The sequence below is a fragment of the Macrobrachium nipponense genome, chromosome 13 (assembly GCF_015104395.2).
Source record: "Macrobrachium nipponense isolate FS-2020 chromosome 13, ASM1510439v2, whole genome shotgun sequence".
NCBI lineage: Eukaryota > Metazoa > Arthropoda > Malacostraca > Decapoda > Palaemonidae > Macrobrachium > Macrobrachium nipponense.
Window position 1 is genome coordinate 39452663 of NC_087206.1, and position 72089 is coordinate 39524751.

Below are 72089 nucleotides of genomic sequence, written 5' to 3' on the forward strand. Positions count from 1 at the left end.
AAGACTCTTCAATGGAGGAGGGATTACAACAAGAATAAAACAAGAAGAGTCAGGAATTACGAGTGAGTAGGTTCTGCATTGATTTTATATTTAGTTTTATATTTATTACAAGTTTTTATATATCTGCATTTATTGATGCATTGTATGTTATTTCATTTCATGCAAAAAGAAAAGTTTTCACCTGCATTCCTTTTAGTTATGTATTCGTACCAGAATAAAAAAAACTTTAATATATATATATATATATATATATATATATATATATATATATATATATATATATATATATATCTATCTATCTATCTATCTATCTATCTATCTATCTATCTATCTATCTATCTATCTATCTATCTATCTATCTATCTATCTATCTATCTATCTATCTATCTATCTCCGAAATGCTTACGTCACATTGTCGTAATATTTGCTCCGTTTCAGATTAGCCGTTACAGAAAGTTTTATATATGAAAATGTGCGCAATTACATTTAGAATACAAAAAAAAATAATTCATGATCGTAGCTTTTACCATTTTTGAAATATTTGCATATAAATCACGATAAATAGAAAAAAAATAGACGTTCAGTCAACTTTGACTCCACCGAAATGGTCGAAAACGCAATTGTAAGCTAAAACTCTTACACTATAGTAATATTCAATCATTTAACTCCATTTGAAACAAATTGGAAGTCTCTAGCATAGTATTTCGATTTATAGTGAATTTTTGAAAAAAAAACTTTCCTTCCCTCCGCGCGCGGAATCTTTGCCGCAAATCTCTGAAATGCTTACGTCACATTGTTGTAATATTTGCTCTGTTTCATATTAGCTGTTAAAGAGGGTTACATGTATGAAAATGTGCACCATTTCATGTAAAATACAAAAAAATAATTCATGATCGTAGCTTTTATAATTTTTGAAATATTTGCATATACTAAATCACGATAAATAGAAAAAAATCGATGTTCAGTCAACTTTGACTCGACCGAAATGGTAAAAAAACGCAATTGTAAGCTAAATCTCTTACAGTCTAGTAATATTCAATCATTTATCTCCATTTTGAAACAAATTGGAAGTCTCTACCACAATATTCTGATTTATGGAAATGTGTGCAATTTCACGTAGAATACAACACAAAATAATTTATGGTCGTAGCTTTTATCATTATTCGAAATATTTGCATATAAATCACCATAAATAGAAAAAATGGACGTTCGGTCAACTTTGACTCGACCGAAATGGTCGAAAAACGCAATTGTAAGCTAAAACTTACTGTCTTGTAATATTCAATCATTTATCTCCATTTTGAAAATTGGAAGTCTCTAGCACAGTATTTCGATTTATGGTGAATTTTTGAAAAAACTTTTTCCTTCCTGCCGCACGCGGTATACACCGCAAATCTCCGAAATGCTTATGTCACATTTTCATAATATTTGCACCGTTTCCTATTAGCCGTTATGTACAGTTTTATATATGAAAATGTACGCAATTACATGTAGAATACAAAAAAAATAATTCATGATCGTAGCTTTTTATAATTTTCGAAATATTTGCATATAAATCACGATAAATAGAAAAAGTCGACGTTCGGTCAACTTTGACTCGACTGAAATGATCGAAAACGCAATTGTAAGCTAAAACTCTTACAGTCTAGTGATATTCAATCATTTATCTCCATTTTGAAACAAATTAGAAGCCTCTAGCACAGTATTTCGATTTATGGTGAATTTTTGAAAAAAAAAAAAAAAAAAAAAAAAAAAAACCATATTAATAAACATTACCTTGTAATATAATTTATCTAGCCCTAAATCCCCAAAAACCGCAACCAAAATTTACCACATTGGCAACCCTGTTACCTCCTATTCTGTCTGCCAGTTGGCAACACTGTCGTTGACAGATACGAAAACCTTCCTCAAAGCAGTTGTTAATGAGCGCCCGTGTTGTTTACATCACGGCCGCTCTTTATAAATTTCCTTAAACATTTTGTGCCTTTAAAGCTTTCATTATTTGTTTAAATGAAACTTTATATGAATTACCACTCACGGCATTACATCACGAAATAGTGAATTAACTTTGATTTCTGTTGTGGTTCTTATCTTAAATTACGAACTTTTGCGCGACCCGGAACTACTGACCTGTCCAATTCTACAATGGATTACCAAGAAATTACGATGCTTCCTTCTGCCCAGCAACATCAGGAACTGCAAAAAGGTTTTGTGGGACAAGGATGAGTAGCAGGGAGTATGAACCCCATGACATTTGTAGTTCTTGTCGTGGACAGGTTTGTGACTTGACTTCTCGTTTGTGACGTATGTAAGCCTGGTCTGACGAGGATATGACTGCTTATATGAAACGCCAAACAATCTTGCAGCGTAAAAGATCGGTTAAGGAGAAAAAGAAATCGATTGCTAAAACTGTATCTAACGAATTCTTTGACTTGGGCGTTCATGATTCTGGCTCTTCGGTTCGGTATCGTACGACTCCGATTCCGAATTAATTGATGCTTTGCCCCCTGTACAACCGGTAATTAGTGAAGTTAGTTCTGATGTAGATTCGAAGATTTTGGCAATGGAAACTACCTGGAAACAGAATTTTAAGAAATTACAGCTTAGTCTAGATAGAGATATTTCTGCTAAGTTTGAACAATCTGTCAGAGAATTTTGTTTTTCAAGAAGCCTTTTGACCTAGAATGTCTAACACACTTTTAGATTCATTTTCAGCTCCTCGTCAGGTACCTGTCGACAGCACCATGGGTAACGGTGCGACAGATACCCCGGCTTGTGAACCCCGTCGTGGCGAAGGCCTAGGGGGGATCCGGTCCGGGCAGGTGCCTAACGAATCTTTACCCAACGTTGTCCCCTGTTAGTCCCGTAACAGTGCCAAAGGGCACTTATTTAGGAGAAGGGGGGAGGGATATTAGTGTCAGACCTAAGATAGCTAGTCGTCAGGATTTTACTTCAGAGGAAGTTTCTAAGTTAGGATCTGACGATGATGATGATGATTGACGCGGATTCGTGTGATATTGATGTTTCCTCGAATGGATGTCATGATGTAGAATTCAAGAAACTTTTTGATTTAATTTTGAGTTTTCTTCCTCAGGCGAGGCCTGAAAGAGCAGAAGCAGCCTCCGCCTCGTTGTATTACAGAAGGGATTTTTTTCTTCTTGACGGTTCCATTCCTCAGGTCACGGGAATTTTTACGTTTTCCCTTTGCCCAGAGGTTCGCGAGAGTGAGGACGGACGTTGCCGCTAAACTTTCGAAGGTGATCGGGGAAGGGAAGAGGAAGCTCTTCTTCTTCTTCTACGACACCGGAGAGGAGTTTACCAGGTGGCGGATGATTCTTCATTCTCTCGACCCCCCAAGCCAAATCCTGATTTTTTTCCGACTTTCAAGTCAACCCTTGCCTTCTAAGGCTTCGGTCTCTGTCTCAATTGAAGATTTTATTGCTATGGAGGCTGTTATGAGCTCCTTACAAGAAGCTCAATCCTTCAATATGTGGGTCCTCGGAGGGCTTTTAATGTATATCAAGGACTCCGGTTTGTTCCTCCTGATGCTCCTCTTTTTGAGAAATTCTGCTCATCCATTTCAAATCGCTTCTGTACATCAGAACGAGTTTGCTGCTTCAATGCAGGCCTTTCTTGTTTCTCTAAGGCGTAACCTGTATTTGTCGCAGTTACCCTCCTCTGTATCGGAGATTCAGAGAACCCGTCTGTTGTCCTCTTCTCCTTTTTGGCGATTTCCCTTTTCGATATTTCTGTGCTTTCTGAGGTTTTGAAGGAACATCAAGGTGATGCCTCTTCCCAAGCTCACTGGGCCTTATCAAGAGCTTTTTCCTCTGGTCTTCTCCCATTCCATTGAAGGAGGGAGTAAGCGTAAAGTTTTAGGACCCAGAAATCTGATACCTTCTGCTCCAGCCCAACACCTCCTTCTGGCTCTCTTTTTTCAGAGAACATCTCAGGTTGCTGGTGCCTCTTCTTCATCCTCTGGTGCTCACCCTTTGAAACGCGGGAGAGGTTCTTGGCGTGGCTCCAAGGGCAGAGAAAGAGCTTCAACCTCCAGGAGGACCTTCTTCTTCTTCTTCTTCTTCCTTGTCTCTGCGTAAGAATTTTCGGAAGTAGGAGTCATCACCTCGCCTGGAGACCGCAGTAGGAGCTTGTCTCTCCCGCCATGGTCAGCTTGGCAGGGGAGAGCGGTGGATGCTTGGGTGGTGGAGGTCCTGAAGGAAGGTTACGAGATCCCTTTTGTTTCCAGACCTCCACTTTCCAATCGTCCTCTCGAGTTCAGCAGTTATTCCCCTCACTCAATCAGGGGTCAAGCCTTGGAGAAGGAGCTTTCAGCCCTCTTGGAGAAGGATGCCATAGAGCGAGCTCCTCCTTCTCCCGGGTTTTACTCTCGGATGTTTGTAGTTCTAAAGGCCTCGGGTGCCTGGCCGCCCCCATCATAGATCGTTTCGGTTTTGAACAAGTTCATTCTAAAGTCCAAGTTCAGGATGGAGACGGTCCAGACTGTTCTTTCATCCGTCAGGAGGGGGGACTGGATGATTTCCATCGATCTGCAGGATGCTTATCTGCAAATCCCCATCCATCCAAGAAGCAGACCTTACCTTCGGTTTTCACGGACTCGGGAGTTTTCCAGTTCAAGACCCTTTGTTTCGGCCTCACCACTGCTCACAGGTCTTTCTCGGGTGATGGCTCCTGTTTCAGCTATTCGTGCATCAGTTAAATGTAAGGATGCTTCGGTATCTGGACGATTGGCTAGTCCAGGCCGAATCTCTAGAGAAATGTCTCCGGTCGAGGGAGATAGTTCTGTCTCTTTGGTGTCGAGTTGGGCATTCGTGTCAACTTCGACAAGTCCAATCTAATCCCTTGCCAGATCATGACTTATCTGGGGATTGTTTTGAATTCCCAGATTTTGAGGGCTTCTCCCGCTCAGAAACGGATAGACAAGCTTCTGAGTCTGATCGAAGAATTTTTGTCCTCCGTAACGCAGGCCCAGTTTCTCTTTGGAGGTCTCTCCTGGGCCATTTGTCATCCCTCATCCAACTGGTTCCCGGAGGTCGTCTCAGAATGAGGTCCCTTCAGTCGACACTTCGCCAGTCATGGGATTTCGTGTCCGAGGACACGATAGTCGCCTCTTCTCCACAATGTCGGAAGGATCTCCGTTGTGGATGCAAGTTCACCGCCTCAAGTCAGGGACATCTCTTCTTTCGGTTCCTCCGGACCTAATGTTTTGGTCAGACGCCTCTGATCAAGGTTGGGGCGCACACCTGGGCTCCGAAGCCGCTTCGGGCCTTTGGTTAGAGGAGGAGAGGAGCATGTCAATAAATTGGAGGGAACTGAGGGCAGTGTACCTAGGCCTTCTTTCATTTCAGGAGCAACTGTTGGAGTCTGTTGTCGCGATCTTTGTCGACAACACCACAGCAGTCTCGTACTTGAGAAACCAAGGCGGCACACAGTCGGATCTTCTCACTCAAGAAGCCCGATCAATCCTGTGTTGGCCAGAAGACAGGGGGATTACGTTGGTCCCTCAGTTTATCCTGGGCCATCACAACGTCTTAGCAGACGCCTTGTCGAGACCGAACGAAGTTCAAGGGTCGGAGTGGACACTTTGCCAGGAAGTCTTCGACAGCCTCAGGAAGAAATGGCCTGTCACAGTCGATCTGTTTGCCACCCCACTGAATTTTCGGTGCCAGATATTCTTCGCCCCTTACCAGACTCCTCAGAGTGCCGGGACAGACTCTCTTTTGCAGGACTGGGAGGGACTTCAAGCCTATGCTTTTCCTCCGTTCTCTCTGGTGAGGTCAGTCCTCAACAAAGTGAGGGCAACCAAGCGTCTGGATCTCACCTTGATCGCCCCCTTCTGGCCACAGAAGGAGTGGTTTCCTGACCTTCTGGAAGCACTGGTGGAACCCCCCATTCGCCTGCCAGAGAGACCAGATCTTCTCAAACAACCCCATTTTCATCGGTTCCATCAGAGGCTCCACATGCTTCATCTTCATGCCTGGAGACTGTCAGGAGGTTCTCCAAGCACGAAGGGTTCTCCTCCAGAGTGGCGCGACAGTTGGCTCTTGCCTGGCGGCAATCAACCAGAGTAAATTATCAGGCTAAATGGGTTTACAGACGTTGGTGTAAGTCTCAAGGACATTCAATTTCTAGACCTTCCTTACCGAAAGTAGCGGAGTTTTTAGTTCATTTACATCATGACAGGGCCCTGTCACCTTCGTGCATTAAGGGTTATAGGTCTATGCTTTCCTATGTTTTTAAGGCAAGGCTTCCTGAGATCTCTTCATCTTATGTCATTAGAGATTTACTTCGATCTTTTTTCCCTATCTCGACCCAGGCCGCAGTGTTCGCCTCCGACATGGGACGTTAACAAAGTCCTTCAAGCCTTAAGGTTCCCTCCGTTTGAGCCTCTGAATTCTGCCAAATTTAGGGACCTCTCTTCTAAGACACTCTTCCTTGTCTCACTGGCTACAGCCGAGAGGGTGGGTGAACTGCAAGCACTCTCTTTTCTGGTTGCCAGATCTGGACAAGACATGATTTTGTCATACCTTCCTGAATTTGTCGCAAAGACTGAATCGTCTGATAATCCATTCCCAGGTCTTTCGTACTGAAGTCGCTGGTCGACTTTGTTGGTAATTTAAATGAGGAATTAGTTCTTTGCCCTGTTAGGGCGCTCTCATGTTATTTACGCCGCACGAAGGACATTCAGGGTCGTCCCCGTCATCTGTTTGTTTCACCCCGAAATGTCAAGAGACCTATTTCAAAGAATGGTGTATCCTTTTTTCTCAGAGATCTGATCGTTAAAACTGGTGGTTCGGCTGCTGGGGAAGACCAGACGCCGAGAGCACACAGTATTAGAGCAGTTGCTACATCAGTAGCTTTTATGAAGAACGTCTCAGTCGCCAAGGTGCTTGAGGCGGCGACTTGGCGTTCTAATTCTGTTTTTGCCTCTTTTTACTTGAGGGATATTTCTCAGTTCTAGGCGACCTTCGTTCTTTGGGCCCGTTGGTGATGGCAGACAGGTCGTCAGACAGGAGAATTAGGTAGTCTTCCTGTTTTACGTTTGGTTGCTACCTGTATATTATTCATTAATTTTTGTTTTGTTGTATATATTTTTTGTTTTTGTATTATAACCCATGGCAGTTTTTGACGTAGTTATAATGGGAATTAGGCAGTTTGGTATTTAGGTGTTTTTGATGACAAGGACTGACTGCTTGGCAACTCATGCTGCTTCCATTTTCAGTGTGAAATGGTGCCAGCCACTGGGTTGTCGGCACTGGCGACTACGCTTCTCCCAGAAGTCGATGCTGACCTAGGACTAGCCACTGGTTCGCTTGTCCTGACGACTCTGCTTCTTCCACTGTCCTGGACAGGGAATTAGTCGATGGATCGTCTGCTGTCATCTGGTGACTCGCTCACCATCTACTTTTTGTCTCACCTGTCTTCTCAGAGTCAGACACTCGTGGAGATCAGGCGACATTTAGTAGCCCTGAGTTTCTTGTTGACGAAGTCGGTTGCGTTGATACACCCCGATGATCGTGTAACATGAGACCAGGTTGGACTGTCAGGCATTCGTCCTTCGGGACTGAATCGCCTTTTTGCTCCGCGCTCCTTTCTCTTGGCACCAGAAAGCTCGAGTTAGGAGTTGCTCATGAGCCGATTCGTTGCTGGCGACTTCGGGTTGCGTTGATACACCCCAAGGTTTGCTTAGCTTTGAATCGCCCAGACAGTCCAGACACTCATCCTTTAGGGAAAGAATAGTGCTTGATAGTCTTCAGGGTGCAGCCTTGCTGTCCGCAATTCGTCTGACTGGTCACCTGGTCGGTCACCTGACTTTAGTACAGACGGACTGACTATGCACTTACTCCTTGTCCTGTGCTACCGCAGTGGTGGCATTATGGTAGGAGACTTTGAGTTGTTAGTATCTTTGACCTTGGGTTGAGTTTTGACTGCCTATGATATATATTTCTTTGTTTGTTTTCTCCTATTCTGTCCGAAGGGGAAATTGTATTCAGATTCCCTCCTCCTTTTCAATGTGGTTAATCGGGCTAGATAAATTATATTAAGGTAATGTTTATTAATATGGAATTTTTATTCTAAAATTAATATTAATAATACTTACCTGTATAATTTATCTAGTCCCACCCATCCTACCCCACACGATCTGCCTATCACAACTGATTTGAGGGAAGGTTTTCGTATCTGTCAACGACAGTGTTGCCAACTGGCAGACAGAATAGGAGGTAACAGGGTTGCCAATGTGGTAAATTTTGGTGCGGTTTTTGGGGATTTAGGGCTAGATAAATTATACAGGTAAGTATTATTAATATTAATTTTAGAATAAAAATTCCATTTTCCTTCCCTCTGCGCGCGGAATCTCCGCCGCAAATCTCCGAAATGCCTACGTCACATTGTCGTAATTTTTGCTCTGTTTCATATTAGCTGTTAAAGAGGGTTTTGTGTATGAAAATGTGCACCATTTCATGTGAAATAAAAAAAATATTTTATGATCGTAGCTTTTATAATTTTTGAAATATTTGCATATAAATCACGATAAATAGAAAAAAATCGACGCTCGGTCAAATTTGACTCGACCGAAATGGTCGAAAAACGCAATTGTTAGCTAAAACTCTTACAGTCTAGTAATATTCAAACATTTAACTCCATTTTGAAACAAATTGGAAGTCTCTAGCACCATATTCTGATTTATGGTGAATTTTTGAAAAAAGTTTTTCCTTCCCTCCGCAGGCGGTATCTCCGCCGCAAATCTCCGAAATGCTTACGTCACATTGTCGTAATATTTGCACTGTTTCATATCAACCATTATATAGAGGCTTATATATGAAAATGTGCGCAATTTCACGTAGAATACAAAAAAAATAATTCATGGTCGTAGCTTTTATCATTTTTGAAATATTTGCATATAAATCACAATAAATAGAAAAAAAATCGACGTTCGGTCAACTTTGACTCGACCGAAATGGTCGAAAAACGCAATTGTAAGCTAAAACTCTTACAGTCTTGTAATATTCAATCATGTATCTCCATTTTGAAACAAATTGGGAGTCTCTAGCACAGTATTTCGATTTATGGTGAATTTCTGAAAAAATATTTTCCTTCCCGCCGCACGCGGAATACGCCGCAAATCTCTGAAATGCTTACGTCACATTGTCGTAATATTTGCATCGTTTCATATTAGCCGTTATGTAGAGTTTTATATATGAAAATGTGCACAATTGCATGTAGAATACAACAAAAAATAATTCATGATTGTAGCTTTTATCATTTTTGAAATATTTGTATATAAATCACGATAAATAGAAAAAAATCAACGTTTGGTCAACTTTGACTCGACCAAAATGATCGAAAAACACAATTGTAAGCCAAAACTCTTACAGTCTAGTAATATTCAATCATTTATCTTCATTTTGAAACAAATGTCTCTAGCACAGTATTTCGATTTATGGTGAATTTTTGAAAAAAAAAATTTCCCCTCCGCGCGCGGAATCTCCGCCGCAAATCTCCGAAATGCTTACGTCACATTGTCGTAATATTTGCACCGTTTCATATTAGCCGTTATGTAGAGTTTTATATACGAAAATGTGCGCAATTTCATTTAGAATACAACAAAAATAATTCATGATTGTAGCTTTTATCATTTTCGAAATATTTGCATATAAATTACGATAAATAGAAAAAAAATCGACGTTCGGTCAACTTTGACTCGACCGAAATGGTCGAAAAACGCAATTGTTAGCTAAAACTCTTACAATCTAGTAATATTCAATCATTTATCTTCATTTTGAAACAAATTGGAAGTCTCTAGTACAATATTTCGATTTATGGTGAATTTTTTAAAAAGTTTTTTTACGTCCGCGCGTTACGAATTCATGCATCATTTTGTGATAATATTTTCTCTTTGTTGCTTTGATCGTTTTACAATGTGTTATATATCAAAATTATCGCAATTTAGTGTACAATACAACGAAAAAAAGTTAACTCGTTAGCTTTAACCGTTATGCTCACAGCGCGATTTGCATACAATTATATATGAAAGTTTTTTTTATGCTGTCATATATTCCATTATTTATATATGATAATTATATTTTTTTTATTTCTGATGGTTGCATGCTAAACTTCAGGCAATGACAAAAAAAGGAGCCAAAAGTGAACTCGTAATCTTGAAAACTAAGTGTGCTGTGATTTTTTGAAAAAAAACTTTTTTTCCGCTTCAGCGCTCACTCCCTGACCCCGCCGGCATACGGGAGACGATTTCTGAAATACTGCTTAGGCGTTTAAGGGTTAACTATTTATTTCAAAATTATCCAGCGCACTCTTCTTTCCTCCCGAAATATCGTGAGTTTCCTTGGACTCAGAGGCGACTGCCGTCATTGTTTAAGATTGTTGTAAAGAAAGTCTCCCAGCGTCTATAGGTACGAATGTTGTGTGGATTTATCACATGAAATGGAAAGATTATTGACACAAGTGACTTTGCAAACATTGAGATGGCGTCAATCTTCTACACGTAAGGTGTTTTAAGTAAAAATTTTGAAAGTGTCATGGAGGTAAGTTTGCACTGCGCATGGCTAGATGTTCATTAACCTCTGTTTAATCTTAAATAATGACATTATTTTGTACTTTGGGAGAAAACTCTTATTGGAGAGGGAAGTAGAGGTCTCGAGGTGTTGCTTCCATGACCCATGACTTGTGACTGGTGTCCATTTCCGGTGTCAGAACATGTTAAATAACTTTTTCTGTAAGGTGGATCAACGAGCGGGCAAGACTGGCCAAGATAGTCCACTCGGTTGTTTCTCCTTACATGGCACATGCACAGTAGGACTGGCGCATATGTAGTAGGATCCAACTTCATAATAGCAGTGGTAATAGGTGGATTTTGGCTATGTAACAGCTCCATTATCATTTTATTTATCGCTTTATTTCAGCTTGTATTTCGTGTTTCAAATGTCATAAATAAGAGGAAATAACACAGTAACACGGCAAAACCTTCCCTGAATTGTTTTACCCCACCCATAAACCCGCTTTCCCGTCAGTCCCCCTTACAGTAGGATAGAGTTGTAAGGTATAATTCTTCCAAGTGTTTTACTCCACCCAAAATCCTGCATTCCCGTCGGTCCCCCTTACCGTAGGATAGAATTCAAAGGTAAATTACAGGTTGAATTACAGTCGCCCAAAAAAGATATTACAGTAAATTCTTGTTCAGGAGGCAAAATTCTATACAAAAACGTCAACTGCCACAGTCTAGTTCACCGCGGTATACAGGCTTAGATCTACCAAGTATTTTCTAGTCCTCTCTGATAGGCATTGTGAGGAATGAGTATTGTGAGGAGAGCGAGCAAACTAACTTTATTCAGCAAATGAGGCTGTCCATTAGGCAGCGTGCGGACGGAAGTGTAGTGTCCGTCATGCATGCACGAACAAACATAAACAAAAAGGGACGGCTCCTGCTGTGAATGTGTTTCTTCACAGACGAAAATACATGAATACTATTACATAGAGGCAACGGATTCCCAACATATATAAATCAATAGAAAGGGAGTAAAATGCTCTACATTTTAGTTCCTGGAAGAAAAGAGAGGACATATGGATTTACAGATTTTTACAATGGAAGGGCAAACATTCTCCCAAATGTCGTCCTTACAAAAACTCCCCCCCCCCCCAAGACAATGATTACATAGAATCTTTGGATGACTAACGGAATCTTGCAGGGAGCTGAAGGAGTCCTCGGGTACGTGATTCCCTCTTTTTAGGGGTGTCTTGTGTGTCCTTGTTGTCTTGAGGGCTGGAAAGTAGGATGCTCCTCTCTCTTCCTCTCTCTCTCTCTCCCCCGGTATTGGGCCCGGGGAGGTTAGACTACTTTCCTTGGGTGGCCTTGACGACGTTCAGGGGCACTGTCAGGAACCAGTGGCTTTGGGGGTTTTGCAAGGGCCTTCAGCGGGGGTCGTCTTTGTCGGGGATGATGGCGGGCTTAAGGCTATCTATTTGAGACCCAGTCCTCGCAGCCGCCAGCTGACACAAGAAATTCCTTCTCCTCCCGATGGACAACTCGGTGCGGGCCCCAGTAGGGCCTGGTCAAGAGAGGGCGGGTGGCGTCGTTCCTGATGAAGATGAACCTGGGAGTCGAGGGCTGGCAGGCAGAACTGCTTCCTCCTGTCGATATACATTTCTCGGTAGGGAACGAACTTCTGGGCAGCTGCTTGCAACCTAGCTTGGGGAATATCAGGATCGTCGCTGTCTGCAAGGAAGAATTCGCCTGGCACTGTCAGGGCCTCCCCGTACACCTTCTCTTCTGAGGAAGGGTCGCAGTTGGCTCTTGGAGTGGTGCGGAGACCGTGGAGGACCCAGGGAAGCTGTCCATGAGGTGTTGAAAGGTGGCCCCAGCGTTCCGCAGGCCGAAAGTGGAGAAGGCGAACATGAAGGATCCAAAGGGTGTGATGATCGCTGTCTTCGGAATATCATCGGAATGGACGGGGACTTGAAAATACGTCTTTAATAAGTTGATCTTGGAGAAGACCTTGGTGCCATGGAGGGGCCCGGTGAGGTCCTGCATGTATGGCAGGGGGAAGCTGTCGGGCATGGTGATGAGGTTCAGGCGCTGGTAGTCACTGCACGGCCTCCATGTACCGTCTGCCTTCTTCACCATGTGGAGGGGGAACGCCCACGGACTCGCCGCCTTTTTACAGATCCCCATCTTCTCCTGACAGCGTGCCATTAACCCTCTTACGCCGGAGCGGTAAATAAAAAAATGACCCCCGTATGCCAGAGGGGTTTGAGAGTGAGCGCGGAAGCGGAAAAAATATTTTTTTTTTATCACAGCGACGCGCGCTTAGTTTTCAAGATTAAGAGTTCATTTTTGGCTCCTTTTTTGTCATTGCTTGAAGTTTAGTTATGCAAACCATCAGAAATGAAAAAAATTGTCATTATCATATATAAATAATGCGATTTATGATAGCGCAAAAACGAAATTTCATATATAATTGTATTCAAATCGGGCTGTGCGCAAAACGGTTAGAGGTAACAAGTTACTTTTTTTCGTTGTAATGTGCACTAAATTGCGATCATTTTGGTATATAACACATTGTAAAATGATAAAAGCAACACAGAGAAAATATTATCACAAAATGATGCATGAATTCGTAGCGCGTGGACATAAAAAAATAATTTCATACAATCAACTTACCTGTCAGATATATACATAGCTAAGACTCCGTCGTCCCCGACAGAAATTCAAATTTCGCGCCACTCGCTACAGGTAGGTCAGGTGATCTACCGGCCTGCCCTGGGCGGCAGGACTAGGAACCATCCCCGTTTTCTATCATATTTTCTCTGTCGCCGGTGGTATCAACATTGTTGCTATTACCTCCTGACTTAGATTCTTATTTCATCCTTTGATCATCGTTTATCGGCTTTTTGGTGACGTATCTGGATCGTGTTTTTGGCATTCGCTACTGTGGACTGTTTTTGGAATTGCTTTTTGGATTTTTCTCAGTATGTCTGATTCAAATGTGAGTGTGAAATAAGTGTGTGAATGTAGGCTGCAGGGTGAGGATACCGAAAGCTTCGGTTGATCCTCACACTGTATGTCGTAAATGTAGGGGGTTTCAGGGTTCTGCTACTAATACTTGTCATGAATGCGAGGGATTAAATGCAGAAGAGTGGAAGACTTTAACTTCTTATTTGAAGAAGTTAGAGAGGGATAGGGTTAGACGTCTGAAAGGTGTGAGTTCAAGGCCTATTGAGCCTTTTATTGATACTTATTCTAATCCTAATGATTTAGATTCTCCCTATGTGTCTAATTCACAAAGTGTACTTTCGGAATCGGCCTCGGAAATCGCCGATCTGAAAGCTACTATTCGAGACATGAAGTCCAAAATGGCGGACTTACAAGGTAAGGCTAGTGAAAGTGAGCATTACAGTGAAGTGAGTTCTCCCAGTGTTGTGGAGGGGGCGTTTGATCGTCCCTGCGACGCTCCCAGGCCTAGACCTCTTCCAAGCTCCCATGCCCAGAGGAGAAGGAAAGTCGAAAGCCTTAAGGAGGTCGTGGGGAATCCCCACGGTCAGACGTCCCTTCAGCAAAGCTCTGTTTTCGTGGCAGGCTGCTTAAGGGCGCTTTAGAAAAAGCGTCCTTCGTGAGTGTTTCTCATCCTCTCCCTTTCCCTCACCTAAACGAGGGTGGAAGGAGTCGGATTTATCGAGGCCTCTGAAACGGCATTTGAAAGAACCCGAAATTGATTCGAGCCCAGAGCGTTTCTCAGATGACGCTCCCTCTTCTATTAAGAAGGCGAAGGTGGCGTCAGCGTCACCCGACGAGGACGCAGAAGAACCCTTTTCTACTTCTCCCCCGATTGATGACGAAAGGCGTCATGCAGTTGACGTGGGAGAAGCTTCAAGGAAGATTATCATGGCAGCACAAGAACAACTGGCCTCTTTGGTGGGAGTTTTTAGCGCCTCGTAGGAAAGGACGTTGCGCTTCCAATCAAGAAGTCTCGTCCTCTCTCCCCTGCTAAGCGAGAAGCGTCATGCAAACGTGAAGCTTCTAAACATATCGCAGAAGCTTCGGGTTCGAGAGCGAGATCGGGAGCTTACGGAAGACACGTAACGCCAGAGAGACGTGAGACGTCTTTTAGGCATGAAGCGTCTTTGAAAGCTGATTGTAGACGCGAAGCTCCAACCAATATTTTGGCGCCAGTTAGGACGCCTTTTGAGAGCGGAGCGTCTTCCAGGCGCGAGGCGTCATCCGGACGTCAGCAGCCACGTAAGCGGGAGGCGTCAGCCAGGACGCTTGGCGGACGAGAAGCGTCATCCAAGCGGGAAGCGTCTTCTATTTATGGAGAGAAGCCTGAGCTTTTGGCGCCTTCCAGGGCTATTAAAGCAGGGAAGAGGAAGGAATATCATTCCCTTAGCCCCTCTCCTATTAGGAGTTTGTCTCCTCCAGAGGAAGAACGTACGGAGTTGGGAGCGGAGACTCATTTAGATCCCGAAGTTAGAAGTAGACTCGGACGAAGAATATCAAGGAAGAGAAGGACTGTAGAACTATAAAGTTTTGACTGCCTTGCTTCTAGAGGAGTATGGAGACGACTTGACTCCTGCCCTTCTCCGCGCTCTCTGTTTTCGAGTGCTAAGACGAAGAAGTCTTCGTCTTTTCTCAGAATGAAGCCCGCCATTTCAATGAAGAGGGCTCTTCAGTCCTTAGACTCTTGGATGAAGTCTAAGAAGGACTTAGTCAGAACGGTCTTCTGCATGCCTCCAGCGAGACTAGCTGGTAAAAGAGGCATTTGGTATCAGACGGGAGAGAATATGGGGTATTGCTTCTTCCGTCTACGTCAGAAGCGGACTTTTCGACCTTAGTTGACGCTTCACGTCGACAAGGTCTGAACTCGGCACGTATTACTTGGGGCATTTCTGAACTGGACCATCTCCTCAAGGGACTCTTTCATGTATTGGAAGTTTTCAACTTCTTAGATGGTCCCTTGGGGTGATGTCCAAGAAAGCCCATGATTCTGTGAATCGAACCAGAAGTCCTTTTGTGCATATTGTCTTGTATAGACAAAGCGGTGCAGGATGGCTCGTTTGAGATCTCCTCTTTGTTTGGAGCAGGTCTCTAAAGAGGAGCGGTATATAGTGCCTTTTTAACCAAGGCAGTCTCCCATGCTCAGAGGGCAGCGCTGCTGTATTCGCCTTTGTCTGACTTTTTGTTCCCTTCTCAGTTGGTGAAGGACATTTCTCGTTCATTAACTGAGAAGGCGACTCAGGACCTTCTGACGCAGTCAGCAAGGAAGAAGAAGCCTGCTTCTACACCTGACAAGAAAGGACCGAGTACATCGGTTCAGCCCTTTCGAGGCGGCCCTACCTCCAGACCTCCCGCAAGAAGGAAGGCTCCTGAGAAGAGGAGGTAGGTCTGCCTTTCGTCCCTTTAAAAAGGGAAAGTGATGCTTCTCTCCTCCAAGCACCAGTAGGTGCCAGGCTACTGGGATTTGTGGAGGCCTGGACACTTATAAACGCAGACGCGTCATCGTTGTCTGTAATAAGGAAGGGATATCGTATCCCTTTCCTGAACACTTCTCTCTAACGTCAATACCACGGGAACTAACAGCCAAGTACAAGGATCCTGTGCTGAGGGATACTCTTCGATCGATGGTGGAACAAATGTGGGACAAGAGAGCGATAGAACTAGTACTGGATCAAAACTCCCCGGGGTTTTACAATCGCCTTTTTCTGGTTGCGAAGGCCTTGGGCGGCAGGCTGGAGACCAGTACTAGACGTCAGCTCTCTGAACAAAATTTGTCGGAAGGAGAAGTTCTCGATGGAGACTTCTGCCTCAGTCCTTGCGTCATTGCGACAAGGAGATTGGATGGTGTCTCTAGATCTCCAGGACGCCTATTTTCACGTCCCGATCCACCCTTCATCGAAGAAGTACCTCCGTTTCATAACGGGGGGAAGGATCTTTCAGTTCAGAGCCTTGTGTTTCGGCCTGTCCACAGCTCCTCAGGTCTTCACAAGCCTGATGAAAAATGTGGCGAGGTTTCTTCACCTCAAAGGAGTAAATATCTCTCTGTATCTGGACGACTGGCTCATCAGGGCCAGATCAGAGAGACAGTGCTTGGAGGAGCTGACGTTAACTTTAGATCTGATCAAAGCGTTGGGATTGCTCGTGAACCTCGAGAAGTCGCAGCTGACCCCCAGACAGAACTTAGTCTATCTGGGGATTCAGATGGATTCTCGGGGTTTTCGAGTATTTCCTTCGCAAGAGAGAATCGCAAAAGGTTTGCAGATAGTCTCTCTCTTCTTAAGGAAGGAACAGACGTCGGCGAGGGAATGGTTGAGCCTTCTAGGGACCCTTTCCTCGCTCGAAAAACAGTTCTTCCGCTAGGAAGACTTCATTTACGTCCGCTTCAATTCTTCCTCAAGAAGTCTTGGAGTTGGAAAACTGGACAACTTTCGGACGCCTTTCCCATTCCAGTGGAGATAAGACCGCACCTGGAATGGTGGTTGCCCCCTCTGAAAGAGAACAAAGGGATCTCTTTTAAGAACCCAGAAACCCAGACCTAGTGTTGTACTCGACGCGTCGGAGAAAGGTTGGGGAGCAACATTAGGCTCGAAGGAGGTGTCAGGCACCTGGGAACCAGCGCAGGTGTCTTGGCACATAAACTGCAAAGAGCTCTTCGCCGTGCATCTGGCTTTGAAGAGTCTAGAACCTCTGGTGTCGAACAAAGTAGTGCAAGTAAACGTGGACAACACCACCGCACTTGCCTACATTCGAAAACAGGGAGGGACTCACTCCTCGTTCCTTTACGAGCTGACGAGAGACCTTTTGCTTTGGACGTCTCACAGGAACATCTCCCTTCTGACAAGGTTCGTTCAGGAGTAAAGAATGTGAGGGCGGACAGACTCAGCAGGAGGAACCAGGTCCTTCATACAGAGTGGACCCTACACGAGGAGGTGTGTCAAGATCTCTGGTTGCTGTGGGGGACACCTCATGTGGATCTCTTCGCCACATTCATCTCCAAAAGGCTGGCAGTCTTTTGCTCGGTCGTGGAAGACCCAAGAGCTCTTATGGTAGACGCCTTCCTGCTAGATTGGTCTCGCGTAGACGTCTATGCTTTTCCTCCATTCAGAATCCTGGGACTAGTACTAAAAAAGTTTGTGGCGTCAAAGGAGACGAGGATGACATGATAGCCCCCTTTTGGCCGGCCCAAGATTGGTTCACGGAGGTGGTAGAGTGGATCGTAGACTTTCCAGATCCCTACCAAGAAGGATGGATCTTCTCAGACAGCCACACTTCAAGAGGTATCACCAAAACCTCCCCGCTCTCGCTCTGACTGCCTTTCGACTATCGAAAGACTCGTCAGAGCGAGAGGGTTTTTCTCGCGAAGTTGCAAGCGCGATCGCGAGAGCACGCAGAACCTCCACTACGAAAGTATATCAGTCGAAGTGGGAGGTTTTTAGAAGGTGGTGTAGAAACTAAGAAGTTGTCCTCCTCCACTACCTCTATAGCGGAAATTGCTGATTTCCTTCTATTCCTGAGAGAGCAATCTCATCTAGCTGTATCCACAATAAAGGGATACAGAAGTATGCTCGTCGGCAGTCTTCAGGAATAGAGGATTAGATCTGGCAGATAATAAAGAATCTCCCACGATCTCATAATGGTCCTTTGAGACTTCAAAGTCGAAGGAACCGGTCCTCCGAACTGGAACCTAGACGTGGTTCTCAAGTTTCTTTCATCTGAAAGATTCGAACCTCCTCATCTGGCTTCGTTTCGATACATCACCAGAAAATGCCTATTCCTATTATCTTTAGCTACGGCAAAGAGAGTTAGTGAATTACATGCTCTGCAGTATAAAGTAGGTTTCAAGGGAGACTCAGCTATTTGCTCGTTTAAGACCCCGCTGTTTTTAGCTAAGAATGAGAATCCCTCGAATCCCTGGCCTAAGTCATTCGAAGTCAAAGGCATATCGAGTCTCGTAGGAAGAGAAGCAGAAAGATCTCTATGCCCTGTAAGAGCTCTAAAGTTCTACATTCAGAGAAAGCATCAGATGGGAGGCTCTAGGACAAGGTCTTTGGTGCGCGGTAAAAGACCCCACAGACTGATGTCCAAGAATGCTCTGGCATTCTTTGTGAGGAACGTCATTACAGACGCGCATAAGGTCTGTTCTGACGAACAGTTGCGACTGTTGAAAGTTAAAGCTCATGAAGTGAGAGCAGTAGCGACGTCTCTCTCGTTTCATAAGAATATGTCGCTTAAAAACATCAGTAGATGACGACATTTTGGGAGATGCAAACTCAGTATTTGCATCTCATTACTTGAAAGACGTTCGTGTGACATATGAGAAGTGTTTTTCTCTGGGTCCTTTCGTATCGGCGGATACGATTCTGGGTACGGGAGCCGACACCAATCCTTAAAAGTATATACTTTTCTTCTTTTTAGATATGGTCTGGAGTCTCTTCGAACAATGGAGGACTTGGTTTAGCACGGGCGGCCGTCTATGTTGTTCAGTAAGAGAATCTTGTCATATCTAATTAGATGAGTATAATTTTTTTTTTTTTTAGAAATTATGTATGTGTGCGTAGTGGTTTTGAGTTACGGTTGTTGTGAAGAGTTCGGGGGTAACTCGGAACAATCCTTAGTTCTAACATATGGTTAGGATCAGGTGGTCGGGATTGGTTGTGTGCTCCTTCATAAGGTGTATTGTCATATAAGTGGATCAGCACCCATTGACAAAGTCCTTTCAGGCTCTGCCGAGTAAGCGGATAAGACCCCATCGGCAGACCCACAAGAACTCTTGGCCATAGATCATATATCTCTCTAAAGTTCTTGAGGTGATGCAGGACTACTGGGCAAACACCCACAAAGTCTACCACCTATCAGGTAGGAACCAAGGTTTTATTTATACCTACAACATATGTTGTTTACCTGTCTATTCCATATAGTAGCTGTCTCTTACCCTCCACCGAAGGGTGCCAATCAGCTATGTATATATCTGACAGGTAAGTTGATTGTATGAAAATGATATTGTTATGTTACAATAAAGTTTCATACATACTTACCTGGCAGATATATACAATTAAAGGCCCACCCAGCCTCCCCGCAGGAGACAGGTGGAAGAGAGAAAATATGATAGAAAACGGGGATGGTTCCTAGTCCTGCCGCCCAGGGCAGGCCGGTAGATCACCTGACCTACCTGTAGCGAGTGGCGCGAAATTTGAATTTCTGTCGGGGACGACGGAGTCTTAGCTATGTATATATCTGCCAGGTAAGTATGTATGAAACTTTATTGTAACATAACAATATAATTTTTTTAAAAATTCACCATAAATCGAGATATTGTTATAGAGACTTGCAATTTGTTTCAAAATGAAGGTAAATGATGGAATATTACGGTACTGTAAGAGTTTTAGCTTACAAATGCAGTTTTCGACCATTTCGGACGAGTTAAAGTTGACCAAATGTCGAATTTTTGTTTAAATTTTTTTAATATGCAAATATAAGAAAAATGAGAAATGCTACAACCTTCCAATATTTTTTGTTATATTGTGCATGTTTTTGCGCACATTTTCATATATAAAACTAAAAAAAGCGTAATATGAAAAGGCACAAATATTAGGAGAATGTGACCTACGCGTTTCGGAGATTCGCTGCCGAGAATCGGCGCGGAGGGAATAAAAATATTTTTTTCAAATATTCACCATAAATCGAGATATTGTTCTAGAGACTTGCAATTTGTTGTAAAGTGAAGATAAATGATTGAATATTACTAGACTGTAAGATTTTTATGTTACAAATGCGTTTTTCGACCATTTCGGGTGAGTCAAAGTTGACCGATCGTAGTTTTTTTCCTATTTATCGTACTTTATATGCAAATATTTCAAAAATGGGAAATGCTACAACCTTCCAATATTTTTTGTTATATTGTGCATGTTTTTGCGCACATTTTCATATATAAAGCTCTAAAAAAGCATAATATGAAAAGGCACAAATATTAGGAGAATGTGACCTACGCGTTTCGGAGATTCGCTGCCGAGAATCGGCGCGCGGACGGAAAAAAAATTTTTTTTTCAAATATTCACCATAAATCGAGATATTGTTCTAGAGACTTGCAATTTGTTTTAAAATGAAGATAAATGATTGAATATTACTAGACTGTAAGATGTTTTATGTTACAAATGCGTTTTTTGACCATTTCGGTTGAGTCAAAGTTGACCGATCGTAGTTTTTTCGTACTTATCGTACTTTATATGCAAATATTTCAAAAATGAGAAATGCTACAACCTTCCAATATTTTTTGTTATATTGTGCATGTTTTTGCACACATTTCCATATATAAAACTCTAAAAAAGCGTAATATGAAAAGGCACAAATATTAGCAGAATGTGACCTACGCGTTTCGGAGATTTTCGGCCGAGAATCGGAGCGCGGAGGGAAAATAAATATTTTTTTTTAAATATTTACCATAAATCGAAATATTGTTCTAGAGACTTGCAATTTGTTTTAAAGTGAAGATAAATGATTGAATATTACTAGACTGTAAGATGTTTATGTTACAAATGCGTTTTTTGACCATTTCGGTTGAGTCAAAGTTGACCAATCGTAGTTTTTTTCCTGTTTATCTTACTTTTTATGCAAATATTTCAAAAATGAGAAATGCTACAACCTTCCAATATTTTTTGTTATATTGTGCATGTATTTGCGCACATTTTGGTTTCTATATAGAAACTCTAAAAAAAGCGTAATATGAAAAGGCACAAATATTAGGAGAATGTGACCTACGCGTTTCGGATATTTTCGGCCGAGAATCGGCGCGCGGAGGAAATTTTTTTTTTTTTTCAAAAATTCACCATAAATCGAGATATTGTTTTAGAGACTTGCAATTTGTTTTAAAGTGAAGAGAAATGATTGAATATTACTAGACTGTAAGAATTTTATGTACAAATGCGTTTTTGGACCATTTCGGTTGAGTCAAAGTTGACCGATCGTAGTTTTTTTCGTACTTATCGTAATTTATATGCAAATATTTCAAAAATGAGAAATGCTACAACCTTCCAATATTTTTCGTTATATTGTGCATGTTTTTGCGCACATTTCCATATATAAAACTCTAAAAAAAGCGTAATATGAAAAGAGGCAAGTATTAGGAGAATGTGACCTACGCGTTTCGGAGATTTTCGGCCGAGAATCGGCGCGCGGAGGGAATAAAAATATTTTTTTCAAATATTCACCATAAATCGAGATATTGTTCTAGAGACTTGCAATTTATTTTAAAGTGAAGATAAATGATTGAATATTACTAGACTGTAAGATGTTTATGTTACAAATGCGTTTTTCGACCATTTCGGTTGAGTCAAAGTTGACCGATCGTAGTTTTTTTCGTCCTTATCCTACTTTATATGCAAATATTTCAAAAATGAGAAATGCTACAACCTTCCAATATTTTTTGTTATATTGTGCATGTATTTGCGCACATTTCCATATATAAAACTCTAAAAAAAGCATAATATGAAAAGGCACAAATATTAGGAGAATGTGACCTACGCATTTCGGAGATTCGCTGCCGAGAATCGGCGCGTGGAGGGAATAAAAATATTTTTTTCAAATATTCACCATGAATCGAGATATTGTTCTAGAGACTTGCAATTTGTTTTAAAGTGAAGATAAATGATTGAATATTACTAGACTGTAAGTAATTTGCTTACCCAAAAAAACCAATATTTATAATTATATATATATTAATTAGATATATATATATTATTATATAGATATATATATATATATGTATATAGATATATATATATATATAGTAAAATATATATTATATTGATACGTAAAAATAATGTATTACATTCTTCGATTCTGGTACCAATACATAATAAAAGGAATGCAGGTGACACTTCTCTTTTTGCATACAATGAAATGTCTTATTATTATTTTATCATGCATAGATACGGATATATAAAAAATTGTAATAAATAAAAATAGATATAAAATAAATGCAGAATACTCACTCGTAATCCTGACTCTTCGTTCTATTCTTGTTTCTCCCTCCTCCATTGAAGAGTCTTGCATTTTTTTCCACTCGACATGACAAGGTACAGGTGGAGGAGGGAGACGCGCGCCCTTACTGCTGATGGACCCGCCCGGCGGCCCCGTGCGCCCTCCGCTGTCGGTTTAGGGGGCGCTCAATACATGACATTAGTGTGGTATTTTCGGTCACACTCCCCTATCCTGCAAAAAGCAACTTTGCAGAGACGACAGAAGAACCGGGTGTCTCTCGTTCTGCCATTCATATGGCACATCCGGCACCGTTTCTGCCTGCGCCCTTCTAGGGCCTCCAGTATGTGATCCCCTGGCTGCAGCCGACACACAGGGTCCACTACCCGACAAGAAGCGGTGATGGCGAGGCTGGCAGCAAGAGGGGCGTCGTCAGCAGGGGCGTCGTTGGCAGGGGCGGCGGCAGCAGGGCGTCGGCAGCAGGGGCGTTGTCAGCAGGGGCGCGCATCAGGGGGGCGTCGTCAGCAGGGGCGTCGGCGAACAGCGCGCAGTCGAGTGAATTGGCCCTCCTATCTGCTCTTTCCGCTAGGGGCAGATCTGCAGCTCGGGGCAGGGGGTCAGTTATGGAAGGCCACTCATCGGGATCGAAGTTGATGAGGGCATTCCCGGCTTCCTCTAGGAACTGTAAGTGGGTCAACCTCGGAAGATTGTCACCGCGGTAGGTACCCCACAGTACAGTATGTAGGCATTTTGGAGGGCCAACTGAAGGATGTATTTGAGGAGCTTCTGTGTCCACCTTCTGGTTCTCCTGCGAAGGGATAATACTGGATGAGCTGATCAAAGAGATCAACTCCTCCCAGTGCCTGTTGTAGTGCCCAATGACGGTAGGCCGCTCGATACGAAACTCCTCAAAACACAACTTGCCCTGTCGACGTGTCATTCCTTCCGCTGTACGATCTCTTCTTGGATGGGTTCATGACTCGTCGTAATCATGGGGACGAGTCGGACACCCTTCCAACAGATGACGAAGACAGCGCCCTCCCGCCGCCACTCTGTCTCTCCTCTTGCTAGGTGTTGTGGATGACTAGCGAACCTCTTTAGGACATTAGGGGCCCCACGCACCAACCGAAGGGTACCACTGACGTGCACACCAGCTTCATACAGTTCCTGGGCCAGGGATACCGAGTTATAGTAATTATCCATAAATAGGTGATATCCCTGGTTACGGAAACGTCCCACAAGACTGAATACAGTGTCACGCAGCGTGGAGAAGACCCCGGAATGCACTGAAAAGTCCACAACATATCCAGTGTTGGCCTCGGTAATAAGAAAGAATTTCACACCATATTTCTTCGGCTTCTTGGGGTTATACACTTTTATACTAAGACGTCCTTTGTAAGGCATCATCCCCTCATCCAAAGACAGGTTCTTCCAGGAATCACGAGATTTCTACACCGATCACGGATATAATCCAACACTGGGCGCACTAAAATGAGGCGATCACTGTTATTCCGGGGTATGGCCCTTCGGTTGAAGGCGTTGAAGTACCTGTCCAACGCCAGGAAATTATCACGGGACATAACGCCAGGCACATTAGGCATACATAAAAAATAATTCCTCCTCCAATATTGCCTGATGTCGGAAGCAGGTGTCATGCCAAAATAAATGTGGAGCCCCAAAAAATGCGCCATGTCAATGTGGTTGCAACCCCGCCAGTAATACAACAATGTCGTCCTCAGCTCATACCGGCAGTACCGAGCGTAGTCCACCCTCTCGTGTACCAGGTATTCCAGCAATTCCCGCGTAAGGAAAAGCTGGATGAACCCCAAAACAGTCAGGGGTACTGGTACGGTGAGCCCAGGGGTCGCCGTGAAGGGGTGCATGTTAGGAGGGGTGGGGTCCTCCGTCCACCCCTTGTCACTCTCCGACGACCGACCTTCACCTTGGCTGGCGCGACGAGCCGACCTTCTATGTGCCCGTGCGCGTGCCGCATGGGTGCGGGCACGATATTGCACTCTACCCTCCCCCGTTGGCCCATCACCCTCACTTAGGCCTTCACTTTCTGTATCGTCCTCTGCGATAAAACTTGACCCCGTATCCCCATCCTCCCCCTCTTCAGATTCCCCCTCGTAAGCACTGAACCCACCGAATTCGAGCTCACTTTCGGGATGTGAGCCTCGAACGGACATTGGGGGCATATATTCATCCTCACTTTCATCGGGACTGATGTCTTCATCACTCGATGACCATCCGCCATCAAAATGAGGACTTGCGACATGTTCCCGATCAAGCTTCGATAGATATTCATCTATATCCCTTGGTTGGAGGCCTCCCAAATGCCCCTAAGGACGCCCACATGCTTCCTAGGGGTAACCAAAGGCATACGCTGTGTTCCTGAAACACTTTCAGCCACACGTGGCCGCACAGAACGGCCTTGAGGAGCGGGGTCATGCTGGGTGCTTGGCCCTCGCCAGCATCCAGGTCCAAAACTCGCCTTACACGATCCCTGCCGACGGGTAAAACGCGCCTTTCGCGGTTCACACGTCGTTGAGACATATCTATGAATGTCCTGTAGCAACACAAATGCTCAAAGTCTCGCACAAGTCCAGAAAAACACGCTTTTGACGAAAGATCGCTCTCGGATGATGCGCTACTGATGCTGGCTGGAGCGAGAAGAAGGGATATCGCGCATGCGCACTTGGGTCACGCTTCAAAACAAAACAAGGCCTTGATCCGTGAACTCCCAGCATCCCCCAAGGCGCGTGATTCAAGGTAGAAGACGAACAGTCTTCCTGTAGACTGCTTCCTTTTCCTCGAACCAAGAGAGGTAGCAATATACGCCATCTTTATTTTATAGAAAGGGGAATAAACTTTAGTCTTTTTTCCCTTAAAATATAAATTCTTTACAGAATTTAAGATAAAGGGTGTCAAAGAAAGAGAGGATAATACTTTATGCCTCATTTTGGCCTTAGAGAGGTTGGATTCACAGAGGTCACGTTCTTCTCACAGCATGTAGGGGAAGTCTTTTCCAAGACAGTCTGAATATTCTATCAGCATCTATTATAAATGGACCTTAACAACCTCTCCACTCTGAGTCTGTCTGCGTGCAGACTGACCAGAAGTGGACATGAATGAGAGGATTTTTCAAGGTAAATGACAATAGTCATGGACAAGATATAGAATTGCTGCAGATTGTGCTAGAGGAAATGAGGAAACTGTCCTCTTCCGATACCTCTGTGAACCACATAGCGGTTTTTTCTTCCCTTTCAGAGGGAAGAATCACCTTTGTATATATCTGCTATCAAAGAATGCAGTAAAAGGCTATACTCTGTCTCTACAAAGGGAATTGGAGATAGCAGAGGATTAAGATCTTCGAGATCAGATCTTATACGATACCTCAATATGACAAGAGTAGGATATCATGTACTTCTAATGTGATCTTTTTTGTGGCCACAGATTCCATGTTCCGACGAGATGGAACTGCTCCTCATCAAACTTCTTTGAGAAATTTTTATGAGGGAATTCTTTGTTTCTCTTGGTCCTAAACGACCAGAAGACAAGTGAATTTTTTGAGCATTGGAATCTCGCATCAGATTCTATGGAGATTAGGCAATGGGTTCTTGCCAGCATAGTATGTCTGGCAAAAGAACTAAAACCCCCTATTCCTGATTCAATGTTTTCAGATAGAGGTTTCGTTGTCCAGGCAGGGTACTTACGTTTTCATCTACAGTAGAATGGTTCAAACGTTTGCCTACAGAGTCTTTGGAATGCGATGACGGCTCGAAATGCTTCCCAGAAGATGTTCAGAGGGATACAATAAAGAGCTAGAAATCAGGAGTCCTCCCAATTTCAGCTCTGAGTCTGCTTCGATTTCCAGGCTTCTTCCCTTCCTTTGGGCAATGACAGGGAAGATTCTGCAACAAGAAACCCCTTCAACATGTAAGAAGAGATCTCGAGAGCAATGGAAGTATTCAAGAAGGACCCTCCTCGGAGGAAGACTCTTATCTCTCGTACGGTTAGATATCCTATCGTCTACTGGATGTAGCTGATTACAATCACCTCCCCTTGCCGGAGAGGCCAAAGCTAAAAGGGGAAGAACTTCTTCCACCCTTCTCCAGTCTCCTGATAAACTATTGTGGATGTTCAGGACTTTTGGACAATGTAGCGCCAACCAGGTGCCATATGCCAAAACAGGCGTAAAAAACGCCAGAGGCAAACAGTCCCAAGAACACTGTCATTGTCTGATGAGGAGAAAGAGCAGGCCTACAACTTGGTACAGATGCGCTAGAGGCGAAAAAATTGGACAGATAAGAGTGTCCGATGTGGACATCGACAGACTTCCTCGAGACTACCAAGCTTGAAACTCCAGCAAGTGGGGAGGAGCCAGCCAAGGCGCTAGGTGCTAGGCAGGCGCGCCTGGCGCCAGGCACCAGGCAGGCGCGGGGCGCCAGCCAGGCGTGAGGCGCCAGACAAGCGCGAGGCGCCAGCCAGGTGCGAGGCGCCAGCCAGGTGCGAGGCGCCAGCCAGGTGCAAGCCAGGCTCTAGGCTTCATCCAGAAGAGATCCATTTCAAAGGAAGCCCTGGTCTTCTTCTTTGAAACAAATGTGATTGCTAAGCACTTCATGAATAACTTGATGATTCCTTCAAACAGCTGAGAATTAAAAGCGCTTGAAGTGCGAGCTTTTATGAATTCTTGTTAGTTCCATAACAATATGTCGTGAAGGACATATTAGCTGTAACTTACGGAAGATGCAACTCGGGAGTTGACTTCCCTTAGCACGAAGAAGGTCAAGTTGACCTACGAGAGATCCTTCTCTCTTGGTTATACGTGTCTACGGATACATTACTGGGATAGGGAGCCGACACTGATCCTTAACTAAGTGAGTTAATTTTTATTTTAACAAAGTGTTTTGTTCTTTGGGTTGTTTGAAAGGAGTTTGGGGATAACTCTTTTCAAATTAAGCACTAACCCTCGTGTTAGGATCAGGTGATCGGGATCGGTGTTGTGCTCCTTAATTATGCCACTAGGCATAGGTGTATTGTCATGTAAGTGGATAAGACCCCATTGACAAATGACCTTTAGATTCTGTCTAGTAAGTGGATAAGACCCCATTGACAGATCTACAAGAACTCTTAGCCATAGGTCACATCCTCGCTGAGGTTCTTGAGACGAAGCAGACTCCTAGCAATAGCTAGGAAGTCAACCCTTCGTCTAAACACATAGGAACCAAGGTTTTATTTATTTATTACCTACAACGTATGTTGTTTACCTGTCTAATCAGTGAATAGCTGTCTCTTACCCTCCACCAAAGGGTGCCAATCAGCTAAGTATATATCTGTCAGGGAAGTTGAATGTATGAAAATGATATTGTTATGATACAATACAGATTCATACATACTTACCTGGCAGATATATACGATAAATGGCCCACCCAGCCTCCCCGCAGGAGACAGGTGGAAGAGAAAAATCTGGTTCTAGAAGGTAATGATTCCTATTCCTGCCACCCAGCAGCAGGACGGTAGATCACCTGACCTACCTACCTGTAGCGTGTGCCGCGAAATTCGAATTTCTGTCGGGGAAGACGGAGTCTTAGCTAAGTATATATCTGCCAGGTAAGTATGTATGAAACTTTATTGTATCATAACAATATCATCTTTAATAAGTTGATCTTGGAGAAGACCTTGGTGCCATGGAGGGGCCCGGTGAGGTCCTGCATGTATGGCAGGGGGAAGCTGTCGGGCGTGGTGATGAGGTTCAGGCGCTGGTAGTCTCTGCACGGCCTCCATGTACCGTCTGCCTTCTTCACCATGTGGAGGGGGAATGCCCACGAACTCACCGCCTTTTTACAGATCCCCATCTTCTCCATTTCTTTGAACACAGTCCTGGCTTCCTGTGGGAGTTTCAGTGGGAGGTGGCGGAACTTGGCGTGTGTTGGGGGGCCCTTGGTCTCAATATGGAGGAAGACACTGTGCTTGGTGCCGGGCCCAGCTAACTGGCGAAGTTCGGGGCGGAAGATGACCGGAAACTCCTGGAGAAGGGAGGTGTATCTGTGGTGGGGAAGGGAGCAGATTGTGGGTGCCCTTGCTCCTCTGGCAAGTGGGCGAGAGAGGCGGGTCTCAGTATTGAGAAGGCGCTGGCGGGCCACATCCAACAAGAGGCCGTTGTTGGCAAGGAAGTCCGCCCCCGGGAGAGGGGTCCATATGTCGGCGATGACGAAGGGTCAGGTGTAGGTCCAGCTCAAGAACACAATGGTCTGGGCCCTGGTGATGTGGGTGCAGATGGGCGTCCTGTTTGCAGCTATGAGGGTGGTTGGGTTGTTGGAGGCACGGCTGCTATCCTCTGCAGACAAAGGAACACTGACTGCATGGCATCAGTATCAACCAGCATCCTGAGGCCAGAGATGCTGTCCTGGATGTAGAAGCCCCTGGTTTTAGGCGCTGCCTCTGTTGATTTTTGAAGGGCGGAAGGAGCAAGGGTGCTCGCACTTCCATGCCTAACTGCTGAACTGGTGGTGGAAGTGGCACCATCCGACGTCTGGGAGGGGCTTCGGCGATTGCTGGTATGCTGCACCAACTGTTTCCTCCTGCTGTAGGGTATTGGCTGATGGAGGAGAGGAGAGTTTAGCAGCTTGGGTGGTGGTAAACAGGGCGAAAGTCCGCTGCACCAGACTTTCCATCTACATGGTCTTGGCATTAGGGATATGGCTTCGGACTTTGGGCATGAGCTGGTGAAGGAAGAGTTGACGGAGGATGCTCACTTCCTCCCTTCCTCCTTGGTGGTCCACCTCTGGCAGGAGGACCAGGTGCTGCCAGTATGGGATCCAAGGTGGTCATGGGGTTGACCACGAGGTCGAAAATTTGGGTCGGGTCGTTGGGGAACCTGGAGGGACACGAACTGAATGACCTCCCTCTTCAGGCCTTTGTAGGGCAGATCCCCGGGATGGCTGCACCTCCATGGGGCAAGGCGTTTGAAGGCATTCGCTGTGAGGGTCCCAGCGATTAGGTCCGCTTTGGAGCTATCCCGGGTGATGCCGTGGATCCGGAACTGTATTTCTGCCTGTTGCAGCCATGATGCAATGTCCTCACTGCAGAAGGGCGGCAGCTTGACGCGGTGGGGCTCTGACGGTGCAGTCGTCTTTGGTGCGGACATGGGCGTCGAGGAGGACACAGAGGAGTTGAGGGAATGCGCTGAACTCTCATTATCTTGTCAGACTCACGCTTACGGTCGATGAGAAGTTGTGAATGGCGTTGAGGAGTACCAGAGAACCTAGACTAGGCGTAGTATGGGTCCATTAAAGGTTCTCTGAAGGTGAGCGGCAGTAATTAGTGGCTTAATGGCAAAGCCAAAACCGCTTGGGTCACCTACTCCTGGGTCACCAATTGTTAGGGCTGAGTAAGTTGAGGAGAGCTAGCGAACTAACTTTATTCGGCAAATAAGGCTGTACATGAGGCACTGTGCGGATGGAAGTGCAGTGTCCATCACGCATGCACAAACAAACAGAAACAAAAAGGGATAGGGCCCCCACTGTGAATGTGTTTCTTCTCAGACAAAAATACATGAATATAATACAGGCAGTCCCCGGGTTACGACGGTCTCGGCTTACGACGTTCCAAGGTTACGACGCTTTTCAATTATATTCATCAGAAATTATTTCCAGGGTTACGACGCATGTTCCAGGGTTACGATGCATGTTCCAGAGTTACGACGCCTACAAATGCTGATCTGGCAGATGAAATATGACACCAAAAATGCAAAATAATCAATATTTAAAGGTTTTTTTTTTATGAAAAATGCAATAAGAATGCAGTTTAAATAGTTTTGAATGCACATAAAGCATTAAAAGTAAGGTTTGTTCATGAAACTTACCTGTCAGATATATATATAGCTGTATTCTCTGAAGTCCGACAGAATTTCAAAATTTGCGGCACACGCAGTGGGCGGCCAGGTGGCAGTACCCATTCCCGCCGCTGGGAGGCGGATATCAGGAACCATTCCCATTTTCTATTCATATTTTTTCTGTCGCCGGTGCTGTAAACAACTGTTTGCAGTACCTCCGCCTAGGATTTTGAAACTTCATTAGCCGCTTAAGTATCCTAATTATTCTTTCAATGATTGACTTGGATTTGTGGCTAGGCATACGCTATTATTAATTAATTTAAATTTTTTCATTGCATATGATGTCTGAAGCTAGTTAGCCTAGTTTCAGACTTTGTTGTCTGCATGGGGTAAGCTGAGGCTACCGGAACTTTCGGTAGACACTCTCTTAGTATGTATGACGTTTACATGTTTTCTTTGTTAAAAGATCAATGTAATTAGTGATTCGTGTACGCATTTTAGAGCGTGTTAGAATCAGGAGGTTTTCCTCCACAGTAAACAGAAGTTAGAAATAATGAACCTTCTAACCTCCTGTAGAATTTATTTTGCCTATCCCTGTGGTATGGCTTACGGGCCTAGAAGAAGTGTCTGCGGGGAGGATTACATCAAGTAATCTTAGAATCTAAAGTGCTCGCTCTCCAATCAGTGTTGTGAAGTGTAGTGCCCCTTGTGTTGTGGAGGGGGCGTCAGATCGGCCCCATAATGCCTCTAGGCCTGGACCTCTGTCGGACTCCCAGGAATCAGGGAGAGGACATGTCGAAAGCCGCAAGAGGGTTACGGGGGCTCCCCACCGATCTGGCGTCCCTTCGGCAGGACCTGTTGACGCTTCCCAGGCTGCTAAAGATCGGGCACGTGCATGAATCTTGAAGGATTGCTTCTCGTCCTCCGAGGCGTCCTCCCCGCGCAAGGGTTGGAGCTCTCGGAAGGACTCGCGCCCTCTAAGAAGCTTTAGAGAAGAGGACGCTTCACGTCCTCTCTCTCGTCAGGAGTGAACGTCAGATCGGCCCCATAACGCCTCTAGGCCTGGACCTCTGTCGGACTCCCAGGACCAGGGAGAGGGCATGTCGAAAGCCGAAGGAGGGTTACGGGGAACCCACATCGATCTGGCATCCCTTCGGTAGGACCTGTTGTCGCTTCCCAGGCTGCCGAAGATCGTGCACGTGCACGAATCTTGAAGGATTGCTTCTCGCCCTCCGAGGCGTCCTCCCCGCGCAGGGGTTGGAGCTCTCGGAAGGACTCGCGCCCTCTTCAAGAAGCTTTAGAGAATTCCTCATAACCATGAACACACAGGCTTCCTTTTAGATACCCTTCTGCAAGTGTCGATGAGCTTGATAAAGACGCAAGATGTCGCACACGCTAGGCAAGCACCTTGCGAGGATGTCTTTCGGAACGCTCGGCGTTCCTTTTTTGGGTGAGTTTCTGGAGATGTTCATTTGCATTACAAAGACGCAAGATGTCGCACAGGCGGCCATCGTTTTTGTCAAGAGTGGCGAACGTCCTTAAGACTCGTCCTGATGGCGATCTCCATATTTCTGCTTAGGACGCTCGCTCTTCATGAGCGGCGTTCCCCTCGCTAGGGAGTCTCTCAAGTTACTTGTGTTAACGCTTTTGGGCGACAAGATCCTCTCTGAGATGCCGTTCAGAACACTTGGTGTTCTATGCACCGACATGCTCAGCAAGACTCGCGCGAGGACGTCCCTTGAAAACGCTCGACGTCCCACGCATGGAGACATGAGGAAGCTTTTCGATGTTCGACGTCCTACACGTAGAGTCGTTCACCAGGACGCTCGCCAGGATGCTTTTTGGAAGGCGCTTTATGTCTTACACATCTGGACTCTAGCGAGGACGCTTTTGAAGACGCTCGGCATCCTACACGTCATGACGCTCGGCAGATCACTTGCCAGGAGGTTCTGCAGAACGATAGGCGTCCTACACATCAAGAGGACGTTCTTCAGGACGCTCGGCAGGACGCTTTTGTGGACGTTCGCCAGGACGCTTCAGTGGAAGTTCGGCAGGATGCTTTGCGGGAAGCTCGGCATCTTATTGCTGCTCAGGACGCTTCTTAGGACGCTTGACGCTTTTTAGACGCTCGTCAAGAGGACGTTCTTCAGGACGCTCCACAGGACGTTCCTTTACAGAAATTTTTAAAAGATTCGGAGTTAGCGGAGAGGCATACCCGAATTTTTTCTTCGAACCCTCCTGCCCCTTCATCGATTTCTGCGAGAATCGGGAAGATTATATACTCGGATTCCTGGGTTACTTTCTGTCATGTAAAGGGGTTTCCCCCATTAGTAAGATACTAATTGTTTTGTCAAGTTAGTGGGTTTTCCCCATTGACAAGATACTGAACGTTTTGTCAAGTAAGTGGGGGACCCCTCATAAATGGGCTAGTTCTCATTGACAAAGATCTTAATAACTTTTTATCGCGTAAGCGGATAAGCTCTCATTAGCAAGGTTCGGAAGAGCTCTCATTCATATCAGAGGCTCATCCGGGAAGAGAAAAAGACTTGTAGATTACGTTCATGGAGTCTTATGTCCAATATCATTAGAAGCTTGAATGGTCCTTTTCGATCCTCGGTTCTCTCTTGAGGATCTCTATTAGAATAATTTTAATCCGTTCTCTTAGCAAAGAGTCTCTTGGCAAAGAGAAAGAAGACAATCGATTTCCATTCTCTCTCTCTTCCTCGTCGAGGAAAGAATGTAGTAGAGAATTTGATGCTCAAATTACTACAATATTTACGTTGTTTATCTCTGCGTCATATTACTTACGTATGGGTCAAGTCATATACGCATATCGTATTTACCTCTACGGATAGCAACCAAAAGGACTGTTGTTCTAAGTGTATTTATTCAATATTCCCTTCAACTTTCCAAAAGTTTCTGGGGTAAGAACAACGCTTAAGGTATTGTTACGACAACAACAACTCAGCTTCTGCAATTAGCGAATTCTGTTTCGTTTATATATGCCTGCTTGAGAGTTTCCTTTTGCTCGATAATATCATACCTATTCCTTCGTAATTGGAGTAGCTGGCAACTCAGGCAGAATGGTGTGAGACGATGAATGAAGGCTGCTGTTACTGTGATTAACGCAGTACCGTCTAGCTCTCTGACATGCGCGGTCGGTTACGTCTCTCTCCCCTGCGGGAATGGCTGACTAGCCGTATCTCTGCCCTACAATCATGGATTTTAGCCTCGGGTTGAGGGGATTTCTAGTAATCATGAATGAACATGCCTTCCGTTTACTTAGAAAGTTTCAACAGAGATATCTCTTAGACCTGTTCGGTGCGGTTTACCGCACTGTAATAGAGTTCTGTACGAGTCTACCGCGGCATATCACTATATAATGCTCTCCTGTTTATGCAGCGCAGCCTTTTTAGGGAAGAAAGCATGCTTTGTGAGGGAATGGATGAGTCTGCTGGGGACCATTTCCTCTCTGGAGAAGCTTGTTTCCCTGAATAGACTGCAATTCAGACCTCTACAGTTTTTCCTAACGGAAAACTGAAATAACATTAAAAATCTAGAAATAATTCTAACATCTCTCAATGCGTTGACGACCACCTTAGGTGATAGCGAGAGGGTGCCAGGCATCTAGACAGAGGTACAGATGTCCTGGCACATAGTCTAAAAGAATTGGGAGCAATTTGGTTGGCTCTCCAGTTCCTAAAAGAGTGAGTTTTGGCCGAGTGGTCAAAATCATCTTAGATAATTCCACAGCTCTCTCATGTCTCAAGAGGAGAGAGATGGTTATGGGCATAAGCATAGAACGTAACGATCCTCAAGAGGTTCGTTACACGAGTACACGTCCATTTGGATCTTCTCAATCGACGACAGCAACTTCCAAACTGAGTAATCCTCGTTTAGAAGTGTGTTGAGAGTTGTAGAGACTCTGCAGTCGTCCTTTCGTAGATTCTGCGCAATAGTGAAGACGAAGAAGCTTCCTCTACATTGCTCCCTTATTCTCGATCCGAGAGCAGTAACAATAGACGCCATCCTATAGTATGGAATGGGGATAGTTGGTTAGTCTCTTTTCCCCTATTCAAAGCTTAGGAATATAATTAATTGCTGGCGTCAGAGGGAGCGATAAAGACGCTGATCGCTCCAGGTTGGTCTTTGAGAGGCTGGATGCACAGAGGCCACGTCCTTCAGAGAGCACTTTCCAAGGACCCTTCCCGAGAGAATCGGTCTACTCTAACAGCCTCGCTTCGAGAGGTACCTAAAACCTCTCTGCTCTGAGTCTGAATGCGTTCAGATTGTAGAGAAGCGAGAGGATCTTCAAGTTAATGGCAAGTCCCATTTCCAAGACATAGCAGTGCTGCCTATTTTGCAGTGTAACAGTTGGACTGGACCGTTTTTGGGGATAGTGTAGGAAGAAAGACTGTTCCTCCACCTTGAACTCTGTGTATTACTTTACCGTCTTCCCTTTCCTTCTGAAGTATGGGATAAGCTATCCCACCCTCCAAAACAGTTGCAACTATTGTAGAAGACGGAAATATGTTGTTGACGGCCTCTAGGCTCAGGGATTCGGATCTGTCAAACAAAAAAGCCCTTCACGATCTTTGAGGTCTGTGGAAATCTTGAAATTGTCTAGATCGAAGCTGGCATGGAACTTAGACGTGGTCTGAAGTTCCGGATGTCAAAGCATTTCGAACTTCTCCTTTCTGTAAACTTATACATGTGTCCAGAAAGGCTAATTTCTAACCACTCTAGCTACGGCAAAGAGGGTTAGTGAGGTTTTAGCCATCATCAGAGGTTTTGGCGTTAGAGAACATAATGCGGTGGCCCTCTAAGGCTTCTTTTCGTGCTAAGTACGAATACCCATCTAACCCTTGGCCCAGAGGGCTGGAGATCAAGGGGATGGCACAAATTATCAGGCAAGAGCCACAGAGAGTCCTGTGCCATGTCGGGGCTCTCAAGTTTTATCTTGATAAAACTAAAGGAAGTCGAGGTCATTCAGACAATCTGCGGTGTTCCGTAAAAAGACCAGACTTGCCTATGTCCAAGAACACCCTGGCGTTATAGTTAAGGAGTTCTTTTAAACAGTCTCATTCATTATGTTTGCATAAAGATTTGAGATTTTTTAAACTGAATGCCCAAGAGGTGAGGGCGCGGCCTCGGAAGCATTTCAACAGAGCATGACACTCAGTAACATCCTGAGTGCCACGTTTTAGCGAAGCAACTCTGTGTTCGCTTCACACTCCCGGCGGGATGTGAAGACGACATATGAGATCTCCAAGTCGCTAGGACCATACATATCCGTAGATATATTATTGGGGGCAGGAAGCAGCACGAATCCTATCCTATAGAAAAGGGATAGGTGTGCTTTTAACTTTGAAGGGTCGGTCGCTTGAGGCGCGTTCCCTTTCTTTAGCCTAGAAGTTATGGAACTAACTTTGATAGGTTAGGTCAGGTCAGGTGGTGGTTTTAGCTTCGTTGCCCTCAGAAGTATGGTCATATGGTCTAGTCACATTGTGGTCACGCCCCCGTTGACAGATCATCTAGAGCGCACCAGCATTACAGGTCTCTACCTCGCTGGCAACTCTAGTAAAGCAGAAGCAGACTTTGGTGACAGTAATCACGAAGTCAGCTATGCTAAAAGGTAGGGAACCAAGATGTCTATCATCTACATAGATTTGTTTCCTAAAATCCTATTCTGTCTCTTCCCAAAGGTGGGATTCAGCTATATATATATTTGACAGGTAAGTTTCATGAACAAAATGTCATTGTTATAATACAATAAAGTTTGTTCATACTTAACTGGCAGATATATATAATTAAGTGCCCACCCACCTCCCCTCAGGAGACAGTGGCACTATAAAATATGAATAGAAAATGGGAATGGTTCCTGATATCCGCCTCCCAGCGGCGGGAATGGGTACTACCACCTGGCCGCCCACTGCGTGTGCCGCGAATTTTGAAATTCTGTCGGACTTCAGAGAATACAGCTATATATATATCTGCCAGGTAAGTATGAACAAACTTTATTGTATTATAACAATAACATTTTTCTTAGGATTTTTGACAATGTTCCGGCTTACAACGATTTTCGGCTTACGACGCGTCTCAAGAACGGAACCCCCGTCGTAACCCGGGGACTGCCTGTGCTACATAGAGGCAAGCAACAGATTCCTGACATACATCAAAAGAAAGGGTGAAAAATGCTCTACATTTACAGGCGGTCCCCGGGTTACGACGGTTCCGGCTTACGACGTTCCGAGGTTAAGACGCTTTTTCTTAAATATTCAATGGAAAAATCCGTCCTGGGTTACGACGTTTCTTCCGAGGTTACGACGCTGACGCTTCCGACGCTCCGAGTTAACGACGCTTTTAAAAAACGCATACTATGATAAAAATCCTTTATAGTTTAGCACAGTATATTAATAAAAATAAGTTTCTGGTTAGATTACAACAAAAATTTTAAGGTTATGATGATTTTCGACACTTTTTATGTCGTATTTTTCTATGTTTTTTAGTGACGCCTCATATGCGGAACTAGTTTCCGAGTGAATGAATACATACTAGCTTGCGGTGCGCAAAGTTTACATATAACAGTCCAAAAGCGCAAATAATGAAAAAATCATTGCTTGTTTCCAGTAATAATAACAAAACAAAGTTTCTGGTTAGATTACAACGCAAATTCCAAGTATCCAAAGAGAGACATTATCCAGTAATTTGATCAGAGAGAGAGAGAGAGAGAGAGAGGGCGTCTTCCGACGCTCCGAGTTAAGGACAGAGAAGTGTTCGTTTCATTAAACGGCCTCTGACTCATGCCAGTAAATGTTTTGTTGATACTAATAATATAAGCCTATTTAAAGGTACGTTTACTTTAATTAGTCTATATGATACGTAAATAGTAATCAACTGTTCTTGTAGCCCTCAAGATTTGGCAAAATCGAAGTATCCAAAGAGAGACATTATACAGTAACTGGAACCTTGACATACGAATTTAATTTGTTCCGTTACCGTCGTCGTATATCAAAACAGGTTTGTAATCTCAAAGCATTTGCATTTTTTCCCATTAAAAATAATGTAATCTTGTATTTAATCCCGTTTCTAGTGCTATGAAACCACACCCAAACACAGCTAAATTACATATAATATACACAATTTATACACAAATAAACGAGTAATAACACACATAATGATAAAATAACATAGCAATGTGATAAATGATAATAAATGTTAATAAAATCAATTAAATAAAAAGAAAGGAATTTTACTTACCACAACGAAAGATGACGTGAGGCCAGCAGGGGGAGGAGGTAGGGAAGGGTGGCAGGGAACGATTTGTTCTCTTTTTATTTACGTATGTACACTAATAACTACGTAATAAACACAAATGAAATAACATTGCTAAACTAATTTTTGTATTTTGTTTTTTTAATCAGTTCGTAGTTTAGAAATAATGGTGATGCCTTTGGAAGGTTTTTATAGCCTCCTCCTGCTTGATGATCGTGGATATTGTAGAAGGATTTCGACCATACTCGTTTGCCAAATCGACGATACGAACGCCACGTTCATGCTTTGCTATAATTTCATGTTTTGCTTCCATCGAAATCATTTTCTTGGTTTTTTTCTTATCACCTGCTTTGTCTTTAGCTTTGAGACCCATGGTTAATAATAAAATAGACAAAATAACACGAAAAATAGGCGCAAATACAACGAACTAAACAACGACGTGTCAACATGCAGCACCAACAAACAAACAGACTGAACGCCATTTATCGGTCGCCTATACAACTAACACTCATCGCAAAGTCGTATCTCAAATATTTCGTTGTATATCAAAGCTTATATTTTCGCAAATTTTCTGTTGTATCTCAAAAGAGAGACGCCTTGGCAGCAACAATGGTCTCGGGGATTGACGTAACGTTTATTTTCTGAACAGATAGGACAGAGAAGTGTTCGTTTCATTAAACGGCCTCAGACTCATGGCAGGAAATGTTTTGTTGATACTAATATATAAGCCTATTTAAAGATACGTTTACTTTAATTAGTCTATATGATACGTAAATAGTAATCAGCTGTTCTTGTAGCCCTCAAGATTTGGCAAAATCACTCCAGGTTGTACATAAAACTTCAAGAATGTAGTGTCACCAGAGGATTACAATAGTTTTTACCTTCAAGAACCAGCATTCTTTTATGAAAATAACTCCAGGTTGTACATAAAACTACAGGAAACAACATGTAGTGTAACCAAAGGATTACAAGTAAGGTTTTTATAACTTTTTATTAGTTTAAGACATATTTCCAAGCGTCGTTCCGGCTTACGACGATTTTCGGCTTACGACGCGTCTCAAGAACGGAACCCCCGTCGTAACCCGGGGACTGCCTGTACTAAATTTTACAATGGAAGGGTGACATTTTCCGAATGTCACCCTTACAGTATTGGTGTGATGCAGAAATTAATAGTTTTTAAAACCTCTCTATTACCTAGTAGCCAATGTATTATACTTTACCTCATAGCCTAGGCTTTATTGCTTTCGGGAGTTGATTGTAGCAAATGAGTGGTTGCAGAGGTACTGTACCTCTTTATATCCTGCAATTTTGGGCAATTTAGTATTAAACCATAGTACAGGCAGTCCCCGGGTTACAACAGGTTCGGCTTACGACATTCCAAGGTTAAGGCGCTTTTCAATTATATTCATCAGAAATTATTTCCAGGGTTACGAGACATGTTCCAGGGGTATGTTGCCTACAACACTGATCTGGCAGAAGAAATATGACACCAAAAATGCAAAATAATAAATTTTTGAAGGTTTTTTGATGAAAAATGCCATAAGAATGCAGTTTACATAGTTTTGAATGCACCCAAAGGATTAAAAGTAAGGTTTTCTTAGGATTTTTGATGATGTTTCGGCTTACGACGCATCTCAAGAACGGAACCCCTGTCGTAACCCGGGGACTGCCTGTAACCTAACGTAACTTAGGGATGTATTCTAATCTAACAACATAGGTAACTGGAGCCTATCTGGGTTGAGGGGCAAGGGTTCTTCACCCTGGATCCCCTCACATAACTTGACCTATGGCTCTATAAATTCAGATGAATAATTGGTAGTTTTGATCCAGCCTAATCATACCTAACCTAGGCTGCCATGTCCTTACCTGGCCAGAATAATTTGACCCCCCTAGGATAGTACTTAACCCTTAAACGCCGAAGCGGTAAAATAAAAATTGTCTCCCGTGTGCCGGAGGTGTTTCAGAGTGAGCGCAGAAGCGGAAAAAATATTTTTTTTCAAAAATTCACAGCACGCTTAGTTTTCAAGATTAAGAGTTCATTTTTGGCTCCTTTTTCTGTCATTAGCTGAAGTTTAGTATGCAACCATCAGAAATGAAAAAAATTATAATTATCATATATAAATAATGCGATATATGATAGCGCAAAAACGAAATTTCATATATAATTGTATTCAAATCGCGCTGTGCGCAAAATGGTTAAAGGTAACAAGTTACTTTTTTTCCGTTGTAATGTACACTAAATTGCGATCATTTTGGTATATAACACATTGTAAAACGATAAAAGCAACACAGGGAAAATATTATCACAAAATGATGCATGAATTCGTAACGCGCGGACGTAAAAAAAGAATTTTTTTTAAAAATTCACCATAAATCTAAATATTGTTATAGAGACTTCGAATTTGTTTCAAGATGAAGTTAAATGATGGAATATTACGATACTGTAAGAGTTTTAGCTTACAATTGCAGTTTTCGACCATTTCGGACGAGTTAAAGTTGACCAAATGTCGAAATTTTTTTATAATTTTTTTTTATATGCAAAGATTTCAAAAATGAGAAATGCTACAACCTTCAAATATTTTATTTTGTATTCTGCATGTTTTTGTGCACATTTTCATATATGAAACTCTATAAAAAGCCTAATATGAAAAGGCACAAATATTAGGAGAATGTGACCTACGCATTTCGGAGATTCGCTGCCAAGAATCGGCGCTTGGAGGGAAGAAAATAGTTTTTTTTCAAAAATTCACCATAAATCTAAATATTGTTCTAGAGACTTCCAATTTGTTTTAAAGTGAAGATAAATGATTGAATATTACTAGACTGTAAGAGTTTTATGTTACAAATGCGTTTTTCGACCATTTCGGTTGAGTCAAAGTTGACCGAACATAGTTTTTTTCCTATTTATCATACTTTGTATGCAAATATTTCAAAAATGAGAAATGCTACAGCCTTCAAATATTTTTTGTTGTATTCTGCATGTTTTGCGCACATTTTCATATATGAAACTCTATAAAAAGCCTAATATGAAAAGGCACAAATATTAGGAGAATGTGACCTACACATTTCGGAGATTCGCTGCCAAGAATCGGCGCTTGGAGGGAAGAAAATAGTTTTTTTTTCAAAAATTCACCATAAATCTAAATATTGTTCTAGAGACTTCCAAATTTGTTTTAAAGTGAAGATAAATGATTGAATATTACTAGACTGTAAGAGTTTTATGTTACAAATGCGTTTTTCGACCATTTCGGTTGAGTCAAAGTTGACCGAACGTAGTTTTTTTCCTATTTATCATACTTTGTATGCAAATATTTCAAATATGAGAAATGCTACAACCTTCAAATATTTCTTGTCGTATTCCTAATGTTTTTGCGCACATTTTCATATATGAAACTCTATAAAAAGCCTAATATAAAAAGGCACAAATATTAGGAGAATGTGACCTACGCATTTCGGAGATTTTCGGCCGAGAATCGGCGCGCGGAGGGAAGAAAATAGTTTTTTTTTAAATTCACCATAAATCTAAATATTGTTCTAGAGACTTGCAATTTGTTTTAAAGTGAAGATAAATGATTGAATATTACTAGACTGTAAGATTTTTATGTTACAAATGCGTTTTTTAGACCATTTCGGTTGAGTCAAAGTTGACCGATCGTAGTTTTTTCCTATTTATCTTACTTTTTATGGAAATATTTCAAAAATGAGAAATGATGCAACCTTCAAATATTTTTTGTTGTATTTTGCATGTTTTTGCACACATTTTCATATATAAAACTCTATAAAAAGCCTAATATGAAAAGGCACAAATATTAGGAGAATGTGACCTACGCATTTCGGAGATTTTCGGCCGAGAATCGGCGCACGGAGGGAAGAAAATAGTTTTTTTTTTTTTCAAAAATTCACCATGAATCTAAATATTGTTCTAGAGACTTGCAATTTGTTTTAAAGTGAAGATAAATGATTGAATATTACTAGACTGTAAGATTTTTTAGTTTACAAATGCGTTTTTTTCTAACCATATTTGGTTGAAGTCAAAGTTTGACCCCAGATCATAGTTTTTTTTCCTGCTTTTGTTTCTTACTTTTTTATGCAAATATTTCAAAAATGAGAAATGCTACAACCTTCAAATATTTTTTGTTGTATTCTGCATGTTTTTGCGCACATTTTCATATATAAAACTCGATAAAAAGCCTAATATGAAAAGGCACAAATATTAGGAGAATGTGACCTACGCATTTCGGAGATTTTCGGCCGAGAATCGGCGCGCGGAGGGAAGAAAATAGGTTTTTTTTTTTCAAAAATTCACCATAAATCTAAGTATTGTTCTAGAGACTTGCAATTTGTTTTAAAGTGAAGATAAATGATCGAATATTACTAGACTGTAAGATTTTTATGTTACAAATGCGTTTTTCGACCATTTCGGTTGAGTCAAAGTTGACCGATCGTAGTTTTTTTCCTATTTATGCTACAACCTTCAAATATTTTTTGTTGTATTCTGCATGTTTTTGCGCACATTTTATATTAAATTTTCGATACAATGAAATGTCTTTTTTATACATTCAACTTACCTGTCAGATATATACATAGCTATTGACTCCGTCGCGCCGACGGAATTTCGAATTTCGCGCACACGCTACAGGTAGGTCAGGTGATCCACCGTGCCGCCGCTGGGTGGCAGGAATAGGAACCATTCCCGTTTTCCATCAGATTTTTTCTGTCGGCCATACTGGCAACATCATTGCTGGTATCTCCGGCTGGATTTCGTTTTTGGATACAATTGATCATCGTTTTGGACCCTTTGGTGACATATTTGGATCGTTGTACTGGCATACGCTTTTGTGGATCGTTATTTGGATTTTGGCTTGGAATTTTCATCATGATGTCTGATTCTGGAAGTGTGGTGAGAATGTGTGTGAATGAAGGGTGCAAGGTGAGAATGCCGAAAGCTTCGGTTGATCCTCACACTGTATGTAAAATATGCAGGAAGTATGAATGCTCGATGGATAACACTTGTCATGAATGTGAGAGTTTGAGTGCTGAAGGGTGGAAGTCTCTAACTTCTTATTTAAAGAAATTAGAGAAAGACCGGTTAAGGAAGTCATCTTCCAAAACCAAGCCTAGCTCTCAATCTTCAAGTGGTTTGGTGAGTAATATTGTACCCTCCTCTAACATTATGAATGCTCCTTGTAATATTTCAGGTCCTTCTCCGAATGCAGATCCTACGGACTCTGCTTCGGAGATCGCAAGCCTTAAAGCTGCGCTTATGAAAATGGAGCGTAAAATGGCTGCCATAGAACGTAAGCAAAGTAGTGCTGTGAATGTGATGTGAATTTCCCTAGTGAAGTGGAGGAGGCGTCTGATTGGCTTCACAACGCTCCCAGGCCTAGACCTCAATTTCAAGCTCCCAAGCCCAGAGGAGAAGGAATGTCAAAAGCCTTACGGAGGTTATGGAGGATCCCCCCACCAGGTCAGACGTCTCTTCAGCAGAATCTGTAACGTCACAGACTGCCAGAGAACGCATTAGAAAAAGCGTTTCTACAGAATGTTTTTTCGTCTTCGGAGAATTCCTCACCTAAAAGAGGATGAGATCAGCGGATCGTTCTCGTCCCTTGAAGAGGATCTGGGAAGAATCGGGCATAAACTCGAGTCCGGAACGTTTTTTCGGAGGACTCCCCGACAGAGATTAAGAAAGCAAAGGTTTTGGCTTCTCCCGCTAAGTCGTGGAGAATGGAGAAAGAAGGCTCTCCTTCCTCTCGTTTAGACCAGAGAGAAGAAACGACTAAGATATTAAAGGATATGCAAGAGTCTATTGCTTCTCTAGTCGGGGTTCTTTCGAGAGATCCTCCAAGAAGAAAGGATGTTAATCTTCCTGTGAAGAAGTAAAAAAATCCTTACTTACTATCAACCTCCCAGAAAAGAAGATTCTTCTTCGGATGAAGGGTCTATTTTTCACAGACCCGCGAGTTCGGGGCGCGAGGCGCCAGCCAGGCGTGAAGCGCCAGCCGCGCGCGAAGCGCCAGCCAGGCGCGGAGCGCCAGTCAGCCGCAAAGAACTACCAGGTAAGCGCGAGGCGCAACCCAGGCGCTATCCGATATCACATGAGACGGCCCAAGCCGCGAGAAGCTCGCCAGGCGCGAGGCCCGCCGCAGCCGCGCGTGAGAATTCTTACAAGCAGGAAAAGACAATCAGGCGCGAAGCGCCATCCAGAGCGAGCGCCACCAGACGAGAAGCGCCAGCCAGGCGCGATGCGCCAAGAACGGCTGAGAAGCGCCAACCCAGGCGAGAAGCGCCAGGCTGCCGGCGAAGAGACATACAGGCGCGAAGCGCCAGCCAGACGCGACGCGATAGACGGCGCGAAGCGCCGAAGCGCTAGCCGAGCGCGAAGCGCTAGCCGAGCGCGAGGCGCCAACCGCACGAGAAGATTCAACCAAGCGCGAAGCGCCAGTCAGGCGCAAGGCGCCTGCTGAACATGAAGAGCGGCAAGAGCGAGAAGTTATAAGGGGTAACAGAAGATCTTTTCATGTAATGTCTTCGGATAGCGAGTCTCCTACAAATAGAAACCCTAATTCAAGGAAGCAACCTGGTACATCGAAGGTTACGGTTTCAACCTCCATGTCTCAGGATGTTTTAGTGGATAAGAAAGGGAGAGCTTCTAGATCTGTCAGTCTCTCTCCTTCTGGAGTATTTCTCCTAAAGGGAATAGGTCATACGGACAAAGATTCTAATAAAAGAGCTCGCTCTCCTTCTATGATGGAGTTGGATGAAGTGTCGGAGAAGAAACCCCGAACAATGAGGGGGTATCTAAACTACAAAGTGTTAGCCTCTCTTCTCCTGCAAGAATTTGGAGACTCTCTAAGCCCTGCAGCTCCTCCTTCCCCGAGATCTCTGTTCTCCAATACGAAGGTTCTTAAATCTTCTTCGTATTTAAAAATGAAACCAGCCATTTCAATGAAGAAGGCTATTCAATCTTTAAATATTGGATGAAGGTGAAGAAGGAAGCTCAGAAGACAGTTTTTTGCACTCCTCCATGTAAGCTCGGGGGTAGGAGGGGAATATGGTACAGGACAGAGGAAGCAATGGGACTTATGCTTCCATCTTCCGCGGAGGCGGATTTTTCAAGCTTAGTTGAAGCATCGAGAGACATGCTTTGAATACAGCTAAAGCATATTGGAGCATGTCAGAATTGGATCAGCACCTCAAGGGACTTTTCCATGTACTTAGAAGTTTTTAACTTCTTGGATTGGTCCCTGGAGTGCTGGCCAAGAAGGCAAATGAACCAGATGTTTAGAACCTGAGGTTTTGCATTGCATTTTATCCTGTATGGATAAGGCGGTTCAGGATGGTTCGGGAGAATTGTCATCTCTATTTGGAGCAGGAGTAGTGAAGAAGAGATCATTGTTTGGTTCATTTCTAACCAAAGCGGTTTCTCCTTCACAAAGGTCAGCCCTTTTATACGCTCCTCTCTTGGATCACCTTTTCCCTTCGCACTTGGTGAGGGATTTACAAAGTCTCTTGCTGAAAAGGCAACCCAAGACTTATTAGTACAATCCTCCAAGAAATCGAGACCAACAGTACCATAGCGAGGAAGACTACTCGTACTCCGGTAGTGCCCTTTCGGAGAGGTTCCACCTCTCGTCCTCCAACGAAAAGGAAGACAGCAGAAAAGCGAGGAAGGTCCTCCTTTCGATCTTTCAAGAAATCAAAGTAGCAGCGAAGTCCTCCAAACATCTGTAGGGGCCAGAACTCCTAAACTTCGTAGGGGCTTGGGCGATAAGGAAAGCCGATCCTTGGACGCTAGCAGTCTTGGGGAAAGGTTACATTATACCTTTTCAGGACAGACCACCTTTGTCGAATTCCCCCAAAGGAACTGTCGGCGAAGTACAAGGACCCTGTTCTGAGGGAGACACTTCTTCAGATAGTGATAGGAAATGAAGGACAAAGAGGCAATAGAAGAGGTTCAGGATCCTTCCTCGGGGTACAACGCCTGTTTTTTAGTTTTCCAAAGGCATCCGGTTTTTTTTTGGATGGAGGCCATCTTGGACGGATGAGCATTCTGAACAATATGTGGAAAAGAAAAAGTTTCTACGTGGAGACTTCTGCCTCGGTACTGTCAGCCCTGCGAAGAGGAGACTGGATGGTCTCTCTAGACCTGCAGGATGCATATTTCCACGTTCCTTATTCACCCGTCATCAAAGAAGTATCTCAGGTTTGTGATACAAGGAAGGTCTACCAGTTCAGGGCCTTGTGCTTCGGCCTCTCCACGGCTCCACAGGTATTTACGTACCTGATACGGATGTAGCCAGATGGCTACACCTGGAAGGCATAAGCGTCTCTCTGTACCTAGACGATTGGCTGATAAGAGCAAAATCCCAGGAACAATGTTTGGAGGATCTGAAGAAAACATTAGAATTGACAAAGGAATTAGGACTTCTCGTGAATCTCGAAGAAATCGCATATGATCCCCAGTCAGGACTTAGTCTATTTGGGGATTCGATGAATTCTCGGGATTTTCGGGGTTTTTCCGTCCCCCAAGAAAGGATTCTTCGAGGGATTCAGAAAGTAACATCCTTCCTAAAGAAAGAGGAGTTCAGCCAGGGAGTGGCTGAGCCTTCTATGTACTTCTTTCTTCCCTGGAACAATTTGTATCCCTAGAAGACTTCATCTAAGGCCTCTACAATTCTTCCTAAAGAGATCTTGGACTTGGAAGAAGGGCCATCTGTCTGACACTTTTCCGGTAACAATAGAGGTGAAGAAAACACCTAAAGTGGTGGCTGCTCCCACTCAAAGAGAACGAGGGAGTGTCCCCCTAGAGGTTCGGACCCAACCACAAATCTTTGTTCTCAGACGCTTCAGAGACGGGATGGGGAGCGACTCTAGGGGGGGCAAGAGAAGTCTCTGGCAATGGAAGAAAGAACAAAAGGATTGGCATATAAATGCCAAAGAAAACTATATGCAGTGGTTTCTGGCATTAAAATTCTTCGAGTCAGAAGTAAGAAATCAAGTTGATTCAAGTCAACGCAGACAACACCACGGCGTTGGCTTATACAAGGGGGGACGCACTCGTTTTCCCTATTCAAGATAACGAAGGACCTGTTGTCATGGACGGAGGAGAGGAATATCACCCTCCTGACCAGATTTGTAAAAGGGGAAAGGAATGTCAGAGCAGACAGGCTCAGCAGGACAAACCAAGTTCTCCCCACGGAGTCGACTCTGCACGAGCAAGTCTGCCAAAGACTGTGGAACCTGTGGGGAAGGCCGCAGATAGATTTGTTTGCGACGTTCCTGTCAAAGAGAATAGAGAAACTTCTGCTCCTTAGTAGAAGACCCCGAGAGCGATAGCGGTGGATGCCATGCTACTGGAGTGGTCGGGACTCGACGCTTACGCTTTCCCTCCATTCAAGTTGCTAGGAGTAGTGATGAAGAAGTTCGTAGCATCACAGGGACGAGATTAACTCTCATCGCCCCGTTTTGGCCATCCCAAGATTGGTTCACAGAGGTACAGGAATGGACAGTAGACTACCCAAGATCTCTTCCAAACAGGATAGATCTTCTCAGACAACCCCACTTGTTCCGATACATAATACAAACCCTCGGTCCTTTAACAATAGGAAGGTAACTAGCGGCAGCTGGGACGGTCGTAAGCTTCGAACAAGGGGAGAACGGTAGTTAACTGCTTGTCGATCGTTCGCGGCGCGCGACGCCCGCACGCTCCCGAGAGGTGAAGAATCTCTTTTGCTTTCGGCCGCGGGTGTGGAAGGAACGTGTTCGTCATCGCTCTCTGCCCGCTTCATCGTCGTATGCTTTGTTTATATTGTGTTTTCTACTAATGTTTTGTTTGACTTGAAAATGAAACTGTAAGTACACTGTTTTCATTTTCATTACTTAATTATGAATCAACATGGAACTATCGCCGTAGATCGGCGATTTCCGCTCTTTTCATGAAATTGACTTGAATTATGTCTCGGTGCCGAGGGCGGGCGCACTCGCGCCGAGTCATGTATTTTGGGCGAAGTGTGTAATTGAAAGATGTAAGTACTCTTTTTTCATTATATTTTTGCCCTGTGCGTTCGTGCTGAGAGTGTGATTGCGCTCGGCACGAGCCTCTTATTTGTATGAATGGAATGCAATGAAAGGGGATTCGCAATGCAGTATTCTTTTCATTTTCATTTATTAGTTGCATCAAATTTAATTTTGGATCAATTTCCTTTCCGCTCTTACCCGGGAATTAATCCTTACGATTTATTTATGTGAAAGTGAAAATCGCAAGTGCAGTACAGGGGGTCCTCGAGTTACGAACGTTGATCCGTTCTTACGATGCGTCGTAAACACGATTTTCAGCGTAAGTCGGAACATTGAAAAATACCACATGATTTAATGTAAATACCTATCAATAACAACGAGAGAACAATTCTTACCTTTCCTTTATTAGTTTGATTGGCTTGCACACTGGAGAGGAAGCTGCGGTGCTGGAGAGACTGGGGGTTAGGTTAGTGAAGAGAACCTCCAGAAGGTTGCCTGGAGATGCTGAGGCAGGTGATTCTTGAGGTGAGGCAGAACATACTAGTACTGGAGCTGCTGAGGCAGTGATTCTTGAGTGAGGCAGAACATACTACTGAGATGCAGGTGAGGTCTTTAGTAGGCAGAACCTACAGAAGGTGCTGGAGATACTGGGGCAGGTGAGTCTGGGTTAGCAGAACATTCAGAAGTCTGGAGATTGTGGGGCAGGCGAGTCTGGATTAGCAGAGGCAGCTGAGGTAGAGGGTACAGGATCTCCTGCAGCCATCTCTCACCTTCTTTAAAATACTGCTCCAGGTTAGTCTGAACACGAGACGACCCTCTTTTCATCCAAGATCTCCTTGTAACACTGCATCAAATCCATGACGCCTCTGGAAACCCTAGTGAACCTGTCCAAGTTGGGATCCTGAGCCTCAAAAGTTGACAACGCTTGCTGCAACTCTGCAAAACCTCTTATCAGTCCTGCCTTGTGAAAGCCTTAGGCTCTGGGGGGGTGGGTGCTTCTTCTTCTTCCTCTATCATCTGCTTCTCCAGTTTGTATCAGGTCCTCAGCAGATAACTCCTCGCCATGAGACGCCAGCAGCTCTGTAACATCATCAACCTCCATCTCCAAATTGATTTCCTTACTCAGGGCAACAACGTTCTTGACAACTAGCTGAACTGTGTCCTCAAACCCATGGAAATCATTCACAAATTGAGGACAAATTTTCTTCCAGACACTATTCATGTTTGTTTGCTTAACCTCCTCCCCAGGAATTAGCAATGTTCTTTACAGCATCAAGGATGTTGTAGGATTTCCAAAAGTCCTTCAGAGTCAAGTCCTTCTTGGTTTCAGTTGCCTGTAAAGCATAGCAATTGTCCTTCGTAGGTAGTAGGCCTTGAACGAAGCAATCACTCCTTGGTCCATAGGCTGTAAAAGGGTGGCCGTGGTATTAGGTGGAAGGTAAACCACCTTGACATTAGGGTTGAAGTCTCCCAGCTGGGCAGGGTGTCCAGGGGCATTGTCCAGCACTAGCACACCTTAAAGGATACCCTTGGAGGCGCATACCGCTCCACACTTGGAACAAAATGGTTTACGAACCAGTCCTCAAACACTGCAAGTGTCACCCATGCCTTCTTGTTGGACTTCCAATTACTGGTAGTTGACCCTTCCAAATGCCCTTGATGCCCTTGGATTTTCAGCCTGATACACCAACAAGGGCTTCAGTTTGAAGTCGCCAGCAGGCATTACCCCCAGAAGTAAAGTTAGCCTCTCCTTGCTGGCTTTTATGACCGGGTGCTGACTTCTCCTCCTTGGCGATGTAAGTGCGGTTAGGCATACGCGTTTCCAAAACAAACCTGTCTCGTCTACGTTAAACACTTGCTGAGCAGAATAACCCCCCTCCTTAATTATCTCAGACAAAACGCTTTTAGGAAATTCACTCGCTGCTTTCTCATCCCCACTAGCAGCTTCACTTGCAATTTAAGGTTATGGTAATTGGCCCGAGCCTTAAATCGCATAAACCAACCCCTACTAGCCACAAACTCTTCACTTTCACTTCCCTCCCCCTTTCTTTTTTCAACGCTTCAAACAATCTTTTCGCCTTCTCCTGAATCACCATAAGGCTGACTGGATACGCCGTTGATTTTGGTCTTCCAACCAAAGCACCATAACCTTTCCATTTCAATTATTAGACCACTACGCTGCTTAGTTATCACTGTCGCTTTCATAGGAGCAGATCCTTTCACATGTTCAACGATGCGCTCTTTATCTTTGATAATGGTAGCAACGGTCGAACGGCTAAGGCCAAGCGAGCGGCCAATGTTTGTTGGCGTTTCTCCCTTCTCAGATCGCTTTATAATGTCCACTTTAATTTCCATGGTGATGGCCTTTCTTTTCTTCGATGCACTACCATCAGAAGAGTCCGCCTTGCGCTTGGGAGCCATAACAAAGAGCAAAAAGTTACAAAAACGATACAACACGAGGAGAGAGAGGCAGTGTAAACAACCAAAATGGCGTATGGGCGAGGAATGAGCTTAGCGAAGCGACGCCGTCCTCTCCCCCACAAAGCGTATTCTTCCGCCGTGCGCCCGGAACTAGTTCGTGTTTGTTTACGTTGCTTACGACGCTAAACCGCGTAAGACGGAACGACGCAAAATATTATTTTTTATATTTTTATGGGGCGCGTTCGTAACCACGAACATCGTAAGTCGAGACCAGCGTAACCGAGGACTTACTGTATTCTGTTTCATTTTTCATATATATTTTATGATCGCATCATATTATTATGGATCAAGTTCCGCTCTTTACCCTGAATTGATCTTTCCCCCTTTAAGTTCTATGAGTGAATCGCAAGTGCAGTATTCTGTTTTATTTTCATATTACTTTTCACTGCTGTGCGGGGGTAGGGGAAGCGAAGGTCTGCCAGGAAGTCGTCGGAAAGCTCTCCCGCGACTCCCTTGGTATCCGATTCTTCGTCTTCTTTCCTGCCCCCCGCTCAGCTTCTTCGTTGTATTTTGTATTTGGGGTCTTCCTTGCGTTCGGGGTGTGGGGCATGTCTCTCCCCCCCGTGCGTGAGGGAACCCCTCTTACTAATCTGTCTGTGCTACCGCAGGTGCTACATCCGTGGGAGACGACCTTGGACAGGTATGGGGCCACTGCGGCTGCAGGGCGTGCCTAGCATCCACGATCTGCTGCAGCGTCTAGCGAGGTCTGGGGCGGTGACCTTGGGAGCAGTCTCCACTACACCTTCACGGCCGCTTATGCTGCTTCCCCCTTCCCCCCCGCTGGTCTACACTTCCCATGCTGTTGTCGGTGACGCCGTCTGCCGCTACTAGGGGCCGGTCGCCGCCGTACCGAGGAGGGGTATGCTGGCCGCCGCCTGTGTTTTCTTCGTGTTCCTGCCCCAGACTTCCGCTGTCCCCAGCAGCTCGCCCCTGGACCGGCCGCCAGTAACCAGGTTCCCGCTGGCTGCCGATGATTCTACGAGGCGATGGCTGGGCCTGCCGTACCTGTCGCTGATGTGGTTTCCCGCTACTGGCTTGGCTGTCCCTTCTGTGTTTACCGCTGCCGCTGTTCCTAGCCGCTCCTGAGCTGGTTGCTGTCCTGTTGCCTCCTGGTTCCTGCGCCTGTCCATGCTGGTCCTGCCCATGGTGTGTCTTCCCCAGTCCCAGGTCCTTCCGGACAGGTGCAGTCGGCCGTGTTTGCTTCGGCAAATAGGCCCGACTCCGGCCTGGATGGAGGACCTGACGACTGTCCTGCGTGAGCTGACGAAGAAGAGGAAGGTGTTATCTTCGTCTTCGTCTGCTGCTGCCTCTTCCCCTTCGACTTCTAAGGCCCATAAGCCGAAGAAGAAGAAGGCTGCCTCCCCCCCCTAAGAAGTCTCCTTCGGGAACTTCTAAGGGCCCGCCGTCCACCTCGGTGGGACGGGGGGTCCTTCTGCTGGTCCTCCTGCTCCTTCGGGAGCGGGGTTTGGGCCCGTCTCCCCTTCCGTAAGGAAGAGATAGACGGGGACCAGAGGAGTATCGGTTAGCACTGGTACTTTCTCCGCCTGGTGCTAGCGGCGATGCCGCTACGCCAGGTTCCGACTCGGTCTCGTCGTTCGCTGGGGGGAGATCCTGAGTGTACGCTCTCCCTCGGGAGAATGTGCAGCCAAAGTTTCGGCGCCAGAGTTCGCTCGCGGCGTCAAGACCCGCGGCACGGAGCAGAAGGCTGCGAGAACCGCTCAGGTTACTCTCGCCAGGCCAGCGGCCGCTCTCGCAGCGACCAGCTGGTACCGGGGCCGGGGTTTTTCCCCCCTCCCCCTTTAAGAGGGGGGGTACTCGGGAACTTCGAGGGCTCGTCTCACTCCGGTGTGGACGGGGGGTTCTTCTGCTGGTCCTCCTGTTCCTTTTGGGAAACGGGGCCGTCTCCTCTTCTGAGAAGAAGAGGAAGACGGGGACCAAGGGTGTGCTGGCTACCGCTGGTACACCCTCGCCTGGTCTTGGCAGCTCTGCTGCTAAGCCAGGTACCGGCTCGGTTTCTCGTCCTCGAGAAGTTCCGAGTGTATACGGTCTCCTTCGGGTGACCGTGCAGCCAAAGTTAAGACGCCTGAGTTCGCTCAGCGTCATGACCGAGGCACGGAGCAGAAGACTCTCGCCAGGCCAGCGGCCGCTCTCGTAGCGACCAGCCGGTACCTCGGGTGGACGTGACGGTCTCTGACCGACCACGGGTTGAGGCTGGGAAGAGGTCCCCCAGGTCCCCTCGACCGACGGTACCAGCCTCGGCTGGTACCAGCGGTTTTGACGTGCCGCGAGGACGCTCACGGTTCTCACCGCGAAAGTGAGCTCTGCAGGTCACCTGACCGCCGCTCCCACAGGGACCGGGCGGATACGGTAACCAGCAGCAGCTCGTCTGACGCACGGGACCGGGGTCAACGTGCTCAGTCGAGCCGCTCGCCACAGCTGAGCGGCACGGCCCAGGCCTGCAGATCGATCCCCAGCCGCGGGTTGGTGATCGGCTGCAGCCCCCCCACGTACGCTGGTCCTGCCAGCGATGTGGGGGGGGGGGGGGGGAGCGTCAGGTCTGTCTCTCCACTACCTTCAACTTCCTCGGGCTACACCGGGAAGAGCGAGGTAGCTAGGAGTGATCGTGAGAGGTGCGCCGCTCACGATCCCGTCACGACGCAGCACGTGCCACGTATGGTCTTAGGACCAACCAGGACGTACGCGCAAGTGATTGGAGGCGACCGTCAGGGGGGAAGGGGTGGGTAGCGTCAGTTCTGTCTCTCCGATACCTTCAACTTCCTCGGCATAACGCCAGGAAGAGCGAGGTATATAGGAGTGATCGTGAGAGATGCGCCGCTCACGATCCCTTGTCACGACGCCGCACGTGCCAGGTTATGGTCGTAGGACCAGCCAGGACGTACGCGCAAGTGATTGGAGGCAACCGTCAGGGATCTGTTGCTGGTCCTTCTTCTGAAGGAGTGGGTCTTGGGAGCTGCTCTTGTTGGAGGGACTGGACGTCCTACTCCTCAAGACGCTATAACTTCCGAGATTCAGAGTAACTTTGCCCAGGTTATTGCACTGATTCGTCAGCACAACGACCTGGGGGAAGGATCGCCGCTCCCACCAAGCAGAGCCCATGTCTCTGCTCGAGTCGTTTTGGGCCCGGAGAGGGAACCCAAACCGACGGTGGGTTTGCCGCGATCGGAGCTTGCCGATTCTGTCTTGAACCAGAGTCTCTCGTCTCCGACGAAGAAGGCTCTCTCAGTTCTGGCCGGTCGATCAAGCTACTTCCACCTCCTCTACTGCGACAGCGGCATTTCTACGTGTCTTCGGACACCGTATTTAAATACTCCTTCGGTCCTCCTGAGAGGTTTCGACCTCGACGAGGACTGGAATGAGTCGGAGGACGGTATCGGCTCTCTCCTGTCAGGTGTCGATCAACCCCACCCAGACGACGTTCACAGTGGCGGCAGACCCTTACCTACAGTGAAAGTTCGTAACCCTCCTCGGGGAAAACGTTTTCTCCTGACGATACGTTTTCCCAGACTCTGAGAGGCCAGGCCGCTCCTAATCTTCTCCAACTGCTAGTTCCACTGGGAAGGCGAGCAAGCAAGGTATCCAATTCCTCCCCCCATTCCCTCTCTCCTTACGGCTACGAGGGAAAGGGGAGGGATCCTACAGAGATTTCTCTGTAGGATCCCACGTTGGGGACTGCGCTACCGGGGGGACCTTCGGGTCCTACCTGACGTAAGCCCCATTCTCGATTTCTACGGGAATCGAGAGGACCACCAGCCGATGTCGTTTGACGAATTCGGTGGGGGTTTCGCAGACTGCTTAGAATTCTACGGAATTTCTAGCGCATTCAGAGTGTTCGAGTTTCTTACGATCTCCAAACACTTAGGCGAGACCACGGTCCAAAGTGAGCGAGACGAGAATCCCCGATATGTTACACGATAATCGGGAACCTCGCCTATGCTCGAATTCCTGGAATTTCTAGCATTAGGAAGAAGACTGCTGCTGAAAGAAGGCTATCTCACAGTAGGCGACCAACCTGGAATAGAGAAGAACGGACGGGAATATCCAGTTTGGCTTGAACTATCGTCTTAGTATTCTGTTCACCATTGAAGCTTTCCTTCGAGGAAGACTTCTTCACTCTCTTTGATAGAGATCGAAGGTGGTCGATCTCCAATCTTTATTTTGTTTTCTTGAAGGAAAGAATTTAGGATGGAGATCGTTGTTCAGAATCCTACAAATATACTACGTATATTAACCTCGTGACATGATTCTGCTAAGCAGTTGAATGGTCCGAGGGGTAGGCGCATATCCTGGTTATTCTACGGATTGCGACTTAGATGAGAAGTATTCTAATTGAACTGCAACTCGGGGTTGCCTGCAACCTCCCAGGAGTTTCCAGTTTCAATTTTATATACTTATGGTGTTGTCACAACAACACCATTTAAGCTTTTATATTTACCGAAATTCGTTTCGCATAAATATAATTGCTCGAGCATATCTTTTTATGCTCGGTGGTTCTAGCCGAACGCATTCCATTCGTGGAAAGGATTACTTGGCAACTCAGTATTACGAGTCAGCGACAGCTACTGCGGATTGAATTGCCCGAGGCATTTCAGTACCAGCTGCCCGCTTCGAGATGAACGGTTGGTTATGTCTTTCTCACCTGCTTTGATTGAATACCAACCGTATCTCTGCCCAACAATCACGGACTTAAGTCTCTGATTAACGGGATTCTCGCATACATGAATGACCATCTACTGCTGTGACGCTAGTATTCATCGTCTTCGGTATTGCGAGAATTTTTAAACAGAGATATCTATTTGACTCTCATCTTTCTGTTTACCGCACGGTAACAGAATTCTGTAATAGTCTCTTGCTGCATCGTATCTCGATAATGCGAATGATTTTTTGCGGAATCTGAGTTTGTCCTCAAAATATCTTGTATTCGGGGTGTGCAATTGTTCATTGTTCACCCCGGATTAGCAAGTATGTATTTGAAAGACATCGCCTACTCCCACACCTGACAGCTCTACTTCCAAAACGTTCAGCCCATGAGAAGCAGTTCTTCAGGCGGCTCTCCCTTTGTTTCATTAACTGAAGAACGCCCGCTTTCACTGCCACACCGGACAGCAATGAAATGGCGTTTAGCGTTTTCAGTCATTTGTAAGCACAGGTTTAGAATCTTGAGATTCCTTCTCTCGATTCAGCTGGAAGACGTAGGTTGCATTCATTGCCTACCTTCGTCTTCAACGTCACATAGTGTTGTTCTCTTAAGCTGAGATTCAACGTCTATGAGATTTTCTTGCCATCAGGGGACCTCGGTCTTTTGAAGGCAATTGACTTTCGCCTTTTGAGCTTATGCATTAAGAGAATCATCGCTGCGCCGTCCGGCATCGGTGACTAACAAATATATTATTTGTTTGGTCTCTCAGCATAACTCTTTAAAGGGCGAAGGTCACGTGACTTACCTGGGATGCTTGGACAACTTGCTCTACTGATTCCGAAACCAGTCAGTCGGCAGCTGTCAGAGCGCCCGAGTCAGTTACGAACTATGCTGTGACTTAGTTCGGTTGTTTCCGAGCAATCATTACTTCGTCTTAATAGCTTGTCAGTATGAGTACTGTACATAACCAAAGTCGAGAGAGGGATAGGTCATACGACTATTCCCTTCTTTTCGTCTTAGGTAACTGCATGACTTCTCTTGAGAAGTCAAGCACAAGGGATGGGGATTTGTGACGCTCGATTTCGTACCGATCTTCGTAGCGAAGACTCAGAACCCTTCGGTAACTGACGATTGGTTCGAGTACTTCACAATACCCTCCCTCTAATGGACTTCACCGCCTCCGATACGCAGGCTATGTTGCTTTGTCCTGTGAAGGCGCGACGGAGCTGTCTGAAGAAACTCGACACCAGGATGAGTGTGGACGCCTCTTTCATCATTCTCTCGCGTTCCGCAAGAACTTCTCCGTGGCGCAGGTAGTGAAGACAGGGGCCTGGTCCAACCGGACCGCATGCACCTCCTTCTACCTTCGGGATATTGCCCACAGTTCCTTGGATCGTTTTTCCTTGGGAACCGTGGTGGTTGCTCATCACGTTGTGTAGTTAACGCCAGACCCTCGCAGGCTGAACAGCATCGAGTCCTGGTGTGACCGTAAGAATGGATGAGGAATGAGAGTGTGACTGGCTCCTCTTCCCATCTTTTCTTCCCTCTACTCTGGTAGAGGGACACGGTCGTCACCCTGCTGGGTAAGGACGAGATGCAGGTGAGCTACTCAATAGAGCACCATCCTATCCCTTTCAGTAAGGATAGGAGTAAATATCCACCACTTCCTCCAACAAGGGGGAGGAAGTGGATGCCAACTTGAGACAACCCATCATTTTATGATTGTCTCTTGCAAACAGGAACAAGTTCTTGCTTGCTGGTACGAAGAGATACGCTTGCCTCTCTCTTATTACTTGGCCCAGAGGTCTGACCATTGATCCTGCGGTGCACACCCCGATCAATTGGACAGAGGTTTGGATCCCTCCCTTGCTCTTACGACCAGGGAGGCACTCCAGTGTTGGACGAACACCAGTCTGTTCACCAAAAAGACTCAGATTCTCCACCAAGAAGTGAGTCTTCCTATTGTTAAAGGAACCGAGGGTTTGTATTACGTATCGGAACAAATGACAATTTGTCGAAAATTGCATTTTTCCTAACTATACAAACCTGAGGTCCTTTACATATAGTCCCACCTCATGCCACCCCTCACTCTGCAACTTTTTGCATGGGCCTAAAGCAAAAGTGATTCTTCACCTCTCGGGGGCGCGCGGCGCGCGCACGATCGGACAACGCAGTTAACTACCGTTCTCCCCTTGTTCGAAAGCTTACGACCGTCCCAGCTGCCGCTAGTTACCTTCCTATTGTTAAAGGACCTCAGGTTTGTATAGTTAGGAAAAATGCAATTTTCGACAAATTGTCATTTCAAGAGGTTCCATCAAAACCTCCCTGCTCTCGCTCTGACTGCCTTTCGACTATCGAAAGATTGGTCAGAGCGAGAGGCTTTTCAAGCAAGGCTTCGAAAGCAATTGCTAGAGCCTGGAGATCGTCAACTATCCGGGTCTACCAATCGAAGTGGGATGTGTTTAGAAGATGGTGTAGGAAGAATAAGCTATCCTCTCCGATACCTCTGTGACCATATAGCAGATTGTCTGTTATTCCTGAGAGAGGAATCCAATCTGACAGTATCTACAATAAAGGGATACCGAAGTATGCTCTCAGCGGTATTTAGAAATAGAGGCTTAAACTTGGCAGAGGATAGAGATTTGCACGATCTCATAAGATCGTTCAAGACGTCAAAATCTATATCCTCTACTCTGCCAAGTTGGAATCTGGATGTTGTGCTCAAATTCCTTACATTGGAAAAATTTGAACCTCCCGACCGTGCCTCGTTCAGGGATTGGACGAGAAAGTGTGTTTTTCTCATAGCCTTAGGCGACGGCTAAGAGAATAAGTGAAATCCATGCCCTAGATTCTCGGGTGGGTTTTAAGAAAGACGCCAGCATCTGTTCTTTTCAAAACTCTGTTTTTGGCAAAAAATGAGAACCTTCGAAACCATTGGCCAAGGAGTTTTGAGGTGAAAAGTCTTTCAAACTTAGTGGGAGACGAAATTGAAAGGAACTATATGCCCAGTTAGAGCTCTTAGGTTCTATCTTAAAAAGAAAGAAGAGTTGAAGGCATGTAACAAAGTCTATGGTGCGCAGTTCGGGACACGAAAAGACCAATGTCCAAGAATGCGCTAGCGTATTTATTAGAAGTGTGATTATGGAACGCTCATAGCGATTGTGCAGAGGATTCCTTTAAAAATTATTACGAGTTAAGCTCATGAGGTAAGAGCAGTGGCAAACATCATTATCATTCCAAAAGAATATGTCCATGAAGGACATTATTAATGCGACCTATTGGAGATGCAACTCGGTATTTGCATCCCACTATCTTAGAGATGTTAAAAAAAATTACCTACGACAAGTGCTTCTTCTCTAGGTCCTTTTGTGTCCTGCGGATACAGTGCTGGACTGAGGACACATACCGATCCTTAAACTTTTATTAAAAGTCTAATACTTCATACCATACTGGTGGGATGGGCTCTACTTTCTTACCTGACGGCTAGTTGTTGCACAGGCGGCCATGGCCTTGTTTAGGTAAGGAACTTTTGAGTTTATCTTACAGGATAGGCTTGGATAAAAACGGTGTCTTTGATTACGGAGATCTCCACTATTTGAGGCGGTTTTGTGTTACTACTGGTAAAAGTGCTTGGTGTCGCACAGGCGGCCATAGCCCTTGCTAGTGAGGAACTAGAAATGTGCCTTTTAAACGGAGTATAGTATTAACGTCATTGTCTAAATTCGTACATGACCTCTCCTTTTAAGATAGTATCAGGATTTTCTGCTGACAGGAGTGCTTGGGGTCGCACAGGCGGTTTTGGTGCTTTTGACAGTATGAGAATGTGAATAGGTCTTACAAGCGAGGTAGTACAAATTGAATTATATTTGTTTATTTTTATTTATTTTTCATAAAGAATTAGGTGTAAAAATATTGTGATTGAGTTTTTTGGTTTGTTTGGAAGGAGTCCGGGATGACTTCTTGCAATCTTAGAAACAACATTTGGTTAGGTTAAGGTGATCAGGATCGGGATTGTGCTCCTTAGAAAAAAGGTTCTTGTCATATAAGTGGATTGAAACCCTTTGACATAGCCCTTATAGGATCGGCCAAGTAAGTGGATAAGACCCCTTTGGCAGACCTACAAGAACTCTTAGCAATAGATCAATATCTCGCTAAGGCTCTTGAGACTAAGCAGACTCCTGGGCATTAACCATGAAGTCTTCAGTCTAAACAGGTAGGAACCAAGGTTTTATGTTATTATTAACCTACAACGATTGTTGTGTTTTTCTGTTAAATCAGTTATTAGCTGTCTTTACCTCCTCCAATGGTGTGAATCAGCTATGTATATATCTGACAGGTAAGTTGAATGTATAAAAATGATATTGTTATGATACAATAAAGTTTTATACATACTTACCTGGCAGATATATACAATTAAATTACCCACCCAGCCTCCCCTCAGGAGACAGATGGTGTAGAAAAAATCTGATGGAAAACGGGAATGGTTCCTATTCCTGCCACCCAGCGGCGGCGCGGTGGATCACCTGACCTACCTGTAGCGTGTGCGCGAAATTCGAAATTCTGTTGGCGTGACGGAGTCAATAGCTATGTATATATCTGCCAGGTAAGTATGTATAAAACTTTATTGTATCATAACAATATCATATTATTATTTTATCTTGCACAGATACGGATATATAAAAACTTGTATTAAATATAAAAATAAATATTAAATAAATGCAGAATACTCACTCGTAATCCTGACTCTTTGTTATATTCTCGTTTTCTCCCTCCTCCATTGAAGAGTTGCATTTTTTTCCTCTCGACATGACGAGATACAGGTGGAGGAAGATGCGCGCCCTTACTGCTGATGGGCTCGGCGGCCCAGTGCGCCCTCCTCTGTCGGTTTATTAGGCACACTCCAATACATGACCATACTGTGGTATTTACGGTCACAGTCCCCTATCCTGCAAAGAGCAATTTTGCAGGTACGACAGAAGAACCGGGTGTCTCTCCTTCTGCCATTCATATGGCACACCCGGCACCGTTTCTGCCTGCGCCCTTCTAGGGCCTCCAGTGTGTGATCCCCTGGCTGCAGCCGACACACAGGGTCCACTACCCGACGAGAAGCGGTGATAGCGGGGCCAGCAGCAAGAGGGGCATCGTCAGTAGGGGCGTCGGCAGCAGGGGCGTTGACAGCAGGGGCGTCGTCAGCAGGGGCGGCAGCAGCAGCGGCGTTGTCAGCAGGGGCGGCGGCAGGTCGACCGAAGTTGGCCCTCCTATCTGCCCTTTCCTCTCGGGGCAGATCTGCAGCTCAGGGCAGGGGGTCAGTGATGGAAGGCCACTCATCGGGATTGAAGTTGATGAGGGCATTCCCGGCTACCTCTAGGAACTGTATGTGGGACAACCTCGGAAGATTGTCACCGCAGTACCCACAGTACAGTATGTAGGCATTTTGGAGGGCCAACTGAAGGATGTATTTGAGGAGCTTTTGTGTCCACCTCCTGGTTCTCCTGGCGAAGGGATAATACTGGATGAGCTGATCAAAGAGATCAACTCCTCCCATGTGCCTGTTGTAGTGCCCAATGACGGTAGGCCGCTCGATACAAAACTCCTCAAACACAACTCGGCCCTGTCGACGTGTCTTCTTCCGCTGTACGATCTCTTCTTGGATGGGTTCATGACTCAGTGTAATCATGGGGACGAGTCGGACACCCTTCCAACAGATGACGAAGACAGTGCCCTTCCGCCGCCACTCTGTCTCCTCTTGCCAGGTGTTGCGGATGACTAGCGTACCTCTTGAGGGAAATCGGGGCCCCACGCACCAACCGAAGGGTACCACTGACGTGCACACCTGCTTCATACAGTTCCTGGGCCAGGGATACCGAGTTATAATAATTATCCATAAACAGGTGATATCCCTGGTTACGGAAATATCCCACAAGACTAAATACAGTGTCACGCAGCGTGGAGAAGACCCCAGAATACACTGAAAAGTCCACAACGTATCCAGTGTTGGACTCTGTAATAAAAAAAAAATTTCACTCCATATTTCTTTGGCTTCTTGGGGTTATACACTTTAATGCTCAGACGTCCTTTGTAGGGCATCATCCCCTCATCCAAAGAAAGGTTCTTTCCAGGAACCACGAGATTTCTACACCGTTCACGAATGTATTCCAACACTGGGCGGATTAGGATGAGGCGATCACTGTTATTCCGGGGTATGGCCCTTCGGTTGAAGGCGTTGAAATACCTGTCCAACGCCAGGAAATGATCATGGGACATAACGCCAGGCACATTGGGCGTACATAAAAAATAATTCCGCCTCCAATATTGCCTGAAGTCGGCAGCAGGTGTCATACCAAAATAAATTTGGAGCCCCAGAAAATGCGCCATGTCAATGAGGTTACAACCCCGCCAATAATACGACAATCGTCCGTAATTCATACCGGCAGTACCGAGTGTAGTCCACCGTCTCGTGTACCAGGTATTCCAGCAATTCCCGCGTAAGGAACAGCTGGATGAACCCCAGAGCAGTCAGGGGTACCGGTACAGTGAGCCCAGGAGTTGCCGTGAATGGGTGCATGTCAGGAGGGGTGGGGTCCTCCGTTCACCCCTCGTCGCTCTCGGACGACCGGCCTTCACCTTGGGTGGCGCGACGAGCCGACCTTCTAGTCCCACGTGCCCGTGGCGCGATTTTGCACACTTGATAAAAAAAGCCCCCCCCCCCACCCCCCCCCCCCCCCCCCCCCATGGCCCATCACCCTCACTTAGGCCTTCGCTTTCAGTATCGTCATCTCCCGATGAAACTAGACCCCATATCCCCATCCTCCCCCTCCTCAGATTCCCCCTCATAGGCACTGAAACCACTAAATTCGAGCTCACTTTCGGGATGTGGGCCTCGAATGGACATTGGGGGCATATATTCGTCCTCACTGACTCCGGGACTGATGTCCTCATCACTCGATGACCATCCGCCATCAAAATGAGGACTTGCGACATATTCCCGATCAAGCTCCGAAAGATATTCGTCTATGTCCCTTGGTTGGAGGCCTCCCAAATTCCTAAGAATGCCCTAAGGACGCCCTGATGCTTCCTAGGGGTTACCAAAGAAGGCCACACGAGACACACGTTGTGATCCTAAACCACTTTCATCCACACGTGGTCACACAGAACGGCGTTGAGGCGCGGGGTCATGTTGGGTGCTTGGTCCTTCGCCAGCATCTAAGTCCAAAATACGCCTTACACGATCCCTTCCGATGGGTAAAACGCGCCTTTCGCGGTCCACACGTCGTTGAGACATCTCTACGAACGTCCTGTAGCAACACAAATGTTCAAAGTCTCGCACAAGTTCAGGAAAACTCGATTGCGACAAAAGATCGCTCTCGGACTATGCGCCGCTGATGCTGACTGGAGCGGGAAAAAAGTTTTCATACATTCAACTTACCTGTCAGATATATACATAGCTATCGACTCCGTCGTCCCCGACAGAAATTCAAATTTCGCGGCACTCGCTACAGGTAGGTCAGGTGATCTACCGCCCTGCTCTGGTGGCAGGACTAGGAACTATTCCCGTTTTCTAATCAGATTCTCTCTGTCGCCGGCGGTATCACATTGTTGTTACTTCCTCCTGACTAGAATTCGTTTTTTCGCAAAGCTTTTGATCATCTCTCGCTGATATTTGGTGACGTACTTGGATCGTTGTTTGGCATTCGCTATCGTGGACTGTTTTTTGGACTTGGTTTTTGGAATTCGTGAATATGTCTGACTCTAGTGTTAGTTTCAGAGTGTGTGTGAATGAGGGCTGTAAGGTGAGGATTCCGAAAGCTTCGGTAGATCCTCATACTACTTGTAGTGGGTGTAGAATGGTTGAATGCTCGATTGAGAATACGTGTAACGAGTGTGAGAAATTGAGTGCACAAGAGTGGAATCTAACTTCTTACTTGAAGAAGTTAGAGAAAGATAGGGAGAGGAAGGCGGCTTATAAAACCCGCAGAATGTCTACATCTCATGATTTACTGTCTAGTTCTGTAGCTTCTTCCTCTGATAATCATGCCCATTCTGTTTCAGCCCGTTCACAAATTGCTAATCCTCTAGTTCTGCTTCGGAAATAGCGGAACTCAGAGCTTCCCTTCAGAAAATGCAGGAAAAGTCGCAGCATTGGAAGGTAAGGAAAGTGAATGTGGTTTCGCTAGTGTATTAGTGTCCCCAGTGTAGATGGAGGGGGCGTCTGGTCGTCTCTGCGACGCTCCCAGGCCTAGACCTCTTCCAAGCTCCCTGGCCTGGAGGAGAAGGAAAGTCGAAAGCCGTACGGGGGTTGTGGAGAATCCCCAACGATCAGGCGTCCCTTCGGCAGAATCGATCATATCACATACTGCCAAGGACCGCTATAGGAAAAGCGTCCTTCGAGAGTGCTTTTCGTCGTCTAGTTCGCCTTCTCCGAGAAGAGGATGGAAGGAGTCGAAACTTTCCCGTCCTCTGAAGAGGAGTATGAAAGAGCATGAACTCAATTCTAGTCCCGAGCGCTTCTCTGAAGAAGGAGCGCCTTCGGTAATAAAGAAGGCTAGAATACATTCAGACTCTGGGTCTGGAAGGGATCCTAGAGCGCCTTCCAGATCTCCCTCTCCTGATTCGAAAGATTCCTCAACCAGGAGAATATTAATGAATATGCATGAACAATTAGCATCGTTAGTAGGAACTCTATATAAGGAGCCTACTCGTAAGAAGGATGATAGGCTTCCTATTAAAAGATCTAAATACCGATCTCCTGTCGGGCGCGACGCACCCTTCAGGGGAGTTGTCGCACAAGCGGCCATCTCTGGGGGGAGCAATGCGTTAGACAGGAGAGAAGTAAGAAAGGAAGTTACTCCTGTCAAGAGTATGGCGCCAACCAGGAGCCAGGCTCCGAGTAGGCGCAAAGAGCCACAGTATGCAGTACAACATTCAAGATCTTCAATCAAGCGCCAAGAGTTAGCTGAAGAGGAAGATCCTGTTAGGAGTAGAGCGCTTGTGAGACGGAAAGCGCCTACCGGAATCAATACTCCTACTAAACATCAGACGCATTCTAAGGATCAGGAGTATTTGGAACGACGTACTCCTACCAGGCGCCAGGAGTCGTCGGGCCTCGATACTCCTCCAGGCGCCGAGGTTAGTATTCTGAACTTAATACTCCTCCCAGGTCGCCAGGAGTATTCCGAAGCTTATACTCCTCCCAGGCGCCAGGAGTATGCTGAACTTAATACTCCTCCCACGCGCCAGGAGTATTCGGAACAAGATGCGCCTACTAGAAGCCAGGAGTATTCGAGGCGCTCTGCACCTGCCAAGCGCCAGGAGTATTCCAAACACGTTACTCCTACCAGGCGAGATACTCCTGCTGGACACCAGGCGCATTCCTCGTATGAAGAGCCTGACATTCGAAAGAGAGTAAGGGAAGAATCAGAAGAAAGAAGGGAGCCTTCTCCTTCCGAGCCTATGAACCCAGAAGATGCCTCGGAGGATGAAATGAAGGAAGGATCTTCTAATTACAAAGTTCTTTCGTCCCTTCTATTGGAGGAATATGGAGACTCGTTAACGCCAGCCGCTCCTCCTTCTCCACGCTCTCTGTTCTCGAGCACGAAAACACACAAGTCTTCCTCTTTCCTAAAAATGAAGCCTGCTATATCTATGAGGAGGGCGCTTCAATCTCTTGACTCCTGGTTCAAGAAGAAGAAGGAGTTAGGAAGGACGGTCTTTTGTATGCCTCCCGCTAAACTTACAGGGAGGAGAGGCATTGGTACGAAACGGGAGAGAATATGGGATTGGTCTCTAGGGGTCCGTTTTCAGCTGAGTCAGACTTCTCGAGTTTAGTGGATTCATCGAGAAGACACGCCTTGAATGCAGCGAAAGTAACATGGGGCTTTTCGGAAACGGACCACCTCCTCAAGGGACTTTTTCACACTTTAGAAGTTTTTAACTTCTTAGATTGGTCCCTTGGGGTTCTGGCCAAGAAATCTCATGAAAAGGAACAACTGGACCCAGAAACCCTAAATAGCATCCTCACCTGCATTGATAAGGCTGTTCAGGATGGATCAGCTGAGGTATGCTCCCTCTTTGGTGCAGGAGTTTTAAAGAAGAGGGCGGTTCACAGTGCTTTCCTCACGAAGGCCGTCTCTCCTTCGCAGAGAGCCGCCTTATTGTTTGCGCCTCTCTCAGAACACCTTTTTCCCTCGCAGTTGGTGAAGGATATTGCGCATTCTCTGACTGAAAAGGCCACCCAGGATCTCCTTAGACAATCCTCAAGGAAGAATAGGCCTGTGGCCAGTGAGGAAAAGAAAGTAGCTCGTCCAGCTCAGCAGCAGCCCTTTTGAGGAGGTCTTCCAACTAGATCTATCGCCAGAAGGAAGTCAACCGAAAAGAGGGGCAGGTCTTCCTTCCGTCCCTTTAAGAAAGGAAAGTGAGAATTCTGTCCTCCAGACACCCGTAGGAGCCAGGTTACATTCATTTGCGAAAGCCTGGGAAGACATAGGAGCGAATCCTTGGACGATGTCGATCATCAATAAAGGGTTATCGCATCCCATTCAAGGACATTCCTCCCTTGACAACATCACCGAGGGAATTGTCCGCCAGATACAGGGACCCTGTTCTGATGGATACTCTTCGTCAAATGGTGGAACAGATGTGGGACAAAAGAGCAATAGAGCTAGTGCTGGATTGCAGCTCCCCGGGGTTTTACAATCGCTTGTTTCTTGTAGCAAAAGCCTCGGGGGGATGGAGACCGGTACTGGACGTAAGTGCGCTGAACAAATTCGTAGAACAACAGAAGTTCAGCATGGAAACGTCTGCTTCAGTCCTTGCAGCACTGCGGCAAGGGGATTGGATGGCGTCCCTAGACCTTCAGGATGCATATTCCACATCCCGATCCACCATTCGTCGAGGAAGTACCTTCGATTTATGTTCGAAGGAAGAATCTATCAGTTCAGGGCCCTGTGTTTCGGCCTTTCCACGGCTCCTCAAGTCTTCACGGATGTGATGAAAAATGTAGCAAGACATTTACATTTGAAAGGGATAAACGTCTCCCTGTACCTGGACGACTGGCTCATCAGAGCCAGGTCTCAAAAGCAGTGTTTGGAGGACCTGTCAACAACACTGGAATTGACAAAATCATTGGGATTGATCGTGAACCTCGAGAAGTCTCAGATGATCCCCAGCCAGAACGTGGTTTATCTGGGGATTCAGATGGATTCTCGGGGGTCGAGTTTTTCCATCTCAAGAGAGAATAAAGAAGGCTGTGCCACAGTATCGAACTTTTTAGGGAAAGAGCGCCACTTCAGCGAGGGAATGGCTGAGCCTTCTGGGGACCCTTTCCTCGCTCGAACAGTTCTTTCTCCTAGGAAGATTACATCTTCGTCCGCTTCAGTTCTTCCTGAGAAGAAGTTGGAGTTGGAAGACGTGGACAGCTCTCGGACACGTTTCCAATCTCGGAGGAAATAAAACAACATCATTTAAGTGTGGTTGATTCCCTTAAAAGAAAAAAACAAAGGAGTGTCCCTGCAAGTACGGAACCCAAGCCTGACATTGTTCTCAGACGCCTCGGGAGTCGGGCTGGGGTGGAACATTGGGATCCAAGAAGTGTCAGGCACCTGGTCGGCAGAACAGGTGTCATGGCACATAAATTGCAAGGAGCTTTCAGCAATTCACCTGGCGCTAAAGAGCTTCGAACACATAGTCAGAGGCAAAGTCGTACAGATAAACTCAGACAATACGACAGCTCTGGCTTATGTCAAGAAACAAGGAGGGACGCACTCTTTCGCTTCTGTACGAGCTGGCAAAGAGATCTATTGATTTGGGCGAACCAAAGGAAGGTAGTTCTTCTAACAAGGTTTGTCCAAGGGGAGAGGAATGTGAGAGCGGACAGATTGAGCAGGAGGTTCCAGGTCCTTCCCACAGAATGGACACTCCACTCAGAAGTCTGTCAGAGCCTTTGGCTCCTTTGGGGGAAGCCTCAAATAGATCTTTTCGCCACATTCCTCTCCAAAAGGATAGACACATTTTGTGCCCTGGTGGAAGATCCCCGGGCTTATGCAACAGACGCCTTCCTCCTGGACTGGTCAGGGATAGACGTTTACGCTTTTCCCCCGTTCAAGATACTGGGGGAAGTAGTCAGAAAATTTGTGGCATCCGAAGGAACCAAAATGACTCTGATTGCTCCGTACTGGCCAGCTCAAATTTGGTTCACAGAGGTGATGGAGTGGACGGTGGACTTCCCCAGATCTCTTCCAAACAGAATAGATCTGCTCAAACAACCCCACTTCGAGAGGTACCATCAAAATCTACCCGCTCTTGCTCTGACTGCCTTTCGGACTATCGAAAGACTTGTCAGAGCGAGAGGGTTTTCTCGCCAGCAGCAAGCGCAATTGCTAGAGCCCGCAGATCATCTACTAGGCGAGTGTACCAATCGAAGTGGGAAGTTTTCAGAAACTGGTGCAGGTCGAAGAAGCTGTCCTCTTCCAGTACCTCTGTGACCGAAATTGCGGATTTCCTTCTGTTTCTTAGAGAAAAGTCGCATCTCGGTACCGACTATTAAGGGGTACAGGAGTATGCTGTCAGCAGTCTTTAGAAACAAGGGATTAGATCTAACGAATGATAAGGATTTGCACGACCTCATTCGTTCCTTCGAAACATCAAAGTCACTTGAACCTAAGGTTCCAAGCTGGAACTTAGATGTGGTTCTTAAATTTCTATCCTCAGAAGAATTCGAACCACTACACACTGCTTCTTTTCGTAATATCACTAGAAAGTGTTTGTTTCTGATGTCTCTTGCAACGGCAAAAAGGGTCAGTGAGTTGCACGCCCTTGAATCAAGAGTTGGCTTCAAAGGAGACTCTGCAATTTGTTCATTTCAGTCTCTCTTTCTTGCCAAAAACGAAACCCTTCGAATCCCTGGCCCAGGAGCTTCGAAGTGAAAGGACTTTCTAGTTTGGTGGGCAGAGAGGCAGAAAGATCCCTTTGCCCAGTTAGAGCTCTAAAATTTTATCTGGACAGGAAGAAGCAGTTGGGGGGTTCGCAAAAGGTCTTTGGTGCTCAGTAAAAGACCCAAGAGAGCAATGTCAAGAACGCTTAGCCTTCTTTGTTAGAAGTGTTATTATGGAAGCTCATAAGAATTGTCCAGATGATTCTTTTAATCTTTTAAGAGTGAGAGCCCACGAAGTTAGGGCAATCGCAACCTCTGTGGCGTTCCAAAGAAATATGTCACTCAAAAACATTTTGGACGCAACGTATTGGAGATGCAACTCCGTGTTTGCATCCCATTATTTAAAAGACGTGCGAGTTACGTATGAGAAATGTTTTTCTTTAGGTCCGTTTGTGTCAGCACAGACGGTTCTGGGTAAAGGAGAAAGCACCAATCCTTAAATTGTGTACGTAACCCTCTTGTCGGATGTGTTCTCGTGTTTTCGGTGCATGGGAGTGTCAGTTGTCGCACAAGCGGCCTTCACTTCGCTTCATTTGAAAATCGAGTGACATCTGACTATTAGAGGGGTACAAAATTTTTATTTTTGTATGTATGAGTTTCGAGTTTGTGGTTGTTTGCTAAGAGTTTGGGGATAACTCTGGGCAATCTTAGAACTAACACGGGTTAGGATCGGGTGATCGGGATTGGTTGTGTGCTCCTTAAATTAATGCGTGTTGTCATATAAGCGGATGTGCTCCCATTGACAAACGCCAGTTAGGTTCTGTTGAGTAAGTGGAAGAGACCCCATCGACAGATCCACAAGAACTCTTGGCCACAGATCACTATCTCGCTAAGGCTCTTGAGATGAAGCACCTCCTGGGCAGTAGCCACGAAGTCTTCCATCTAAGAAGGGAGGAACTAAGGTTTATTTATACCTACAACATATGTTGTTTACCTGTCTAGTCAGTTAGTTAGCTGTCTCTTGCCCTCCACCAAAGGGTGTCAATCAGCTATGTATATATCTGACAGGTAAGTTGAATGTATGAAAATGACATTGTTATGATACAATAAAGTTTCATACATACTTACCTGGCAGATATATACAATTGAAGACCCACCCAGCCCCCCTCCCCACAGGAGACAGGTGGAAGAGAGAATCTGATTAGAAAACGGGAATAGTTCCTAGTCCTGCCACCCAGAGCAGGGCGGTAGATCACCTGACCTACCTGTAGCGAGTGGCGCGAAATTTGAATTTCTGTCGGGGACGACGGAGTCGATAGCTATGTATATATCTGCCAGGTAAGTATGTATGAAACTTTATTGTATCATAACAATGTCATATTTCGCGCATGTGCACTTGGGTCACGCTTCTAAACAAAACAACACCTCGATCCATGAACTCCCAGCATCCCCTAAGGCACGTGATTCAAAAGTTTTAGGCTGGTAGGCCTATAAGTATTTTTCCTCGAATTTAAAAAAAACTTTTCTATGTCCGACGTAAAATACGTCCAGTCGGCACCCGAGAGACAAAAAATGTCGACGTAAAATACGTCCAGTCGGCGTTTAAGGGTTAATAGCTTTGCAACTTAGTCCAGGTGCTAACTTAGCATGCCAGGTCCTTACCTGACTGGACTTTTCACCCCCCTTGACCCTCCACCTAACCTAAAATGGGCAATTCTAAATTGAAGTAAATATTAGGATTGTAACCTAACCCAACCATACCTAACTTAACCTAGGATGCCTAGTCATTACCTGGCTGGTTGGACATTTGTCCTCCCTGGCCTCCCACCTAGCATGGCCTGGTAACCAGGTTCTTACTCAGCTTAGTTTGTGGTGGCACTGGAAACATTCAATTCAAAATCAGAATTAATAGATGTATCATGGGGATGTCAGAATACATCGCTGTATTTGATTTCATATCTTCCCTCACCTTTAAACCCGTTTCTCACTGATTCCAAATGAGTGTGAAATAGAGGATCAGGTATCTTTAAAATTGCTAATTTGCTACAGAGGAAAAACAGAAATGTTCAAAGCACAATAAAAAAAATGTTTACAGTAATGATAATGTATCAAGGAACAAAGAGTCTTGCTTAGTCATGTCCATAAGACGCATCACTCATGGGCATAACCAGGAATTTTCCTGCTCTGAAAAGGATAATCATGTTAGAGGAAAGTACAAGAAATCCTTTCCTTGGACAAATTGTTCAGCCAACAATTGGCTGAGTCTTCTGGGCTCTCTTTCGTTGATAGAGCAATTCATCTCCCTCAGCAGACTACATCTCAGACCCCTACAGTTCTTTTTAAAGGGGAACTGGAACAGAAAAATCCTTCTGGACTCTACACGTTTCCGGTGACTCAAGAGATAAAGGAGGACTGCCTTTGCTGGAACTTGGAGAGGAGACTGTCAGAGGGCAAGTCTCTCTTTCTGTTGAGCCCCAGCCTGAACTACTACTCAGATGCATCAGACTTGGGCTGGGGAGCTCTTCTACAGAGGAAGTGTCAGGAAAATGATCCCCATGATCAAAAGTCAATACATTCAAGCCTTCAGTCGTACTTGTTGGATGTGAGGAATAAAATGATTGCGGTCCATTCAGACAACATAGCTGCTCTGTTTTATATAAGAAAGCAGGGCGGGACTTGGTTTTTCTCTCTGTATAAGGTGGCAAGGGAACTTTCTCTCTGGGCAGACCAGAATGACACTTGGATAATTACCATGTTTGTCCAAAGAAAACTCAATGTCTTGGCGGACTAGTTAAGCCGTCGGAAACCAGTCCTCTCGACAGAATGGACCTTAGATCCTCTAGTCTGCCAAGATCTTTGGAAACTTGAAGGAAAACTGATGGTGGATCTGTTTGCCAAGCCGAAACCATCGTTTCTCTCTGTTTTATTCTTCAGTGCCAGATTCGCAAGCTTGGGCAGTGGATGCTATGCTCCTCGACTGGGCAAACAAAGATCTACAGTGGACCCCTGACCGGCCAAACGAAGATCTACAGTGAACCCCCGACCGGCCAAACGAAGATCTACAGTGGACCCCCGACCGGCCAAACAAGATCTACATGGACCGGACCCGGCCAAACAAAGATCTACGGTGGACCCCCGACCGGCCAAACAAAGATCTACGGTGGACCCCCGACCGGCCAAATAAAGATCTACGGTGGACACCCGACCAGCCAAACAAAGATCTACGGTGGACACCCGACCGGCCAAACGAAGATCAACGGTGGACTCCCGACCGGCCAAACAAAGATCTACGGTGGACACCCGACCGGCCAAACGAAGATCAACGGTGGACCCCCGACCGGCCAAACAAAGATCTACGGTGGACACCCGACCGGCCAAACGAAGATCAACGGTGGACCCCCGACCGGCCAAACAAAGATCTACGGTGGACACCCGACCGGCCAAACGAAGATCTACGGTGGACACCCGACCGGCCAAACGAAGATCTACAGTGGACTCCCGACCGGCCAAACGAAGATCTACAGTGGACCCCCGACCGGCCAAACGAAGATCTACAGTGGACTCCCGACCGGCCAAACGAAGATCTACAGTGGACTCCCGACCGGCCAAACGAAGATCTACAGTGGACCCCCGACCGGCCAAACGAAGATCTACAGTGGACTCCCGACCGGCCAAACGAAGATCTACAGTGGACCCCTGACCGGCCAAACGAAGATCTACAGTGGACCCCCGACCGGCCAAATAAAGATCTACAGTGGACCCCCGACCGGCCAAACAATGGGATGCGTACCCGGTCCCCTGCAAATAGCTAGAATCCGTGAATACTTAGAACCCCCCATCTGAAAATGCTTATAAATGACCTCTCCTGAAAGTTTAAATATGTATCAATTGTATACTTAAGTATATGATCCTACATCAAATATACCCCAGGTTGTTATTCTATTACTGTATTCATCTTTGATCAAAGTTATCTTAAGCATTTTACAATTGAAAATGTATACATACACCAATAAGAGAGAGAGAGAGAGAGAGATAGAGAGAGAGAGAGAAACTCCTTACAATATCAATAGATAGAAAGGAACCTCAATGGTTAACACTTTTCCTCTGCCATTATACTTTTCCCAAGAGAGAGAGAGAGAGAGAGAGGTGGGGGGCGGAGCGTTGGCTGAACCAAGTAACTTTGTCTTTGTTCCGATATGTAATACAAACCATCGGTCCTTTAACAATAGGAAGTAGCTAGCGGCAGCTGGAACGGTCGTAAGCTTCGAACAAGGGGAGAACGGTAGTTAACTGCTTGTCCGACAGTCGCGCGGGAGGTAAACAAATCACTTTTGCTTTCGGCCGCGGGTGTGAAGGACGTGTTCGTCATCGCTCTCTGCCCGCTTCATCGTCGTATGCTTTGTTTATATTGTGTTTTCTACTAATGGTTTGTTTGACTTGAAAATGAAACTGT